Source organism: Nicotiana tomentosiformis, chromosome 12 (assembly GCF_000390325.3).
Source record: "Nicotiana tomentosiformis chromosome 12, ASM39032v3, whole genome shotgun sequence".
In the NCBI taxonomy this organism is placed as follows: Eukaryota; Viridiplantae; Streptophyta; class Magnoliopsida; order Solanales; family Solanaceae; genus Nicotiana; species Nicotiana tomentosiformis.
The window spans coordinates 107046327-107118415 of NC_090823.1; positions in this window are offsets into that span (position 1 = coordinate 107046327).

Consider the following 72089-nt stretch of genomic DNA (forward strand, 5'->3'; position numbering starts at 1 on the left):
GTGTTTTGATAATTCCGGTAGGTCCGTATCGTGATTTGGGACTTGGGCGTATGCCCGGAATCGAATTCCGAGGTCCCTAACCCGAGATATGGAATTTTGATGAAATATTAAAACTTTAAAAGCTTAATGATTTTTAAGAAGTTACTGATGTTGGATTTATTGACACTGGATCCGTATTTTGGTTTCGGAGCCAGATATAGGTCCATTATAATATTTATGACTTGTCTGCCGAATTTGGTGAGAATCAAAGTTGATTTGACGTGATTCGGACGTCCGGTTGTGAAAATATAAGTTTTAAAATTTTCTTGAAAACTTTATTCTATTTGGGGTTCAATTCGTAATTCTAGGTGTTATTTTGGCAATTTGATCGCGCGAACAAGTTCGTATGATATTTTAGGACTTGTGGGCATGTTTAGTTTGGAGCCCCGATGGCTCGGGTGAGTTTCGGATGCTCAACGGACCATTTCGGACTTAAGAAAGATGGCAGATTTCTAGTGTTTTATTGCAGAATTTTTATTCATCGCGATCGCGCGAAGTCATTCGCGATCGCGTAAGGCAAACTGAGAGGTCAGCCAAAGTTTCTCTTCGCGTTCTCGAATTTGAGGATGCGATCGCGTAGGGGTGTGAAGGGGTGCTTCGCGAACGCATGGACAAGATCGCGTTCGTGTAAAGTTAAAGAGGCTAAAGCTGAGCCACGCGGTTACTCATCGCGATCGCATGAGGTCGTTCGCGATCGCATAAGTCTGTGAGTCAAAGCATTGCGTTCGTGTAACGTTCTACGCGTTCGTGTAGAGTATATTTCTGGGGCAACAAAGTAGAGCTTCGCGATCGTGAGGCTATTCATGCGATCGCGATTAAGGAAAACTGGGCAGCCAAAAATGTGCTTCGTGATCGCGAAGCATTGTACGCGATCGCGTAGGGTAAAATTTGGGTAAACTGAACTTAAGTTCTGGAAAATGGGATTCGTCCAATCCCATTTTCAACCATTTTCCATTTTTGAGCTCGGGGAAGGCGATTTTTGGGCGATTTTCACGGGAAAATATTGGGGTAAGTGTTCATTATCCTATATTGATTATATTTCATGATTCCATACTCATTTACATCATGAATCCGTAAATATAAGGAAGAAAAAAAATCAGATTTTTATAAAATCTTCCAAAAAAGAAAATTTAAGATTTGAAGGTCCATTTAACATCGGAATTGGATAATTTTTGTATGGTTGAACTCGTAGCGGAATGAGTGTTCGGATTTCATAAGTTTTTTCGGGATTTGAGACGTGGGTCCCACTATCGAATATTAAAATAAATTTCAGATTTTAATCCGGAAAATTAGTAAATTCATATGGAATTAATTCCTATGATTTATATTGAATATATCGAATTGTTTGCGAATAGATTTGACGCTTTTGGAGATAAATTCAAAGGAAAAAGTTGTGGTCGAATAATTTATTGGAATTTGCAAAGCGAGGTAAGTGTCGTGGTTAACTTTGACTTGAGGGAATAGAACCCTTAAACTATTTGTTATGTGAAATGCATGTGAACGACGTATAGGCGAGGTGACGAGTGTCTATACGTCGTCAAATTAATTGTTTGCATAATTAATTGAAAAATCGTAAATCGTTTTAAATCATGAATTAATTATTATAATAATTTTTTCTCTCATATTCTTTGTCAAATATTAATTTTTGAATTCCTCCATTAATTATTACATGCTATTTGAATTATGTGTCTTAATTATTATTTGACATTTAACACATTAAATATTAAACTGCCTATTTTCTCCCTGATTTTTATAATAATTTGCTATTTGTCATTGTTTGTTTCATAATTAAATCATAATTATTATATGTTTGTTGTCTTATAATTTTATATTAATTGTTATATTTATTGGGGAAATTTCTTCAATAAGAATCGATTAAAATGGATATATTGGAGGATCGGGTTGCACGCCGTAACAGACTTATTAAAAGTTCATATTGGGGGATCGGGTTGTGCTGCAACAGACTTTTTAAAAAGTCCATATTGGAGGATCGGGTTGCACGCCGCAACAGACTTATTAAAAGCCAATAGTTGGGAGATCGGATTGCACGCCACAATAGACTTATTTAAAAGTCAATATATATACTTGATTAAAAATAATTATATGAGAGGATTGAAAATGAATATATTGTGAGAGCGGGTTGCACGCTGCAACAGAATTGAATATGAATATATTGTGAGAGCGGGTTGCACGCTGCAACAGAATTGAATGTGAATATATTGTGAGAGCGGATTGCACGCTGCAACAGAATTGATGGAAATGATAATTGGTTATGACTGCTGAATTAGCTTCAATTATTATAAATGAATTACCTAATTTATTTTTATTATTGTTGTTGTTACTAATATTGCGTACATGTAATGTAAGTGACCCGCATTAGCCTCGTCACTACTTCTTCGAGGTTAGGCTCAGCGCTTACCAGTACATGGGGTCGGTTGTACTGATACTACACTCTGCACTTCTTGTGCAGATTTCAGAGTTGGTCCCAGCGGCGTACCATAGACTTGCTCGGATTTCAGCTACTTAGAAGAGACTTGAGGTATAATTGCACGACGTCAGCAGTTCTAAAGTCCCCGTCTGCTTTACTTTAGTTGTGTGTTTATTTCCAGACAGCTTTATTTTATTCAGACCCTTATTTGTATTATTCTATAAGCTCGTGCACTTGTGACACCAAATTCTGGGATGGTATTTAGACATCGTTATTTTTTTGGATTATTCACTATATTTCAGACTTTACTTCCGCAATCATTCTTTGTTATTAATAAATTTTAAAAAAAAATTATTTTAAAAGTTTATTAATATTATTCTTACATTGGCTTGCCTAGCAAGTGAAATGTTAGGCACCATCAAAGTCCGAAGGTGGGAATTTCGGGTCGTGACAGTTGGCATCAGAGCACTAGGTTACATAAGTCTCACGAGTCACGAGCAAACTTAGTAGAGTCTGAAGGAACGGTACGGAGACTTCTGTACTTATCTCTCAGAGGCTATGAAGTTTAGGAACAATATCATTTCTTTCACTCCTTATCGCGTGGCATTGATTTTTCTTGAAACCTATATCTCGTATTCCTTTGTATCCACTCGTGTATGACATTGCGTACTTGGTATCAGTTGTGCGTCGACGGTTCGTGATGCCGCAGATGAACTACGTGGGAGCCAGAGATGCTCAAACATTGCCTCAATGTGTGATTCTGACTGAAGATGCAGACGTATTAAGAGATCACCCAGTGAATCAGGTGCGGGATGCAATAGACCTTGGCATCTAGTTGATTTATACAAGCTGTGAAAGTTAATATTATGGACCATCGGACGTGGTGAACTATGACTTTGCGCCTAGTGGGGCGGAGTCCACTATCAATGGATGGATTGCGGGGTCATGCGTTATATCAGTTTTGGCCTGAAATGTATATATGTGATTCTGAAAGGTTCCCTAAATATTTACACATGTTTAAGGCCTGAGATTTTGTAGAGGATAAGGTTGGGACTTGCGGTATGTCCGCCTACTTAATAATCTTATACTTCAGTACCAAAGGAGTTAGAGAAACAACTTTAAATTTACAGAAGATCTACTCAGCGTGGACGTCATGGTTGCGGATTTTGGGATGCTTCGGAGGAAGTACAGTGGTTGACGAGATTCTGGACTATGTGGTTTGTGCCAAGATTTGTCTGTATGGAGCTCTACTTTTGTGATCGTTGTGTATAAATAGGGGTAAGGGTTACCTCTGAGAAGAATCGAAGAGTATGTTAGGAAATGGGTCAGCTCAACAGTATTGAGTCAGCATAACAAAAGAAGAAATTGGCCTTGGGAGAGATAATTCTCCACAGGTGTCCGTGGCAAGCCTATGAAGAGGACATACCAGCCAATGCAATATCACCCACTTGGCTAAGTTCTCAGAAACATTTTTGAAAGAGTCTGTTCCCAGACTCTCCATAATGCATGGCGCATAGTATTTGAACAGTTGCGTTAGGTCACCAAGACAGTGTCATAATATGCCATCAGGTTCTGTCACGACCCAAAATCTAACTAGTCGTGATGGCACCTAATCCAACCCGCTAGGTAAGCCAACTTTCAATTATCAAATTTTAATAATAATTATTAAAAAAATTTAAGTGAATAAAGATCCTGATCTTATACAATCCCCAAGAACTGGTAGTACAAATCATGAGCTTCTAAGAATAGAGTACACAAAGCGGAAATGAAATAAATACATAGTCTGTTTGAATAATACATAAACATAGCTTTTATAAATTTAAGGCTACCCTGAATAAGAGGTAGCTACAATAGGAACGCAAGTACATCTTCAAATCCCGCAACCATTGAGCACAACAACAACAGCAGCCAACATGTGCACGCAATGTGTAGAAGTGTAGTATCAGTACAACCGGCCCCATGTACTGAGTAAGTAACAAACCTAGCCATAGGTTGAAAGTAGTGACGAGCTTCCACCAAGGTCGGGTCCAAAACCCATAGTCCACAACAATCCATAACAACATAAAGCAAATAATACCAGAAGTAACTCAGGGATAAAATACTCAGCCAAATAATGATTTCAAAAATAGTAGTTCTTTCTTTCAAATACATCAGTGAAAACCCAAATCGTTTGCCGAAGTTGCCAATAATATAAATAGTTTGAAAACAATAAATTTCTCCAAGAAATATTTTCAATAATAAATAATATGTTTCATTTTCCTTCCGAATAACTCGTGTAAAACAAATGCATCACTATGCCCATCTGTCAAAATGTGTGAGAAATAATGAATGATGTGATGTTGTACAGTATGAGGAAAAATACATCTCTATGCATGTATGTCATGTGTGCATGCCAATGCGATGCAACTCAGTGATAAAATCATAAACAGCCCCTCGGGCAAACCTCACAGCCACTCATTCCACTCGGGCATACCTCACAATCACTCTTTCCACTCGGGCATACCTCACAATCACTCTTGCCACTCGGGCATACCTCAGTATCACTCATGCCTCCCAGTCACTCAGCACTCGGCACTCGTACTCAGTAGGTACCTGCGCTCACTGCGGGTGGTGTGTACAGACTCCGGAGGGGCTCCTTGAGCCCAAGCGCTATAATCTGTACGGACAACTCACGTACTGCATGAAAAACTCACGTGCTGCACGGACAACTCACGTGCTATAATAATAAAGTATGTTGTAGGCGGGCAGCCCCGATCCACACTCATACTCACAATCAGGCCCTTAGCCGATATCAAACATGTTGCGGCGTGCAGCCCGATCCCATAAATATGCAACATGTTGCGGCGTGCAGCCCGATCCCATAAATATGCAACATGCTGCGGCGTGCAGCCCGATTCCATAAATATTCAACATGCTGCGGCGTGCAGCCTGATCCGATAAATATCCTCACAAATCAGGCCATCGACCTCACTCAGTCATCAATCTCTCCAGTCTCTCGGGCTCACAATATCATGAAAATAGCCCAAAATGATGATATGATGTATCAATAAATAACAACAGAGACTGAGATATGATATGCATTGAAATGAATATGATTGAGTATGAATTATCAATTTAACACAATAATTCACAGCAATATGACCTATGTGGGTTACAATAATACTGGCACATAGCCTCAACATAATTTTTAATATGCTTTTCAGCTCAATTTCTTTAACACATAAAACCGCATGGAAAATGCCAAGATTATTTAACTATAAAATTCCACAGAAATAATTATGTCATAATTTCTATAGTGCACGCCCGTCACCTCCCAACAATTCACCAAAATACATATATTCAGGGTTCATACCCTCAACTCTAAGATTAGAAGAGTTACTTACCTCGAACAAGCCAAATCTAATGTCGAGCAAGCTAAACAATGCTCCAGAAATCCCATTATGTGCGTAAAAACTTCCAAACAGCTCGAATCTAGTAATAATTAATTTGATTCAGCCCACAAAAATTATAGGAATTAATTCTATATCAAAATACTAATATTTTCCAAAAATCCGAAATTGCGCCCCAAAATTCACTCGTGGGACCCACATCTTGAAATCCGATGAAACTCACAAAATACGACAACCCATCCAATTACAAGTTCAACCATACTAATTTTACTCAAATCCGACTCCAAATCGGTATTCAAACTTGAAAAATTCGTTTTGTGACATTAGAGAAATTTCCTTCTATTTCTCTTCAAGATTCAATAATCTTACACCAAAAATGAAGATTAGTTCATGGAATATAATCACAAGGGAGTTAAGAACACTTACCCCAAGTTATGTGGAAAATTACCTCTCCAAAATTGCCCAACCCAAGCTCCAAAATCCGAAAATGAGAAATAAATCTCGAAAACCTCGTTTTAAACACTGCCCAGGCATTTCCGCACCTGCGGTGCCTGGGCTCGCATCTGCGCATTTGCTTTTGCGGACAAAAATGCGCGCTTGCAAAAAATAGCCGGCCCTCTAAAATCTCACATCTGCGGCGCTATTCTCGCATCTGCAGGCTTCGCAGATGCGCCTACTAGTTACTTCTGGTATTATTTGCTTTATGTTGTTATGGATTATTGTGGACTATGGGTTTTGGACCCCGCCTTGGTGGAAGCTCATCACTACTTTCAACCTACGGCTAGGTTTGTTACTTACTTAGTACATGGGGTCGGTTGTACTGATACTACACTTCTGCACATTGCGTGCATATATTGGCTGCTGTGCTCGATGGTTGCAGGATTTGAAGATGTACCTGCATTCCTGTTATAGCTGCCTCTTGTTCAGGGTATCCTTAGATTTATAAAAGCTCTGTTTATGTATTTTTCAAACAGACTATGTATTTGTTTCATTTCCGCTTTGTATACTCTATTCTTAGAAGTTCATAATTTGTACTACCAATTCTTGGGGATTGTATAAGATCAGGATCTTTATTCACTTAAATTGCTTTAATAATTATTATTGAAATTGGATAATTGAAAGTTGGCTTACCTAGCGGGTTGGGTTAGGTGCCATCACGACTAGTTGGATTTTGGGTCGTGACAAAGTGGTATCAGAGCTCTAGGTTCATAAGTTATACAAGTCATAAGCAAGTGTCTAGTAGTGTCTTGCGGATCGGTATGATGACGTCCATACTTAACTTCGAGAGGCTACAAGGCATTTAGGATATATATTTCCCATATTTCTTTCATTATCATATGATATTGATTCAGCTTGAGACATAAACTCTTTGAATTCTTTCCACGTATTCGTATGCGCACATGAACGCTCAGTATCAGCTGTGCATCGTCGGCTTATGATTCCATGAACGAAGTTCGAGATGAGTATTATATATTTTGGTGATGGGCAAGTCTGGGGGACTTGAGGCCAGGTTTAGATCGCAGCTTAAGCTTGGTAGCTTCAGTTGTAATTTGTATAATTAGACTCATATGTCCGGTGATGACCCTACAGTGAAAATTTATGGCTCGATGAGCGGTGAAATGGTTGTATGATAGGTATGATGTGACCGCGGGATGTGTTAAGACGATTTGAACATAACGAGAAGTGTTTCCTTCATATGTAAAAGGAAGGCCATTTGATGCTTGATTTTTGATTTGATGTGACGTACAGCCTCGAGTGTGAATGTTTTGAAAGATCTTTCACTTGTTTAAATTGTGGGACAAATTAAACTCTCAGGTTTGGCTAATGAGTATGGACTCAGAAAGATTTAGTGATTGCGTAAAAATTGTGGCTGCGAGAAGATATAACAAGATGCCAATTTGAGGCTAGGGAGGTGAGTTATCTCCTGGAGAGTAATCTACGTAGGTATATTCCTTGTAATATGAGTGGAGGGTTTCTTTTATGCCAGTGGGGCGTATGTGTGGAGATTTGAATTCGAATTTGGCTGAGAAAGTCGACCTGAGTATCAAGAGAATGATTGCGATCTTAGCGGATGATTTGGGGTATTTTTATGGTTGGCATTGCATGAGCTTGAGAAGAATTTTGTGACACTCACTACGGTATTATGACAGTAATAGGGTATGGGTATTGTGAATTATGGAGTGTTTTAATATATGGCTTTGAGCCAAGAGGGGGAGCCTGCTATAGACAAATCACTTCATGGGTATGTGTCAAATTTTGTTTGGGTCTAAAGTATACTTGGGAATTAGTGATGACTTGCAGAGGTGGAGTTCGAAAATGACTCGAATAAGGAAACTTCCTGGTTATGGATTATATTGTACAGATGAGTATATGAAAAATCGTGGGATGAGCGAGTTGTTATTTTCAAAATATGTAGTACGCACAGAGTATGAAATTGATTGGGGATATTAGAATAGAGTTACTTCTTTGAATGTTGTTGTGCTAATGGGGCACGTGTGTTTTGGCCCATTTGAGTGGTGCAAATTAGATTTGAGCAAAGTGGGTGACTCCCGAGAAAAATTCTAGTGGGTTTGAAATTTTATATAGCAATTGAGAATTTCTCCGGACTTGTGCATGGATAAAACCTGAGATTTACACTGGATGGTGCCTGGACTTGCGAGAATTCAGTATGACTATGGATTCTATGTTTTAGTATAAGGAGGGTGAGGAGAACAATTTCAAATTCACATAAGGTATTTTCAGAGTAAGTGTTACAATTGTAGTATTTTTAAAGGGGCTTAAGAAGAATACAGTTGCTTATGGGCCGTAGGGCGTTGTGGTTCTATGCTAAGGTTTGTAGGGTAAGTTGTGGTTAAAGATCTTGGTATTTTAGCAAGAAGAAGTATCAATCTGAAGACAAATTCGGAAGGGACTCGGAGAAAATAGGACAACTAGGTAGTAGGTTGGATCAGTATGGTAATGGATATGATCAGTTCTTTGGGTGCATATGATGTAGGGGTTTTCTACAGGTGCTTTGTGGCAAAAATTATAGGAATTAATTCCATATCAAAATACTAATATTTTCCAAAAATCAGAAATTGCGCCCCAAAATTCACTCGTGGGACCTACGTCTCGAAATCCGATGAAACTCACAAAATACGATAACCCATCTAATTACAAGTTCAACCATACTAATTTTACTCAAATCCGACTCCAAATCGGTATTCAAACTTGAAAAATTCGTTTTGTGACATTAGAGAAATTTCCTTCTATTTCTCTTGAAGATTCAATAATCTTACACCAAAAATGAAGATTAGGTCATTGACTATAATCACAAGGGAGTTAAGAACACTTACCCCAAGCTATGTGAAAAATTTCCTCTCCAAAATCGCCCAACACGAGCTCCAAAATACGAAAATGAGAAAAAAATCTCGGAACCCTCGTTTTAAACACTCCCCAGGCATTTCCGCACCTGCAGTGCCTGGGCTCGCACCTGCGCATTCGCTTATGCGGACAAAAATGCGCGCTTGCAGAAAATAGCCGGCCCTCTAAAATCTCGCATTTGCGGCGCTATTCTCGCATTTGCGGGATTCGCAGATGCGCATTCCCCTTCGCACCTGCGGTCGCCTCACGCCAGCCCCAGTCCGCATCTGCGCCAACACCTTCGCACCTGCGGCCTCGCAGATGCAGAAAATTCCTCGCACCTGCGAGCACTGCCCAGTCCCACTCTTGGCCGCTTCTGCGCCTTATTTCACGCACATGTGGCTTCGCACTTGCGATCAAAATCTTCGCAGGTGCGATCACACCAGTAGGCAGCAGTTCTAGCATTTCCTTAAGTCCAAATTTGATCCGTTAACCATCCGAATCTCACCCGAGCCCCCTCGGGACCCCGTCCGAACATACCAACAAGTCCCATAACATAACACGGACCTACTCGAGGCCTCAAATCACACCTACCAACATTGAAACGACGAATTACACCTCAATTCGAAATCATTGAACTTTGAAACTTCCATCTCTATAACTTGCGCCAAAACACATCAAATCACGTCCGATTGACCTCAAATTTTGCACACAAGTCACATTTCACATTAAGGACCTATTTCAATTTCCAGAATCAGATTCCGACCCCGATATCAAAAATTCAACCCCCGGTCAAACTTTCCAAAAATTCAACTTTCGACAATTCAAGCCAAATTCCACTACGGACCTCCAAATAATTTTTTCAGACATGCTCCTAAGTCCAAAATCACCATACGAAGCTATTGGAATTATCAAAATTCGAATCCGAGGTCGTTTACACATAAGTCCGTATCCGGTTACTATTTTAACTTAAGCTTTAAACCTTGGAACTAAGTGTTCCAATTCCTTCAAAAACCTCACTGGCCCAGAACCAATTACCCCGGCAATTCACACAACAACTGTGAAGTACAATTTGAGAAGTAAATGGGGAAACAGAGTTGTAATACTCAAAACGACCGGCTGGATCGTTACATTATCCCTCACGTAAACATACGTTCGTCCTCGAACGTGCCTAGAGTTGTTTCCAAGCCATGAAATCACTAATCCATCTTATCACACACGTACCCGGGGGTGGACCCACGCCATCCTATACCACATAAAGCTTGACTACACAATGCAACTGAAAATCACTAATTTAACCTTAGCCCATAAACCTTGGAGTTTAATTTCCAACCTTTAAAATTTCTTTCAAGACACAAATCTTACATTTACACACCGTATAAGTCCGAACAAGTTGCATCGAGCTATAACTATAACCACGGATTTAATCAACCAACATATTACACAACTCGCATGCTCGTAGCACCATTCCTGATCGCAGTGACTACTCCAAAACCAACCGCATACTAGTATTAAACCCATATCGAACCAAACCTCATCCCAAAACCTTCGTACACTATTGATAATAAAAGAAACACGCAAAATTTAATGACCACTTACCAGATCAACAAGTCACGGAGCCCTCTCGCCCCAACCAGAACCATAATCCCTTTCTGAGCCGACTTTCAATATTATACTCCCGAATATACCGAAATTAAACCTGATAGTACCAATTCCAGGTCCAATGACCTTATATTACTAAACATAATTGTTCCACAGCCATACCGCACCAATATAACTCGGAGCCACAACTCGTGCCATCAGTGCACCAATACGCAACAATTCAAATGTACTCAGTCATGGAAAATGACTCAGATGAGAGAACTGCCCCGCCAGATTAACAAGTACCACCACAATGAAATGCTGAAAATTCATCATACACCGTAGAACCATCACCCGATTCTAACATAAGGTTCATACCTTAACATAACTCCGCTGCAATGCATGACCCCATCCAAGTGTTGGTCCATAATATATACCTCGAGCCACCCCGCTCAAAATCAATAACCACAGAGAGGCAAATGACAAAAATGCTACACAAAACCTGAAAGAACATAACCATTACGCAATCGATCATCCAATACCCAAATACTCATCACGCTCAAATTTCGCTACAAGGCTCAAATAGAACCGCACCATCTGTGCACATAACCAATGGATCACAACTCTTCGTAGCATAAAGGAGTAACTCACAGATCATTTGAGAACACGAATAAGTTCAACATCAACCAAATGACACATCCCTCAATATTAGCAGTACGGAACCAACAATTCCGGCTCGATGTAGAATACACATCTTAATTGGGCCTACCTATGGACCCCCAAATCAACTCGGGTTACCCAAAAATAGATAACAATCCCTCCGAAAATCCATAATGGCTAAATCATAACACATTTCATCATCCGACTAGCTCCGGCCACAACTTCACAGTCCACAACCATGAAACAATCTACTCCTGGGAACTCCCAATCTCCAAATTCATAGAACACGTGAATCACCATATTTGATTCCATCTCCATTGCCCGAATGCCTAACACCTCTCTCATACACGATCATCCCACGAGAAATACTTTAAATGTTCTTACGTGCCACTTGTCAAAATTTGAATATCAACAGTCTATCAATCATGTGAGTACCGCAATACTAATTTATACATCCGTAAGTCAAAATACAATGCGCCTTCTGAAGTCCGCCCCTTTCTCATACAACACCAAGTAGTAATAGTATTCATCTAGTTATTTGAAACCGTCCATGTTGTCCAACATTCGTTACCTTTTCTTCAAGACTATACTGCCACCTTGTATGTGAAAATCTAGCCTTCGTACAACACATAACATCTATCTTGCCATCATGTGAAAAGCACAAGAATCTTATTATCAACTTTGAGTCACCAATAATTTACATACCATTTTAGTTAGAAACATTTCTCTTGCTTCTTTCTAGGAGGAAATCACAATACACAACACGTTCTCCACACCGGTAGAAACCATCAAGAATACTTTGGAATCCATTTGCACATAAAACACCTGTAGAAAACCCCCACATCATATGCACCCAAAGAACCGATCATATCCATTACCATACTGATCCAACCTACTACCCAGTTGTCCTATTTTCTCTGAGTCCCTTCCGAATTTGTCTTCAGATTGATACTTCTTCTTGCTAAAATACCACAATATTTAACCACAACTTACCCTACAAACCTTAGCATAGAACTACAACGCTCTACGGCCCATAAGCAACTGTATTCTTCTTAAGCCCCGTTAAAAATACCAAAATTGCAACACTCACTCTGAAAATACCTTATGTGAATTTGAAATTGTTCTCCTCACCCTCCTTATACTAAAACATAGAATCCATAGTCTAACTGGATTCCCGCAAGTCCAGGCACCATCCAGTGTAAATCTCAGGTTTTATCCATGCACAAGTCCGAAGAAATTCTCAATTACTATATTAAATTTCAAACCCACTAGAATATTTCTCGGGAGTCACCCACTTGCTCAAATCTAATTTGCACCACTCAAATGGGCCAAAACACACGTGCCCCATTAGCACAACAACATTCAAAGAAGTAACTCTATTCTAATACCCCCCAATCAAATTCATACTCTCTGCGTACTACATATTTTGAAAATAACAACTCGCTCATCCCACGATTTTTCATATACTCATCCGTACAATATAATCCGTAACCAGGAAGTTTCTTATTCGAGTCATTTTCAAACTCCACCTCTGCAAGTCATCACTAATTCCCAAGTATACTTTAGACCCAAACAAAATTTGACACATACCTATGAATTAATTTGTCTATAGTAGGCTCCCCCACTTGGCTCAAAGCCATAGATTAAAATACTCCATAATTCACAATACCCATACCCTATTACTGTCATAATACCGTAGTCAGTGCAACAAAATTCTTCTCAAGCTCATGCAATGCCAACCATAAAAATACCCCAAATCATCCGCTAAGATCGCAATCATTCTCTTGATACTCAGGTCGACTTTCTCAGCCAAATTCGAATTCAAATTTCCACACATACGCCCCACTGGCATAAAAGAAACCCTCCACTCATATTACAAGGAACACACATACGTAGATTACTCTCCAGGAGATAACCCACCTCCCTAGCCTCAAATTGGCATCTTGTTATATCTTCTCGCAGCCACAATTTCTACGCAATTACTAAATCTTTCTGAGTCCAAACTCATTAACCAGACCTGAGAGTTTAATTTGTCCCACAATTTAAACAAGTGAAAGATCTTTCAAAACATTCACACTCGAGGTTGTACGTCACATCAAATCAAAAATCAAGCATACAATGGCCTTCCCTTTACATATGAAGGAAACACTTCTCGTTATGTTCAAATCGTCTTAACACATCCCGCGGTCACATCATACCCATCATACAGCCATTTCACTGCTCATCGAGCCACAAATTTCACTGTAGGGTCATCACCGGACATATGAGTCTAATTATACAAATTACAACTGAAGCTACCAAGCTTAAGCTGCGATCTAAACCTGGCCTCAAGTCCCCCAGACTTGCCCATCACCAAAATATATAATACTTATCTCGAACTTCGTTCATGGAATCACAAGCCGACGATGCACAGCTGATACTGAGCGCTCATGTGCGCATACGAATACGTGGAAGGAATTCAAAGAGTTTATGTCTCAAGCTGAATCAATCTCGCATGATAAGGAAATAAAGATGGGAAGTATATATCCTAAATGCCCTGTAGCCTCTCGAAGATAAGTATGGACGGCATCATACTAATCCGCAAGACACTACTAGACACTTACTCATGACTTGTAGAACCTATGAACCTAGAGATCTGATACCACCTTGTCACGACCCAAAATCCAACTAGTCGTGATGGCACCTAACCCAACCCGCTAGGTAAGCCAACTTTCAATTATCCAATTTCAATAATAATTATTAAAGCAATTTAAGTGAATAAAGATCCTAATCCTATACAATCCCCAAGAATTGGTAGTACAAATCATGAGCTTCTAAGAATAGAGTATACAAAGCGGATATGAAATAAATACATAGTCTATTTGAAAAATACATAAACAAAGCTTTTATAAATCTAAGGCTACCCTGAACAAGAGGCAGCTACAATAGGAACGCAGGTACATCTTCAAATCCTGCAACCATCGAGCACAGCAACAACAACAGACAACATCAGCACGTAATGTGCAGAAGTGTAGTATCAGTACAACCGACCCCATGTACTAAGTAAGTAACAAACCTAGCCGTAGGTTGAAAGTAGTGACGAGCTTCCACCAAGGTCGGGTCCAAAACCCATAGTCCACAACAATCCATAACAACATAAAGCAAATAATACCATAAGTAACTTAGGGATAAAATACTCAGCCAAATAATGATTTCAAAAATAGTAGTTCTTTCTTTCAAATACATCAGTGAAAACCCAAATTATTTGCCGAAGTTGCCAATAATATGAATAGTTTAAAAATAATAAATTTCTACAAAAAAACTTTTCAATAATAAATAATATGTTTCATTTTCCTTCCGGATAACCCGGGTAAAACAAATGCATCACTATGCCCATCTGTCAAAATGTGTGAGAAATCATAAATGATGTGATATTGTACAGCATGAGGAAAAATACATCTCTATGCCTGCATGTTATGTGTGCTTGCCAATGTGATGCAACTTAGTGATAAAATCATAAACAGCCCCTCGGGCAGAACATCACTCATATACAGCCCCTCGGGCAAACCTCACAGTCACTCGTGCCACTCGGGCATACCTCACAATCACTCTTGCCACTCGGGCATACCTCACAATCACTCTTGCCACTCGGGCATACCTCACAATCACTCTTTCCACTCGGGAATACCACACAATCACTCATGCCTCCCAGTCACTCAGCACTCGGCACTCGGCACTCGCACTCAGTAGGTACCTGTGCTCACTAGGGTGTGTACAGACTCTGGAGGGGCTCCTTCAGCCCAAGCGCTATAATCTGCATGGACAACTCACGTGCTGCATGGAAAACTCACGTGCTATAATAATAAAGTATGTTGCAGGCGGGCAGCCCTGATCCACACTCATCCTCACAATCAGGCTCTCGGCCGATATCAAACATGTTGTGGCGTGCAACCCAATCCCATAAATTTGCAACATGCTGCGGCATGCAGCCCGATCCCATAAATATCCTCACAAATCAGGTCCTCAGCCTCACTCAGTCATCAATCTCTCCAATCTCTTGGGCTCACAATATCATGAAAATAGCCCAAAATGATGATATGATGTATCAATAAATAACAACAGAGACTGAGATATGATATGTAATGAAATGAATATGACTGAGTATGAATTTTCAATTTAACACAATAATTCGCAGCAATATGACCTCTGTGGGGTCCTAATAATACTGGCACATAGCCTCAACATGATTTTTAATATGCTTTTCAGCTCAATTTCCTTAACACATAAAACCGCATGGAAAATGCCAAGATTATTTAACTATTAAATTCCGCAGAAATAATTATGTCACAATTTCTTTAGTGCACGTCCACACGCCCGTCACCTCCCAACAATTCACCAAAATACATATATTCAGGGTTCATACCCTCAACTCTAAGATTAGAAGAGTTACTTACCTCGAACAAGCCAAATCCAATGTCGAGCAAGCTAAACAATACTCCAAAAATCCCATTATGCGCGTAACAACTTCCAAATGGCCCGAATCTAGTAACAATTAATTTGATTCAGCCCACAAAAATTATAGGAATTAATTCCATATCAAAATACTAATATTTTTCAAAAATCCAAAATTGCGCCCCAAAATGCACCTGTGGGACCCACATCTCAAAATCTGACGAAACTCACAAAATACGACAACCCATCTAATTATAAGTTCAACCATCTAAATTTCACTGAAATCCGACTCCAAATCAGTATTCAAACTTGAAAAATTCGTTTTGTGACATTAGAGAAATTTCCTTCTATTTCTCTTGAAGATTCAATAATCTTACACCAAAAATGAAGATTAATTCATGGAATATAATCACAAGGGAGTTAAGAACACTTATCCCAAGTTGTGTGGAAAATTTCCTCTCCAAAATCTCCCAACCCGAGCTCCAAAATCCGAAAATGAGAAAAAAAATCTCGAAACCCTCGTTTTAAACACTGCCCAGGCATGCCCGCACCTGCGGTGCCTGGGCTCGCACCTGCGCATCCAATTTTGCGGGCAAAAATGTGCGCCTGGGGAAAATAGTCGGCCCTCTAGAATCTCGCATTTGCGGCGCTATTCTTGCATCTGCGGGCTTCGTAGATACACATTCCCCTTCGCACCTGCAGTCGCCTCACGCCAGCCCCAGTCCGCATCTGCGCCAACACCTTTGCACCTGCGGCCTTGCAGATGCGGCAAATTCCTGGCACCTGCGAGCACTGCCCAGTCCCACTCTTGGCCGCTTCTGCGGCTTATTTCATGCACATACGGCTTTGCACCTGTGATCAAAATCTTCGCAGGTGCGATCACACTAGTAGGCAGCAGTTCTAGCATTTCCTTAAGTCCAAATTTGATCCGTTAACCATCCGAATCTCACCCGAGCCCCCTCGGGACCCCGTCCGAACATACCAACAAGTCTCATAACATAACACGGACCTACTCGAGGCCTCAAATCACACCTAACAATATCGAAACGATAAATTACACCTTAATTCGAAATTATTAAGCTTTGAAACTTCAAATTCTATAACTTGCGCCGAAACACATAAAATCACGTCCGATTGACCTCAAATTTTGCACACAAGTCACATTTCACATTACGGACCTATTCCAATTTCCAGAATCAAATTCTAACCCTGATATCAAAAAGTCAACCCCCGATCAAACTCCCCAAAAATTCAACTTTCGGCAATGCAAGCCAAATTCCACTGCGGACCTCCAAATAATTTTTCGAACACACTCTTAAGTCCAAAATCACCATACGGAGCTATTGGAATTATCAAAATTTGAATCCGAGGTCGTTTATATATAAGTACGCATCCGCTCACTATTTTAACTTAAGCTTTAAACCTTGGAACTAAGTGTTCCAATTCCTTCAAAAACCTCACTGGACCCGAACCAATTAGCCTGGCAATTCACACAACAACTGTGAAGTACAATTTGAGAAGTAAATGGGGAAACAGGGTTGTAATACTCAAAATAACCGTCCGGGTCATTACAGGTTCAATAAGTTAGCCCGTCATATTCCAACTTTGCTTCCTACAGCCAGAGAGCGAGTCCACGGACTCATTGAAGGACCCAATTATAATTGTAAAATTTGGTACGACTCGGGAGCTACAGGCTAATACTTTATTTTCACTAGTGGTAGAAATTGCCAAGATATTAGAACGTGTTCGGGAAGGAAACTAAGGAGACCAAGACGTCTAGAGGTTCTAGGAGATTCAGTAGATTCTACTCTGCAAGTATAAATTATTATGGTGGGGGCTCGGGCTGTCGGCCAGCCCAGTCCGCACATCGAATTACCCTGGGTGCTACAGTAAGTTATTTTAATGCATCACCGACATGAGTTCCTAAAAATCGTTATTCCAGTTATCTAGCACAGGCTCAATATGAGCAGCCAAACCCGCAAAGGGGTTGTTATGAATACGGTGATACAAGGCACATCATGAGAAAATTGTTCAAAACTTGGCAGAGATATATTTCATCAAAGCACTCAAGCTACGTGCCCCATTGCAGTTACCACACCACCCACACGATCAGTTAGGGGTAAAGGACAGACGGGTAGAAGGCGTCTTAGAGGCGGAGACCCAGCTGTTGTTATAATTATTTTGTGATATGGTTGAGGTCGATACATCAGATGGTGTCGTTACAGGCACGACCTCGATTTAATATAAAGGAATAATTTCCTTAACTTGATTTGGTTCTGAGTATCGAGACGAGTCCTCCTATTGTGCTCCACTTATGAGTGAGCTTCGTAATTCTATAATCTACTTATGTGTTTACTCCTGTTGGGAGATTCTATGGAGATAACTATGCCTATCATTCCATGTTGGTCTCTAATGAGAGCTGTGAGGCTAAAGGTGGCTTTCTGGTACTCATTTCGGTAAGTTTTGATGTAATTTGCGGATAATCAATTACAAATTGTGAATTATATGACCTACCAGTATGGGGTTCATTATGTGTTGTGATTTTGTTTAACGAAAGTTATTTAAAAGGAGAAAATGGAAAGTTTCGATTGGCAAGATGTGCATATTACTTGTGATTCAGATCTGATGCTGAGGTCCTCACATTTTAAAATAAATTGATATGTTTAAATCGGTCTATGAGCTGCGATGGAAGTTATATAAGGACGAGATCCTTGTGATAAAAAATTCTTGTGTTTAAATTCTCCCTTGTGAAATTAATTTTGTACTATAGTACTAATAGGGAGTCATGCCTTCTACGCTTATTTGAAAATTTTTGTATAAAATTCTATGTACATACTTACCAAATTTGTGTTGTAATATTGAGTTGTAACTTACAAAGTAGTGCCCGCCCAGGTGGCATTAAATGTGACTCGTTAATTCGGGTAAATAATTATGAGGTCTTCATGCCTCACATCTCGTTATTAGTATTGTGAAGGTTTGAAACGAGATTTTTGTTAATATGAAGTTAATTGACGATTCTATAATTGATTATGAACAACTATTAAGAACATATTGACCCAGAAGGGTGCCCCATTTAGATGGTCAAACGAGTGTGAGTTGAGCTTTCAGAAGCTCAAGACTGCTTTGACTACGACGCCAGTGTTGGTATTACCCACAGGTTCGGGATCTTATACGGTGTATTGCGATGCATCTCACATTGGGCTTGGGGCAGTATTAATGCAAGATGGAAGGGTGATTGCATATGCGTCGCGGCAGTTGAAAGTTCACGAGAAGAATTATTCTGTTCATGACTTAGAACTGGCAGCCATTATTCATGCGCTGAAGATTTGAAGGCATTACCTCTACGGTGTCTCGTGTGAGGTATTTACTGATCATCGTAGCCTTTAGTACCTGTTCAAATAAAAAGATCTTAATTTGAGGCAGCGAAGATGGTTGGAGTTGTTGAAAGACTATGATATCACCATTTTGTATCACCCCGGAATGGCCAATGTGGTGGCCGATGCTTTAAGTAGAAGGACTGTGAGTATGGGCAGTCTTGCATATATACCGGTTGGCGAAAGGCCATTAGCTGCAGATGTTTAGACTTTGGCTAACCAGTTCGTGAGGTTAGATGTTTCAGAACCCAGTCGAGTTCTAGCTTGCACAGTCACTCGGTCTTCTTTATATGAGCGCATCAGAGAGAGGCAGTATGATGATCCTCGTTTACTTGTCCATAAGGACACAGTGCGACACGGTGATGCCAAATATGTTGCTGTGGGGGAAGATGGAGTTCTGCGAATGCAGTGTCGTATTTGTGTGCCTAATATGGATGGGCTTCGTGAATTAATTCTTGAAGAGGCACACAGTTCCAGGTATTCTATTCATCTAGGTACCACCAAAGTGTATCAAGATTAGTGGCAACATTATTGGTGGAGAAGAATGAAAAAGGATATAGTTGCATATGTAGCTCGGTGTCTAAATTGTCAGCAAGTTAGGTACGAGCATCAGAGACCTGGTGGTTTGCTTCAAAAGTTAGAAATTCCTGAATGGAAATGGGAGTGTATCACTATGGATTTTGTTGTTAGACTCCCACGGACTCAGAGAAAATTTGATGCAGTTTGGGTCATTGTGGACAGGTTGACCAAATCAGCACATTTCAATCCAGTGGCAGTTACCTATTCTTCAGAAAGGTTAGCTGAAATTTACATTCGTGAGATTATCCGCCTTCACGGTGTGCCCGTGTCGATTATTTCAGATCGAGGTACGCAGTTTACCTCACACTTCTGGAGAGTTGTACACCGTGATTTAGGCACGCGGGTTGAGTTGAGTATAACATTTCATCCACAGACAGACGGTCAGTCAGAGCGCACCATTCAGATATTGGAAGATATGCTTCGTGTTTGTGTTATAGACTTTAGAGGTTCTTGGGATCAATTATTTCCACTTGCTAAGTTTGCTTATAATAATAGCTACCAGTCGAGCATTCAGATGGCTCCATATGAGGTATTATACGGAAGGCGATGTCGTTCGCCAGTTGGCTGGCTTGAACCGGGAGAGGCTCGGTTATTGGGTACCGATTTGGTACATGATGCCTTGGATAAGGTCAAGATTATTCAGGATCGACTTCGCACAGCTCAGTCTAGGCAAAAGCGTTATGCCAACCGTAAAGTTCGTGATATTGCATTCATTGTTGGAGAAAGAATATTGCTCCGGGTTTCACCTATGAAAGGTGTAATGAGGTTCGGAAAGACGGGCAAGTTTAGCCCTAGGTAAATCGGACCCTTTGAAATTCTTGAACGGGTGGGTGAAGTAGCCTATATGCTTGCATTACCACCTAGTTTATCATCGGTTCATCCGGCGTTCCATGTGTCTATGCTCCAGAAATATCATGGTGATCCGTCCCATGTGTTAAATTTCAGCTCAGTCCAATTGGACAAAGATTTGACTTACGAGGAAGAGCCGATGGCTATTCTAGCCCGGCAGGTCCGACAGTTGAGGTCTAAGATTTATCCTTCAGTTTGGGTGCAATGGAGAGGTCAGTAGGTAGAGGCATCTACCCAAGAGTCCGAGTCAGACATGCGGAGTAAATATCCACACTTATTCATCAACTCAGATACTTTTTCTAACTTCGTTCGAGGAAGAATGTTTGTTTTAGAGGTGGAGAATGTGGTGACCCAAAATAACATCTTTAAATTTAATAAGTAATTTTGTGTTCTAAGATCTCGAAAAGCACTAATTATTATTCCTCGACTTGCGTGCGCAGTCTGTACAATTTTTCAGAAAGTTTTCATGTGAAAAATGGATTAAAATATGAAATAGAGTTTTAAAACTCAACTGAGTTAACTTTGGTCAACATTTTGAGCAAACGGACTTGGATCATTGTTTTGATATTTTTGCTAGGTCCGTATCATAATTTGGGACTTGGGTGTATGCCCGGAATCGAATTCCGAGGTCCCTAGCCCGAGATATGGAATTTTGATAAAACATTAAAAGTTTGAAAGCTTAATGATTTTTAAGAAGTTACTAATATTGGATTTATTGACACCGGGTCCGAATTTTGGTTCCGGAGCCAAGTATAGGTCCACTATAATATTTATGACTTGTCTGCTAAATTTGGTGAGTATAGAAGTTGATTTGACATGATTCGGACGTCCGGTTGTGAAAATATAAGTTTTAAAATTTTCTTGAAAATTTAATTCGATTTGGGGTTCAAATCGTAGTTCTAGGTGTTATTTTGGCGATTTGATCGCGCGAATAAGTTCATATGATATTTTAGGACTTGTGGGCATGTTTGGTTTGGAGCGCCGAGGGCTCGGGTGAGTTTCGGATGCTCAACGGGCCATTTCAGACTTAAGAAAGATGGCAGATTTCTGGTGTTTTGTTGCAGAATTTTTACTCATCGCGATCGCGTAAGGCAAACTGAGAGGTGAGCCAAAGTTGCTCTTCGCGTTCATGAATTTGAGGATGCGATCGCATATGGGTGTAAAGGGGTGCTTCGCGAACGCGTGGACAAGGTCGTGTTCGCATAGAGTTAAAGAGGCTAAAGCTGAGCCACGCGCTTACTCATCGCGATCGCGTGAGGTCATTCGCGTAGAGTAAATTTCTGGGGCAGCAAAGTAGAGCTTCGCGATCGCGAGGCTATTCATGCGATCGCGATTAAGGAAAACTGGGCAGCCAAAAATGTGTTTCGCGATCGCGAAGCATTGTACGCGATCGCGTAGGGTAAAATTTGGGCAAACTGAACTTAAGTTCTTGAAAATGGGATTCGTCCAATACCATTTTCAACCCTTTTCCATTTTTGAGCTCGGGTAAGGCGAATTTTGAGCGATTTTCACGGGAAAACATTAGGGTAAGTATTCATTATCCTATATTGATTATATTTCATGATTCCATACTCATTTACATCATGAATCCATGAATTTATGGAAGAAAAAAAATCAGATTTTTATAAAATCTTCCAAAAATAAAAATTTAAGATTTGAAGGTTCATTTAACATCGGAATTGGATAATTTTTGTATGGTTGAACTCGTAGCGGAATGGGTGTTCGAATTTTGTGAGTTTTTCTTGATTTGAGATGTGGGTCCCACTATCGAATATTAAAATGAATTTCGAATTTTTATCTGAAAAATTAGTAAATTCATGTGGAATTAATTCCTATGATTCATATTGAATATTTTGAATTGCTTGCGAATAGATTTGACGCTTTTGGAGACAAATTCAAAGGGAAAAGCTGTGGTCAAATAATTTATTGGAATTTGCAAAGCCAGGTAAGTGTCGTGGTTAACCTTAACTTGAGGGAATAGAACCTTTAAACTATTTGTTATGTGAAATACATGTGAACGACGTATAGGCGAGGTGACGAGTATCTATACGTCGTCAAATTAATTGTTTGCATAAGTACTAGAAAAATCATAAATTATTTTTTATCATGTATTAATTATTATAATACTTATTTCTCTCATATTCTTTGTCAAATATTAATTCTTGAATTTCTGCATTAATTGTTACATGCTATTTGAATTATGTGTGTTAATTGTTATTTGACATTTAGCATATTAAATATTAAACTGTCTATTTTCTTCCCGATTTTCATAATAATTTTCTATTTGTCATTGTTTGTTTCATAATTAAATCATAATTATTGTATGCTTGTTGTCTTATAATTTTATATTAATTGTTGCATTTATTGGGGAAATTTCTTCTGTAAGAATTGATTGAAATGGATATATTGGAGAATTTGGTTGCACGCCGCAACAAACTTATTAAAAGTCCATATTGGGGGATCGGGTTGCACGCCGCAACAGACTTATTAAAAAGTCTATATTGGAAAATCGGGTTGCACGCCGCAACAAACTTATTAAAAGTCAATATTTGGGGGATCGGATTGCAGGCCGCAATAGACTTATTTAAAAGTCAATATATATACTTGATTAAAAATAATTATATGAGAGGATTGAAAATGAATATATTGTGAGAGCGGGTTGCACGCTGCAACAGAATTGCATGTGAATATATTGTGAGAGCGGGTTGCACGCTGCAACAGAATTGAATGTGAATATATTGTGAGAGCGGGTTGCACGTTGCAACAGAATTGATAAAAATGATAATTAGTTATGACTGCTGAATTGGCTTCAATTATTATAAACGAGTTACCTGATTTATTTCTATTATTGTTGTTGTTACTAATATTGCGTACAGGTAATGTAAGTGACCCGCCTTAGCCTCGTCACTACTTCTTCGAGGTTAGGCTCAGCGCTTACCAGTACATGGGGTCGGTTGTACTGATACCACACTCTGCACTTCTTGTGCAGATTTCGGAGTTGGTCCCAGCGGCGTACCATAGACTTGCTCGGATTTCAGCTACTCAGAGGAGACTTGAGGTATAACTGTACGACGTCCGCAGTTCTGAAGTCCCCGTCTACTTTACTTTAGCTGTGTGTTTATTTCCAGACAACTTTATTTTATTCAGGCCCTTATTTGTATTATTCTAGAAGCTCGTGCACTTGTGACACCAAATTCTGGGATGGTATTTAGACACCGTTATTTTTTTGGATTATTCACTATATTTCAGACTTTACTTCCGCAATCGTTCTTTGTTATTAATAAATTTTAAAAAAAATTGTTTAAAAAATTGGTTAATATTATTCTAACATTGTCTTGCCTAGCAAGTGAAATGTTAGGCGCCATCACGGTCCGAAAGTGGAAATTTCGGGTCGTGTCATATACACTCCTGATACTTAAAGTATATACACCCCCCACTAGATAATGAAATATTATATAATTTAATGTTTTTGTATGATTTGTTATTTTTTTTGGTTTAATGTCTGATGTTTATTATATAAGGGGTTAAATGTCCAATTCTGAAATATAGACAATTGCTGCCTAAAGCTGCTAGAGGACAATTGCTGCCTAAAGCTCCAATTAGGGGTGTACATAGGTCGGGTTGGTTCGGATTTTTCAATTATCAAACCAAATCAATGGCGTCGGATTTTTAAATCTATAAACCAAACCAAACCAACAAAGTCATGTTTTTCAATCTCGATTTTTCTCGGATTTGTTGATTTTTTTCGGGTTTTCAATTTTTTTCCGGTAAAGTCTTCGTAGAACAAAATATGTAACTTATGCTCCAAATATTTCTTTAGTCCTCATAAGATACAACTGTATAATATATTTTTCAAGAAAATAACACAATTATATGAGATAAGTCATAGCATTATACTAAAATATTCAATAACAAAGATAATAAAATTGCATACAACAAATATTACCAGTTAATAAGACTTAATAAAAATTAACATAATCTAAATATACCATATAGGTCATGCGAAAATAAGTATAGCTAATAAGTACAATTAATTACATAACTAAGCACTAAAGAAAAAGATAAACTTAAGTTATGCATTTTCATTATAAACCAATATAAAATTAAAAAATAGATATCTAACACTATCGTCATTCCTAGTGTTGAATTGAATTTCGTTTGTTCGCATTAGTATTAATTTGAATTTTGTTTGAGTTACTATGTTTATAGGCTATACAATTTATTATTACTATTCAAGAATGTTAAGTTCAAACTCAAAATAATACGTTAAAAGATAAAACTGTGAAATAATTTAAGAAATATTTATAAATTATATTACAATAAATATTTATATGTGTAAAATATTTTAAAAATTGTATAAATTTACTATCCGGTTGGTTTTGTTTCGGTTTGACTTTTTTAGTTAAAAATCAAACCAAACCAATTATGGTCGGGTGCTTTTTCCAATACTAAACCAAATCAAACTAAATCACAATCGGGTTTTTTTTTCGATTTGACTTGGATTATCGGTTGGTGCGGTTTATCGATTTTCTTTGTACACCCCTAGCTGCAATACGTAAGTTGCTATAAAATTTGTGTAGGCAAAAAGATAAGTTACGGGTACAATGGATTCACATCTACTATATTAAAGGGCAGCCTATATAGACTGTCATGCCAAAGCGGGCATCATGGCTGTTTGCAAAAAATTATTTTTGATACAAAAATAAATTTCAACCACAATATAAATATGAAGAAACATTATTTTATTGAAAAAATGATGCGAATACAATTCTGTTTATTTCCTTGATTCTTCTCTCTAGATCGTTCTCCGTGATTCGAGAGCTTAACTAACGTATTTCTCGAACGTAGGATGATGCGAACTTCCTTAGGATATGTTTGATCTCCATGAAAAGGAATAATATCAGTTGATCACTTCGGCGGCTTTGAGAAAGACAATATTTGATGTCTTTTATCTCTTTGTGAATATTTCATGAATTTTTATGGAATTTCGAGATGCTTTCAAAGGGAATATGCGACCCCTTTTATAGGTGTGCCTAGGGTTTTGGGTAGAGTAGCCTCCAAGTTAGGGTTTCAGATAGAGTAGCCTCCAAGAAACCTGTATGGACTCTACTTCTAGTAGCTTAAATTTAGGAGTTTGCCCAAATTTCATATGGATTTGATTCGATAAAGTTTTGATGTCTATAAATACCCCATACTTTAAGGGTTGTAGGGGAGTAGATTTACAAGATCGTCATAGACGAGGCTTGAAGTACTAACAATGAAGACACCACATTCTTTTCACCGTGAGAGAAGAGATGAAGGGCGAATTTGGTCCCACTGGGCGTGCCAATTTATTTGCAACAAATTATTTGTGATACAAAAATAAATTGCAACCACAATATAAATATGAAGAAATATAATTTTATTGATAAAATGATGCCTGTTTGTTCCCTTGATTCTTCTCTCTAGATCGTGCTCCAAGATTCGAGGGCTTAGCCAGCGTATTTCTCGAACAAAGGATGATGCGAACTTCTTTAGGATGTATTTGATCTCCATGATAAGGAAGAACATTCGTTGATCACTTCGGCGACTTTGAGAAAGACAATATTTGATATCTTTGATCTCTTTGTGAGTATTCCATGAATTTTTATGGAATTTCGAGATTGTTATTTGATCTCTTTGTGCATATTCCGAGAGTTTATGGAATTGCTGAGAACGTTTTTAAAGGACATATATAGCCTTATTTATAGGCATGAATTTGGATTTGGGTGGAGTAGCCACTAAGTAACCCTAATGGTCTCATCTTGTAGAGGTCGTAGTCCAAATTTCTTTATCCACTAATTTGAAAAAATTTCAATGTCTACAAATACCTCCTACTTGAAGGTTTGTCGACTGTAGGCTTGCCGAAACTTGAAGTACACCTTTGATCTTGTGTTGACAACGTGTGATGATCTTCGACGAACAGGGACAAGAGGTATTGCCCCCAACTAGTTATGGAATTTGCAGATATTGCTTTACGAGAGGAAGAGATAAAGTGCAGAATTGGTCCCACTGGGCGTACTAATTTAATTGCAATAAATTTGTGCAAAAAAAATAAAACTGCAATTACAAACAACTATAGAGAAAAAAAAAGATTTTATTGATAAATAATGCGGGTTACAACTCTATTTTGTCCCTTGATTCTTCCCTCCAATTTATTATTCGTAATTCGAGGCCTTAGCAGCGTATTTCTCGAACGTAGGATGGTATGCATTTTCTTGATGTATTTTATGATCAAGGAGCATGTAGCAGAACTCCATTTGGATCTTGAATATTTCTAGAACTTTGAGCAAGACATATATGACATGTCTTTGATCTCTTAATAAATATTTGATCTCTTTGTGCATATTTCGAGAGTTTATGAAATTGCTGAGATGATTTCTATTTTTGAGATATCTCATTAAGGGAATATGTAACCCTTTTTATAGGAGTGACCTAGGGTTAGGGTAGAGTAGCCTCTAAGTTAGAGATTTGGTAGAGTAGCCTCCAAGTAACCCTAATAGACTCCTAGGATTTCAAGAGTCTTGTAGTATCTTGAATTTAGGATTTAGCTTGATCTGTTATAATTTTGATCTCTACAGATGCCTCCTACTTCAAGGTTTGTCAAGGTGTAAGCTTGACGAAAATTGAAGAGGAGATTTTAAGTACACCTTCGATCTTGTGTTGACAACATTTGCTAAACTTCGACGAACAGTGAACAAGAGATATTGCCCCCAACTGGTTTTCGAATTTGTAGACCTTGCTTTACGTGAGGAAGAAATGAAGGGCATAATTGGTCCCACTGAGCGTGCCAGAATTTGTAGACAATAAATATGCGTCAAGAAAACAATCGAGACCAAAAAATATTGCAACAATTGTAGTATTTGATTTTAAATAGTTTGAGTATACAATCTCTATGCATCCTGTGATTCTTCTTTCCAATAATAAATAAATTCAAGGGCCTTTGAGCTTGATCTTGAATCTATATTTGTTGTCAGGAACAATGATCTTGAATTCAACTAGCACGAACTTTGATTTGGACGGATACTCCTTGAATCTTGATTTGTTCTTCGTTCTTGAGCTTGAACTTGATTTCTTGAACTTGAACTTGATTGCTTGAAGCTTGAACCTTGTAGAGAAATTTACGGTGTTTGATCCACGAGATCTCTCTTGATTCTTGTTAACTTCTGGTGTCTTTTTCTAGGTTATGAAGACCACTATTTATAGTTGTAGGAGGGAAGAGTTATGATAAGAACAAACTCTTTCCGACCAATCAAATTGAAGTGTGACAATATCGCATTTGATTGGCCAGAACATGTCACTTGCACAAGTGACACGGTTTCATTGGCCTTTTAATTTGACTTGGCGTGCCACGTCATTTGACACGTGGCACCTATATGGGCCTCTAGGAAGATGACATCTTGGGCCTAATGAAATGGATTCATCACTTGTAGCCCAATTAAATGGGCTATCCCAATGGATTCAGGCTTATTTATTTAATCCCTATATATTGGACTTATATAGCTAATCCAATTATATTATCCAAATAAATTTATTTGAACTAATATATCTTGAATTTAAAATATAGTCCAAATTATTTTACGAATTTAATTCCAATAAAATTTATATGCCTACAATGGCTTCTGTAGAAAATCTATAAGGCTAGAAAGTTTATTGAGGAAGGTAGTTATGATATCTCTCCGTTGCAGAACATGAACAATTTGTGTCAATCAAAGAAGTTTACTTAAATGTCCTCTATGGAGGAGGTTGATATGCAATAATTCTGATACCTTGTAATTCTTGGCAGATTATACACAAGGGACATACTTATGAGGTGGGATTTGATTGATAGCATCCAATGTCCTCTATGTGAAGTTTGTGATAAAGTGTTGATCATCAATTCTTCCAGTGTGTGTTTCCTCAGAGTAAGTTACTGGCATGACAAGGCTATCATAGGGCTTCCAAGGAATGGAATGAAGAGCTTGCTTGGATGGTGGCAAATTCCAAAGGAAAGAATGCAGTAGATCAAGTGTTTAGATCGGTCGTATCCTGTTGCATCTATATTATCTGAAAAAACAAAATTTGAGAGTTTTTCAAGCTTAACAGAGGTGTTCTGAAGTACTCGCACGTTTGATAATTCAAGAAGCAGCTTTTAGAGGCAGCTTGACAACAAAATTAGCTAGGAAGTTAAGAGTTTTAAATTTGTATCCTTAATGTCTCAGGTATATAGTTGGTAGTTTTGAATGTCTGCTGCTACTAGGGCTATGTCCAAGTTCACTTGACTGTACAACAACAAAATTCAGTGAAATCCCACAAATGAGGTCTGGGGAGGATAGTGTATATGCATAACTTACCCCTACCCTCAGAAGGTAGAAAGGATGTTTCTGATAGACCCTCAGCTCAAAAAAAAAAAGAAAAGGGAACGATATAAAAAAAACAATATCAACAACAAATGCCAGAAAGATAATGTAACGACTCGGCCGGTCGTTTTGAGAATTTGAGCCCCGATCCCCTAATAACTCTTTTCCCCACATTTGTTTCCGCTATTGATACTTGCCGGAGTGATTGGTTATGGAATTCAGAGAGTTTTGGGACACTTAGTCCCTAGTTGTGAGTTTAAGCCTTAGAGTTTGGACCATAGTCGGAACTATATAAAGACAGATCCGGAATAGAATTTTGTTGACTCCATTAGCTCCGTTGAGGGATTTTGGGGTCAGGAGCGCATCCGGAATGTGTTTTGGAGGTCTGTAGTAGATTTAGTCTTGAATTGGTGAAAGTTAGTTTTTCAGCGATTTCGGCTGATAGTATAAATTTTGATATCGAGCTCAAAATGGAATCCCGAAGGTGGATGTAGGTTCGTAGTGTCATTTTGACATGTGTGTAAAATTTGAGGTCATTCGGACTAGATTTGATGTGGTTCGGTGTCGTTTGTAGAATTTGGAAAATTTTAAATTCTTAGGCTTGAATCCGTGCTTAATTCATGATTTTGGTGTTGTTCGATGTGGTTTGAAGGCTCAACTAATTTCATATGGTGTTTTAAGATTGGTTGGTAGGTTTGGTTGAGGTCACGTGGGCCTCGGGTGTGCTTCGGATGCTTAACGGAATGAATTTGGACTTAGGAAAAATCCGGTGCTTTTGCTGGTTCTGCTATAATCGCACCTGCGCAAGGCTGCCCGCAGGTGCGAGAAAATTGGCGCAAAAGCGGAGTTGAGTGGATTGTTCAGGGGTCGCAGGTGCATTGGAAAAGGCCACATCTGTTATGCCCGCAAATGCGCAAGACTGTTCGCTAGTGCGCAAGTTAAGCAGAAGCGGAGAGGATTTCCGCAGGCGCGCATGCGCAGGTGCGGCCCTTTCGTCGCAGGTGCGAAGGAAGAGGGGGACAAGTGAATTGCGCAGATGCGCACTTTTTCCGCACAAGCGCACCCGCAGGTGCGAGCCCCGGTTCCGCAGGTGCGGAAATACCTGGGCAGTGGTTAAAACCGAAGGGCTTCGCATTTTTTGTCATTTTTTAATTTGCAAACTCGGTTTAGGGTGATGTTTTAGAGCATTTTCGAGGAATTTCTTAAGTTAAGTCCCTTGTGCTTATTTTTTATCAATAATCTTGCTTTGCCATGTATTTTCCCACCTAGTCAGTGTGTATTTAAGGTGGAAATTGGAATTTTGAGGCTAGGGATTTGGAAGTTTGATTTGTGGACTTGCAGGACCATTTGGTGTCGGATTTTAGTAAATTTGATGTGGTTAGCTTACCGTATGGCTCCTCCTGAGTTGAAGGAGTTGAAGGAGCTGTTGCAGGAGTTGCTTGATAAGGGTTTCATCAGGCCCAGTGTATCACCTTGGGGTGCTCTGGTCTAATTTGTGAAGAAGAAGGATGGTTCTATACGTATGTGTATTGATTATCGCCAGTTGAACAAGGTTACAGTGAAGAACAAGTATCCTTTTCCTCACATCGATGATTTATTTGATCAGTTACAGGGTGTTTTTCAAGATTGACTTGCGTTCTGGCTATCATCAGTTGAAGATTCGGGAGCCGAACATCCCGAAGACTGCTTTCAGGACCAGATATGGTCACTATGAGTTTCTTGTCATATCATTTGGGCTGACCAATGCCCCAGCAGCCTTTATGTATTTGATGCACAGTGTGTTCCGGCTTTATCTTGATTCCTTCTTTATTTTGTTTATTGACGACATCCTGGTATATTTTCGGTCTCGGTAAGATCATGAGCAGCACCTGAGGACCGTGCTTCAGACTTTGAGGGAGAAGAAATTGTATGCAAAATTTTCTAAGTCCGAATTCTGGCTTGATTCAGTGGCATTCTTGGGCCACAGAGTGTCTTGTGACGGGATCAAGGTAGATCCGAAGAAGGTGGAGGCACTGCAAAGTTGGCCCAGACCATCATCAGCTACGGAGATCTGCAGTTTCCTTGGTTTGGCGGGGTATTATCATCGCTTTGTGGGGGGGTTTTCATCCATTGCAGCGCCTATGACCAGGCTGACCTAGAAAGGTGCTCCGTTCAGGTGGACCGAAGAGTGTGAGGAGAGCTTTTAGAAGCTCAAGACAGCTTTGACCACAGCCTCAGTACTAGTATTGCCTACAGGTTCAGGGTCCTACACTGTCTATTGTAATGCCTCGAGGATTGGCCTTGGAGCGGTATTGATGCAGGATGGTAGGGTGATTGCCTACGCGTCTAGACAGTTAAAGGTGTATGAGAAGAATTATCTGGTCCATGATCTCGAGTTGGCAGCTATTGTTCACGCCCTGAAGATCTGGCGTCATTATTTGTACGGTGTTCCTTGTGAGATCTACACTGATCACCGGAGTTTGCAGCACTTGCTCAGGCAGAAGGACCTTAATTTGCGTCAGTGTAGGTGGTTGGAGCTACTTAAAGACTATGATATCACTATATTGTACCACCCGAGGAAGGCCAATGTAGTGGCCGACGCCTTGAGTCGGCGGGCAGAGAGTTTGGGGAGTTTGGCATATCTTCCGGCAGCTGAGAGGCCATTAGCCTTAGATGTTCAGGCCTTAGCCAGTCAGTTCGCGAGGTTGGATATTTCAGAGCCTAGCCGGTTTTTATCTTGTGTGGTTGCTCGGTCTTCTCCTTATGACTGTATCAGGGAGTGCCAGTATGATGATCCCCATATTCTAGTTCTTCAAGATAGGGTTCGGCGAGGTGATGCCAGAGATGTGACTATTGGTGATGACAGTGTGATGAGGATGCAGGGCCGGATCTGTGTGCCCAATGTAGATGGGCTTCGGGAGTTGATTCTCGAGGAGGCCCACAGCTCGCGGTACTCCATTCCTCCCGGTGCCGCAAAGATGTACCAGGATTTGAGACAACACTATTGGTGGAGGAGGATGAAGGAGGATATAGTTGGGTTTGTAGCCATGTGTCTCAACTTTCAACAGGTCAAATATGAGCACCAGAGTCCGGGTGGATTACTTCATAGGTTAGAGATCCCAGAGTGGAAGTGGGAGCGGATCACCATGGACTTTGTAGTTGGATTTCCACGGACTTTGAGAAGGTTCGATGTTATTTGGGTGATAGTGGATCGGCTGACCAAGTCAGCTCATTTTATTCCAGTGTTGACCATTTATTCTTCGGAGAGGTTGGCTAGGATTTATATCAGAGAGATTGTCCGCCTTCATGGTATTCCAGTATCCATCATTTTAGACAGAGGTACACAGTTCACATCACAGTTTTGGAGAGTCGTACAGCAGGAGTTGGGTACTAGGGTGGAGCTGAGCACAACCTTTCACCCTCAGACGGAGGGGCAGTCCGAGCGCATGATTCAGATTCGTGAGGATATGCTCTGTGCCGGTGTGATGGAGTTCGGAGGGTCATGGGACCAATACTTGCCACTTGTAGAGTTTGCTTACAACAATAGTTACCAGTCCAGCATTCAGATGGCATCGTTTGAGGCTTTGTATGGTAGGCAGTGCCGGTCCCCAGTGGGATGGTTTGAGCCGGGCGAGGCCCGATTATTGGGTACGGACTTGGTCCAGGATGCCCTGGATAAGGTGAAGGTGATTCAGGATAGACTTTGCATAGACCAGTCCAGGCAGAAGAGTTATGCAGACCGGAAGGTTCGTGATTTGTCATTTATGGTTGGTGAGCGGGTCTTGCTTCAGGTATCGCCTATGAAGGGCGTCATGAGGTTCGGAAATAAGGTCAAGCTGAGCCCTATGCGCAGCCAGTACCCTCATCTTTTCACAGTTTCAGGTATGTCTTTATACTCGTTTGAGGACGAACGATTGTTTTAAGAGGGGTGGATGTAACGACTAGGACAGTCGTTTTGAAAATATGAGCTCTGATCCCCTAATAACTATTTTTCCCACGTTTGTTTCTGCTATTGAGACTTGCCGGAGTTATTGGTTATGGAATTCAGAGAGTTTTCGGACACTTAGTCCCTAGTTGTGAGTTTAAACCTTAGAGTTTAGACCGTAGTCAGAAATGTGTGAAGACGGATTCGGAATGAAATTCTGTCGACTCCATTAGCTCCGTTGAGGGATTTTGGGGTTAGGAGCACGTCTCGAATGTGTTTTGGAGGTTTGTAGTAGATTTAGGCTTGAATTGGTGAAAGTTAGTTTTTCGGCGATTTCAGCCGATAGTGAAAATTTTGATATCAAGCTCGGAATGGAATCCCGAAGGTGGCTGTAGGTTCGTAGTGTCATTTGTGACCTGTTTATAAAATGTGAGGTCATTCGGACTAGATTTGATATGGTTCGGCATCGTTTGTAGAATTTGGAAATTTTTAAATTCTTTATGCTTGAATCCGTGCTTAATTCATGATTTTGGTGTTGTTCGATGTAGTTTGAAGGCTCGACTAAGTTCGTATGGTGTTATAAGATTGGTTGGTAGGTTTGGTTGAGTTCCCGGGGGCCTCGGATGTGTTTCTGATGCTTAACGGAATGAATTTGGATTTAGGAAATATCTGGTGCTTTTGCTGGTTCTGCTGTAATCGCACCTGTGCAAGGCTGCCCACAGGTGCGAGAAAATTGGCGCAGAAGAGGAGTTGGGTGGATTGGTCAGGGGTCGCAGGTGCGTGGGAAAAGGCCGCATCTGCGATGCCCGCAAATGCGCAAGACTATTCACAAGTGCGCAAGTTACGCAGAAGCGGAGAGAATTGCTGCAGGCGCGCACGCGCAGGTGCGAAGGCAGAGGGGGACAAGTGAATTACGCAGATGCGCACTTTTTCCGCACAAGCGCACCCGCAGGTGCGAGCCCAGGTTCCGCAGGTGCGGAAATACCTGGGCAGTAGTTAAAACCAAAGGGCTTAGCGATTTTTGTCATTTTTGACTTTGCAAACTCGGTTTAGGGTAATTCTTTAGAGCATTTTCGAGGCATTTCTTGAGGTAAGTCCCTTGTGCTTATTTTTTATCAATAATCTTGCTTTGCCTTGTATTTTCCCACCTAGTTAGTGTGTATTTAAGGTAAAAATTAGAAGTTGGAGGTTAGGGATTTGGAAGTTTGATTTGTGGACTTGGAGGACCATTTGGTGTCGGATTTTAGTAAATTTGATATGGTTAGACTCGTGTGTGAATGGGTGTTCAAAATTTATAATTTTTACCCGGTTCCGAGACGTGGGCCCAGGGAGACTTTTTGGGCGTTTTTCCTTATTTCATGCTTTAGCTTCGAATTAATTAGTTAAATTTGTTACTTGTAGTTATATTTACATTATGCAATTAATTTGAATAGATTCGGGCCATTTGGAGTCGGATACTCATGGCAAGAACGTGATATCGAGTTGATTTGAGCGGTTCGAGGTAAGTGGCTTGCCTAACCTTATGTTGGGGACTTTCCCCTTAGGATGTTTGATATTAATTGATGTGTGGGCGCCGTGTACGTGAGGTGAGAGTACGTACACAGGCTATTATTGCAAAAATCCCGTTTTTCCTTTCTAAATCATAAACTATTTTTCCTTATTAAATTGCAATAATACGTTTAATTGTTAAACTTAGACTAGAGAAGCATGCTTACGTGTTTTAACTACCTATTTGACATTTTTGCGCCATGCTTAGTTAAGTCCCTATTTTCCTTATATGTGTTCAGTATAAACCATATAACTCGATGCCATACCTGCCATTTCATCTTACGTTGCATATTTATATTGGGACTACAGACGTATTCCGGGAGATCCCCCTATCTTGCATATTTACTTTGGGACTACGGACGTATTCCGGGAGATCCCCCAGCACTGTATATTTACTTTGAGACTACGGACGTATTTCGGGAGATCCCCCAGCACTGCATATTTACTTTGGGACTACGGACATATTTCGGAAGATCCCCATATACTGCATATTCATTTGAAATTACGGGACGGTATTCCAGGAGATTTCCCACTGTGTTTACCTTGTTCTGAGCCGAGGGCTCCCTTAACAATTAAATTTTCAAGGATTTTCTTTAACCGTATTACCGTAAATTTTACTTATATCTTTTACTATTTTAATTTATTATATTTATTTCGGTAGGGCCTTGACCCGACATCGTCACTACTCGACCGAGGTTAGGCTTGACACTTACTGGGTACCATTGTGGTGTACTCATGCCCTTTCCTGCACATGTTTTCATGTGCAGATCCAGGTACGAGCTATCGGCCTTGGGGTTACTGCGTGCTGCTGATTCTAGGGGACTTCAAGATACTTCTGCTTGCGTCCACAGATCTTCGGAGTCCCCTTCTACTCCCTCGCCTAGAGACTTTCTTTATTATCTTCAGACTTTTGTATAGAGCTACATAGATTATAGCAGCTTGTGACTTAGTGATATTCCGGTTCTTGGAATTTTGTTTTTTTGTATATGCCGAGTGGTACTACTCTTGGCTATTCACAATATGATGTTTATCTTTAAAATATTGTATTTTCTTTATATTTTTCGTAATATTAGGCTTACCTAATCGTAAAAACTAGGTGCCATCACGACACCTTACGGAGGGTTAATTTGGGTCGTGAGAGATAATAGCAACAATCTAGAAGCCAAAAGAAACTATATGGAAGGAGCAGTGGTAGTAAGCAGTAACAACAACAAGATACAGGAAACCGAAGTAGAAGATAGAAGAAAAACAATACAAACATCTTTAATATGATAAATCTCTTAATTCAATGATACATAATAACAAAACTTAATTTCCTTTTCTCTAATCCTCAGCCAATATGCAGGAAAAATCCACAGGCACAGAAGAAAAAAAAAAGGGAAGCTACATATTTGATCACTTGACCAAAAATATTTACAGCCCTAACCAATATACCTATATTATACACGATTTATATTCTTGTTGATTATTATTATCTTGGTGTGCGGCTATTTTTAAGTTAATTTCTCGAAACAAGAGATGTTTACACTATTGGTCACTAATTAAGGATTATTTTAGTAAGTAACATTATTTTTGGTTTATTTAAAAATAGTAGATTTATTAACAATTATGGCATACTTCAAGATTGTTACGTGTAAAAAATAACAACAACAACAACAACAACAACAACAACAACAACAATAACGCCTCAGTCCTAAACAAGTATGGGTCGATGATATGAATTCTCATTCGTTTTATTTAGCTCAACTCATATCATCAGTATTACAAAATAAAATAAAAGTGCAAGTATAAAAAGATAAATAAATAATTATACACACACACACACACACACACACACACACACATATATATATATATATATATATATATATATATATATATATATATATATATATATATATATATATAAAGAATTTTTTTATGAAGTCTACAACTTATTTCAACTAGTAGGTATCACTTAAGTGAATTTTTCTCTTCAATTGTACCATATCTTTAGCTAAGTCTGCATTGATTCCAAGGATTCGTAAGTCTTTCGAGAAAACTTTCTTACGTGTGATTTTAGGTCTAACCTGAACCCTTTTACTACCTTCCTCCATCATAGTTTCATATCTATGGACCGGTGCATATGTAGGTCGACGCAAGACATGACCAAACAATCTCAAGCGACCTTCTCTCATTTTATCCTCAATGTGTGCTACTTGCACTTTTTGATAAATGTGGCTATTTTTAATCTTATCTAATTCTGTATGACCGGACATCCATCTTAGCATTCGCATCTCTGCAACTAGGTGTGTACATAGGTCGGGTTGGTTCGAATTTTTTAATTATCAAACCAAACCAATAGTGTCGGATTTTTTAATTTATAAATCAAATCAAACCAACAAAGTCGGATTTTTCAATCTCGATTTTTCTCGGGTTTTTCGAGTTTTTTTCGGATTTTCGGGGTTTTCCCTAGTAAAGTCTTCATAGCATAATATATGTAACTTATGCTCCAAATATCTCTTAAGTCCTAGTAAAATACAACTATATAATGTATTTTTCAAGAAACTAACACAATAATATGAGATAAGTCATAGCATTATACTAATATATTCAATAATAAAGATAAAATAATAAAATTACATAAGACAAATATTGCTAAATACTAAGCCATAATGAAAATTAACATAATCTAAAAATACTATATAGGTCATGCTAAAATAAGTACAGCTAATAAGTACTAATATTAATTACATAACTAAGCACTAAAGAACAAGATAAATTAAGTTATCAAATCTGGCAGTTTAATGTCAAATCAATTTTTATACAGTTCCTGTTCATGTAATCCATATATCAACAATCTTTCAGAGATTTCACAACAATGACAGATAGCAACTAAGTGCAACAATAAATGAAAATCAAGTACAACCTCTTAGGACAACAATCATTCACTAGGCTCCCATCCCCCATCACTCCCTGGGCTCCCAGCCCTCATCACTCACTCTCAATGGGTACACGCGCTCACTGGGGGTGTACAGACTCCGGAGGGGCTCCTACAGCCCAAGCGCTATAATCCGCACGGACAACTCACGTGCCATAATATAAATATCTGGATCTGCACGGCCAACTCATGTGATGCACATCCAACTCACGTGCTATAGTATAATATAAGGATCTGCACGGCCAACTCACGTGTTGCACGGACAACTCATGTGCTATGATATCAATATCTCACAATCAGCCCCTCGGCCTCTCTCAGTCATAAATCTCTCCAGTCTCTCGGGCTCTCATAAATCATGAAATCAATCCAAACAACAATGATATGATGTATCAATAATAATAACAGAGACTGAGATAAAATGTGCAAGTAAAAATTAAGACTGAGTACATATAGCATTTAGCAGGTAATTCAACAAGTACGTGACCTCTGTGAGTCCCAACAGTACTATCACATAGCCTAAGCATGATTTCTAACATGACTTATAGTTAAATTTTTATCAACACATAGAGAGCATATAGCTAACAACAAATTATTTAACTTTACAGTTTCCCGGGACAGACGAAGTCACAATCCTCTCGGTGCACGCCCACACGCCCGTGACCTAGCATGTGCGTCACCTCCAAAATAATCACATGATACCAAAATCCGGGGTTTAATACCCTCAAGACCAGATTTAAAACTGTTACTTACCTCAGAGCGTGAAATTCTTTACTCTGCTATGCCTTTGCCTCACAAATCGGCCTCTGAATGCCTCGAATCTAGTCACAAATAATTCGTTTCAGTCAAAAATATTTATTGGAATTAATTTCATAAGAAAATACTAATTTTGTTTTTCATAAAAATCTGAAATTTAGCTCAAAAATCGCACGTCTCAGAACCCGACAAAAGTTATAAATATTGAAATCCCATTCAACCACGAGTCTACCCATACCAATTTTACCAAAATCCGACCTCAACTCGACCCTCAAATCTACAAATCTTATTTCCAAGTTTCTAAGTTCCAATCTCTGATTTACACCTCAAAATCATGTAATCTAGTCGGATTATTCGATGATAATTCAATATTGTCACGACCCAATTTTACCTATAGGTCGTGATGGCGTCCAACACTACAGCTAGGCAAGTCAACTTAATAACTTAAGCATATATGGAGAAAATTTAAAACCAAGAAAAATAATAAAACCCAAATTCTACCAATGTATGTGCCAAGACCTGGGGTCACAAGTGTATTAGCATCTAGTAGATTATATAAAACCTCAAATACTGTCTAAAATAAAAATAGACAGAATGAAAAATACTAAGAGAGACACTAGTAGCTGCAGAACGGATCAGAGAAACAGCTCACCACTATGCCCCTGGATAACGTGGGTGTAAGACGATAGGTCCCCCACTAGTACTTGCCTCAGTTCCTGCACAAAAAGTTCAGCAAATTTAGTACGAGTACGTAAACAACGTGTACCCAGTAAGTATCAAGCCTAATCTTGAAGTGGTAGAGACGAGATAGCCGACTTTGACATTCACTATGGGTCAATAATAATAATAATTGAAATACAACTAGGATATTTAAACCAGCATGATTTACAGAATTTAAAATAGTTTATTTAATCAGCGGAAAATATCAAACTCCTTCAAATGCAACAATTCTCAATATGTAAATTAAATTCTATCAATTCAAATAATTTTCAATTTATCAATTAAATATCATTTACAGGAATAACACTTAATTCTTGAACAAGTAAGAATAATAATTCATTAAATTCCAAGGATTTTTCAATTTATCAATTAGCTTCGCAAACTGAAATAAATTATTAAAGTATCGTGTAATTATTATTATTAAGCACGATTTCTGCTGAGGACGTACGATCCGATCCAGAGTGTCGTGTACATTGTCGAGGGACGTGCGACGCGATCCATAGATGCATCTATCCTGCTGAGGCGTTCGGCCCGCTCCACAAGAAAGGAGGACATTTTTATATGTACCTCCGAAAGGAGAGTATATTTATTATAAGATAAATTTGGGAGGAAGAATAATTTATTTTAACAATTAATTTAATTTAAACAGCAAAATCAAGCATATGAGATTTTCATCCTTTAATATCTTTATCTAACAGTTCGCAATATATTCATATATATTAATTTAATATTAATTAATCATGGAATTCAATATACACATGTAATTCATGCTTTGAGTCCTAAACTACCCGGACTTTAGCATTAATAGTAGCTACGTACGGACTCTCGTCACCTCGTGCGTACGTAGCCCCTGCAATTAGCAATAATTATTTAATTTAATCCATATGGAGTAATTTCCCCCTCACAAGATTAGACAAGAGACTTACCTCGTCTCAAAGTCCACTTTCTGATTATCTCGATTCAATGCCGAAAAATTCGAAACTATCCAAAAGTTATATAAAATGATAAATATATGTTCAATAATTCAAAATTTATCTATTAAATAAATTACCCTATCCAAAATGGTAAAATTCCTAAAATTCACCCCGGGCCCATGTGCACAAATTTCGGAAGTTTTCGGATGAAAACGTTACCCATAATCTCAAGAACTCAAATATATAATTTATATCCAACTCCATAACAATTTTCGTGGTTAAAATCTCATTTTTATAATAATCTAGGTTTTTCACCTAAACCCTTGATTTCTAAGATTTACTAGTTATAATCTACTCATAATCTATGTATTTAACTCAAGGGTGTAGAATTAACTTACCTCAAAGTTGTTAGTTGAAAACTCCTCACAAAGAGCTCTGAAATCGCGCAAACATGGGGGGAAAATGAACAAAAATGGACTGAGCTTCGTCCATTTTAAGGTTCTGCCCAGACAGAGTTATCGCACCTGCGGAAGGTGTTCGCACCTGCGGCTTTCGCACCTGCGGAAAAGCCTCGCAGGTGCGAGATTTTTCCTCTTGGACTGGCTCCGCACCTGCGCCCAAAGTACCGCATCTGCGCGTCCGCTTCTGCGCCCAATTCTTCGTATCTGCGATGGCCGGGCAGATCCTCCCCTTCGCACCTGCGGCTGGTGGCTCGCACCTGCGAGCTCGCACCTGCGGCTGATCATGCGCAGGTGCTATCATACCAGAAGCTGGAAGCTTCAGCTCTTCTTCAAAATTTCAAAATTGATCCGAGCCTCGTCCTGTTAACACTCGGGGCCCCCGGAGCCCCGCCCGAACATACCAACAGGTTTGAAATCATAAAACGGACTCGCTCGAACTCACGGAACATGTAAAACAACATCAAATATAAGAATCATACCCCAAACTAAATTGAATCAAACTTAAGAACTTCAATTTACTTCCAATACGCCGAAATATACTTAAACTACTCGGAATGACTCGAAATTTTTGCGTGCAACTCTTAAATCACTATACGGAACTATTCCCAAACTCGGAATTCCAAACGGACTTCAATTACTTAAAAACCTACTCCAAACCAAATTTAAAGAACTTTAAACCTTCAAATAGTTGATTTTTACTATTTAAGCGTCAAAATGCTCCCGGGTTACCCAAAACCCGATTCGTACATACGCCAAAGTCCAAAATCATCATACGAACCTATTGGAACCGTCAAATCCCGATTTCGGGGTCATTTTCTCAAAATATTGACCGAAGTCAAACTTGTCCATTTAAAGCTAACTTAAGGAACCAAGTGTTCCGATTTCAACCTAAACGCTTTCAAATCCAGAACCAACCATCCCCGCAAGTCATAAATTAATAAAAGCATATTCGGGGAGTTTTATTTTAGGGAACGGGTTTCTAAAAGTTAAAATAATCGGTTGGGTCATTACATTCTCCACCTCTTACACAAACGTTCGTCCTCGAACGGGTTTAGAATAATACCTGGAGTGCTAAATAAGTGTGGATATTTGCTTCGCATGTCCTCCTCGGCCTCCCAAGTCGCTTCCTCAAATGGTTGGCCCCTCCACTGGATCTTTACTGTAGAAATCCTCTTGGACCTCAACTGGCGAACTTGTTTATCAACCATGGCAAATGGCACTTCTTCATAACCCAAACTCTGATCTAGCTGAACTGTGCTGAAGTCCAACACATGTGATAGGTCAGCATGATACTTCCGGAGCATAGATACATAGAAAATCGGATGAACTCCCGATAGACTGGGAGGCAATGTAAGCTCATAAGCAACCTCCCCAACTCTTTTCAACACCTCAAATGGGCCTATATACCTTGGGCTCAACTTGCCATTCTTCCCGAATCTCATAATTCCCTTCATCGGCAAAACTTTCAAGAGAACTTTTTCACCTACCATAAATGATAAATAACGCGCTTTCTGATCAGCGTAATTCTTCTGTCTGGACTGTGCTGTACGAAGTCGCTCTTGAATCAACTTTACCCTTTCCAAGGCATCCCTTACCAAATCAGTACCATATAACTTAGCCTCACTTGGCTCAAACCATCTGATAGGTGAACGGCATCGACGGGCATATAAAGCCTCAAATGGAGCCATCTCGATGCTGGATTGGTAACTGTTATTATAAGCAAACTTGGCCAAAGGCAGGAAACGATCCCACTGACCTCTAAAGTCAATCACACATGCCCTGAGCATATCCTCCAAAATCTGAATTGTCCGCTCTGACTGCCCATCGGTCTGCGGATGAAAGGTTGTGTTGAGCTCTACACGGGTCCCTAGTTCACTATGTACTGCTCTCCAGAAATGTAAAGTAAACTGAGGGCATCTATCTGATATGATGGAAATTGGCACACCGTGCAACCGAACTATCTCCTAAATATAAATCTGGGCCAACTTCTCTGAAGTATACGTAGTCACAACAGGAATAAAATGTGCCGACTTGGTCAACCTGTCAACAATTATCCAAACTGCATCAAACTTCCTCAAGGTCTGCGGCTACCTAACTACAAAGTCCATAGTGATGTGTTCCCATTTCCATTCTGGTATAGTCATCTGCTGAAGTAGGCCACCTGGCCTCTGGTGCTCATATTTAACTTGCTGGCAATTTAGACACCTACTCAACTATGTCCTTTTTCATTCGTCTCCACCAATAATGTTGCCTCAAGTCACTATACATCTTCATAGCACCTGAATGAATAGAGTACCGAGAACTGTGTGCCTCCTCCAGGATCTTTTTCCTCAATTCATCCACATTAGGAACACACAGACGATCCTGGAGTCGCAAAACACCATCCGCACCAATAGTAACTTCCTTGGCACCACCTCGTAGTACCGTTTCTCGAAGAACCATTAAGTGTGGGGTCATCATACTGGCGAGCCTTGATCTGCTCACATAGTGAAGACTGAGCTACGACATATGCAAGAACTCGACTGGGCTCTGAAATATCTAGCCGCACAAGTTTGTTGGCCAAGGACTGGATATCCAAAGTTAATGGCCTCTCTTCTACTGAAATGAAAGCCAAACTACCCATACTTTCTGCCTTTCTACTCAAGGCATCTGCAACTACATTTGCTTTACCTGGATGATATAGGATAGTAATATCATAATCTTTTAGTAATTCCAGCCATCTGCGCTGCCTCAAATTTAGGTCCATCTGCTTGAACAAATGCTGCAAACTGTGATGATCAGTATAAACTTCACAGGACACCCCATAAAGATAATGCCTCCAAATCTTAAGGGCATGAACAATCGCAGCTAACTCCAAATCATGTACCGGATAATTCTGCTCATGGGGCTTCAACTGACGTGAAGCATATGCAATAACTCGCCCTTCCTGCATTAATACACAACCCAAATCAATGCGTGAAGCATCGCAATACACTGTATACATCCCCAAACTGGAAGGTAACACGAACACTGGTGTTGTAGTCAATGCTATCTTGAGCTTCTGAAAGCTTGACTCACAATCATCGGACCATCGGAACTGAACTCCCTTCTGGGTTAATTTGGTCAAAGATGCTGCAATAGATGAAAACCTTCCATAAACCGACGATAATAACATGCTAAACCCAAAAAACTCATGATCTCAGTCGCTGAAGTGGGACGATGCCAATTCTGAACTGCCTCAATCCTTTTGGGATCAATTTTAATACCTTCGCCCAATATAATATGTCCCAAAAATGCTACAGACTCTAGCCAAAACTCACATTTAGAGAACTTAGCATATAACTTTTGTTCACACAATGTCTGAAGTACTACTCTCATATGCTGCTCATATTCCTCCTTATTGCGCGAGTAGATCAAAATGTCATCAATAAAGACAATGACAAACGAATCAATATATGGCCTGAATACCCTATTCATCAGATCCATAAACGCTGCCGGTGCATTAGTCAAACCGAAAGACATTACCAGAAACTCATAATGACCATATCTAGTACGGAAAGTAGTTTTCGGAACATCCAAATCTCGAATCTTCAACTTATGATAACCCGACCTCAAGTCGATCTTAGAAAACACCCTAGCACCCTGCAACTGGTCAAATAGATCATCAATACGCGGCAACGGGTACTTGTTCTTAATAGTGACTTTGTTCAATTGGCGATAATCAATACACATCCGCATTGTTCTATCCTTCTTTTTACAAATAATACCGGTGCACCCCAAGGCGATACACTCGGTCTGACGAACCCTTTGGCTAATAACTCTTCAAGCTACTCTTTCAATTCTTTCAATTCTTTCGGAGCCATGCGATACGATTGGATAAATATAGGCTGAGTATCTGGAGCCAAGTCAATACAGAAATCAATATCACGATCAAGTGGCATACCAGGAAGATATGAAGGAAATACATCGGAGAACTCCCGAACTACTGGCACTGAATCAATAGCCGAAGTCTCTGTAGTAGTATCCCGAACATAGGCTAGATAAGCCAAACAACCCTTCTCAACCATCTGTTGAGCCTTTATAAAAGAAATAACCCGATTAAATGAACTAACCGACGAACCCTTCCACTCCAGCCTAGGAAAAGATAGAATAGCCAAGGTAACAGTTTTGGCATGACAATCTAGAATAGCATGATATGGAGATAACCAGTCCATACCCAAAATAATTTCAAAATCGATCATCTCGAGCAATAAGAGATCTGCTCTAGTTTCATAACCACAGAATGTAATAATACAAGACCGGTAGATCCGGTTCACAATAACAGAATCGCCTACAGGAGTGGACACATAAACAGGAGTACTCAAGGACTCACGAGAAACACCCAGGAATGGAGCAAATAGAGATGACGCATATGAATATGTGGATCCTGGATAAAATAATACTGAGGCATCTTTGCCATAAACAGAAATAATACCTGTAATCACAGCATCTGAGGCCTCTGCATCTGGTCTAGCCGGAAAAGCATAGAACCGAGTCGGAGCACCAACTGGCTGGCCTCCGCCTGGCTGACCTCCACCTCTAGGAAGGCCCCTACCCACCTGTCCTCCACCTCTTGGTGGTCGAACTACTGGTGGAGCAACTGGTCCGGTAAGCATAGGCTGTTGAACCTGCCATACTGGTCTACCCCGAAGCCTGGGGCAAAATCTCCGCATGTGACTAGGATCCCCGCACTCATAAAACTCTTTGGTGCGATGGGGACCTGAATACCCACTGGGAGGCCCCTGAATAGCTGGTGGGCGGTAAGAACTCTCTGGTATAGCACTAAGATAAGGTCGCACTAGAGTACCTCGAGGAGGTGGTGGTGGTGCTAGAAATGAGGGTCTGCTGGACTACCCCATCACGAACTGACCTCTACCCCCAGACGGAGCACCTCTGAACTCTCCAGAGTACCTGAACCGCTTATCTCTCATAATATTCTCTCGGCTCCGCTGACGCACACCCTCAATCCTCCGGGCTATCTCCACAACTCGCTCATAAGAAGTACCCATCTCAACCTCTCGCGCCATAGTGGCCTGAATACAGTATGTAAACTGGCTACAAACCTCCGCACTCTCTCCGCCTCAGTAGGGAGTATCATAAGTGCATGGCGAGATAATTCAGAAAACCTCTCCTTATAATCAGTCACTGATATCTGACCCTGTTGGAGCTGCTCAAACTGAAACCGCAACTCTTCCCTCTGGGAGGGTGGAATATACCTGTCTAGGAAGATACGGGTGAACCTGTCCCAAGTCATGGGAGGAGAATCTGTTGGTCTACTAAGAACATAAGACTGCCACCATCTACGGGCTATGCCCTCTAGCTGAAAAGTAGCAAAGTCAACCCCATGAGATTCTAATATCCTCATGTTGTGCAGTCTGTCCCTGCAACAGTCAATGAAGTCCTGTGGATCCTCATGTCGCTCACCCCCGAAGACAGGAGGATGTAGTCTAGTCCATCGGTCCAATAATTTCTGAGGATCGGCGGCTACAGCTGGCCTGGGCTCAGGTGTAGCTGCTGCCACTGGCTGGGCTCCACCCACGGGTAGTGCACCCTGAGTCTGATATACAGCTGTTGCTTGTCCATGAGCCTGCGCGGTAGGGGTCTGTGCTCCCCCGCCCACCTGAGATGTGGTTGGGTCTGCCAGAAATAAACCGGCCTGAGTCATATTATCCATGAATCGCAGCATACGACCCAAGACATCCTGAAATCCCGGTGCAGATCTGAAATCCACCGGAGCTGGCTCTGCCACAGGCACCTCACCCTACTCCTCAATAATGGGATTCTCTACTGGACCCACTGGCGGCATAACTGGAACAGTCCTGGGACGTCCTCGCCCTCTACCACGGGCTGGAGCCCTCCCTCGGCCTCTAGCAACTGGGGGAGTAGCTCTTCCCTGACCTAGAACCTCATTCGAGCGCGTTCTCACAATCTGAGAGAGAATAAGAGAAGGATATTTAGAACTATATCAATTGCACGATGGAATATAAAGAAAGGTAATTTCCTAACACCCTATAGCCTCTCAAAGATAAGTACAGACGTCTCCGTACCGATCCGCAAGACTCTATTAGGCCTGCTCATAACTTGTGAGACCTACGTGAACCTAGTGCTCTGATACCATATTGTCACGACCCAATTTCACCTATAGGTCGTGATGACGCCCAACGCTATAGCTAGGCAAGCCAACTTAATAACTTAAGCATATATTGAGAAAATTTAAAACCAAGAAAAATAATAAAATGCAAATTCTACCAATGTGTGTGCTAAGACCTGGTTTCACAAGTGTATGAGCATCTAGTTGATTATACAAAATCTCAAATACTGTCTAAAATAAAAATAGACAGAATAAAAAATACAAAGAGAGACACTAGTAGCTGCAGAACGGATCAGAGAAACAGCTCACCACTATGCCCCTGGATAACGTGGGTGTAAGACGATAGGTCCCCCACTAGTACTTGCCTCAGTTCCTGCACAAAAAGTGCAGCAAGTGGTATGAGTACGTAAACAACGTGTACCCAGTAAGTATCAAGCCTAATCTCGAAGTGGTAGAGACGAGATGGCCGACTTTGACACTCACTATGGGTCAATAATAATAATTGAAATACAACTAGAATATTTAAACCAGCATGATTTACATAATTTAAAATAGTTTATTTAATCACGGAAATAATCAAACTCCTTCAAATGCAACAATTCTCAATATGTAAATTAAATTCTGTCAATTGAAATAATTTCCAATTTATCAATTAAATATCATTTACAGGAATAACACTTAATTCTTTAACAAGCAAGAATAATAATTCATTAAATTCCAAGTATTTTCAATTTATCAATTAGCTTCGCAAGCTGAAATAAATTATTTAAGTTTCGTGTAATTATTATTATTAAGCATGATTTCTGTCTAGGACGTATGGCCTAATCCAGAGTGTCGTGTACACTGCCGAGGGACGTGCGGCGCGATCCATAGATGCATCTATCCTGCCGAAGCGTTCGTCCCGCTCCACAAGAAAGGAGGACATTTTTATATGTACCTCCGGAAGGAGAGTATATTTATTATAAGATAAATTTAAGAGGAAGAATAATTTCTTTTAACAATTAATTTAATTTAAACAGAAAATCAAGCATATGAGATTTTCATCCTTTAATATCTTTATCTAATAGTTCGCAATATATTCACATATATCAATTTAATATTAATTAATCAGGGAATTCAATGTACACATGTAATTCATGCTTTGAGTCCTAAACTACCCGGACTTTAGCATTAATAGTAGCTACGTACGGACTCTCGTCACCTCGTGCGTACGTAGCCCCCGCAATTAGCAACAATTATTCAATTTAATCCCTATGGGGTAATTTTCCCCTCACAAGATTAGACAAGAGACTTACCTTGCCTCAAAGTCCACTTTCTGATTATCGCGTCGCGTAAAATTCTCGATTCAATGCCGAAAAATCCGAAAGTATCCAAAAGTTATATAAAATGATTAATATATGTTCAATAATTCGAAATTCATCTATTAAATAAATTACCCTATCCAAAATGGTAAAATTCCTAAAATTTACTCCGGGCCAACGTGCCCGGATTCCGAAAATTTTCGGATGAAAATGTTACCCATAATCTCTAGAACTCAAATATATATAATCTCTATCCAATTCCATAACCATTTTCGTGGTTAAAATCTCATTTTTATAAAAATCTAGGTTTTTTACCTAAACCCTTGATTTCTAAGATTTACTAGTTATAATCTACCCATAATCTATGTATTTAACTCAAGGGTGTAGAATTAACTTACCTCAAAGTTGTTAGTTGAAAACTCCTCACAAAGAGCTCTGAAATCGCGCAAACATGGAGGAAAAATGAACAAAAATGGACTGAGCTTCGTCCATTTTAAGGTTCTGCCCAGATAGATTTTTCGCACTTGCGACTTTCGCACCTGCGGAAAAGCCTCCCAGGTGCGAGATTTTTCCTCTTGGACTGGCTCCGCACCTGCGCCCAAAGGACCGCACCTGCGCATCTGCTTCTGCGCCTAATTCTTCGCATCTGCGATGGCCGGGAAGATCCTCCCCTTCGCACCTGCGGCTGACCATGCGCAGGTGCGATCATACTAGAAGCTGGAAGCTTCAGCTCTTCTTCAAAATTCCAAAATTGATCCGAGCCTCGTCCAGTTAACACTCGGGGCCCCCGGAGCCCCGCCCGAACATACCAACAGGTTTGAAATTATAAAACGGACTCGCTCGAACTCACGGAACGTGTAAAACAACATCAAATCTAAGAGTCATACCCCAAACCAAATTGAATCAAACTTAAGAACTTCAAGTTCTTCAATTTACTTCCAATGCGCCGAAATTTACTTAAACTACTCGGAATGACACGAAATTTTTGCGTGCAAGTCTTAAATCACTATACGGAACTATTCCCAAACTCAAAATTCCAAACGGACTTCAATTACTTAAAAACCTACTCCAAACCAAATTTAAAGAACTTTAAAACTTCAAATAGTTGATTTTTACTATTTAAGCGTCAAAACGCTTCCGGGTTATCCAAAACCCGATTCGGACATACGCCCAAGTCCAAAATCATCATACGAACCTATTGGAACCGTCAAATCCCGATTTCGGGGTCGTTTTCTCAAAATGTTGACCGAAGTCAAACTTGTCCATTTAAAGCTAACTTATGGAACCAAGTGTTCCAATTTCAACCCAAACGCTTCCAAATCCCGAACGAACCATCCCCGCAAGTCATAAATTAATAAAAGTATATTCGGGGAGTTTTATTTTAGGGAACGAGTTTGTAAAAGTTAAAATGGCCGGTTGGGTCATTACAAATATTATAGAGTAGAAATGATCACAAGGGACTTACCTCAAGTTTTCCTTGAAAATATATCAAAAAATTGCCTCTCCTCAAGCTCTAATTTGTCAAAAATGGCAAATGGGACGAAGTCCCTATTTTTATAATTCTGCCCAGACTGCCTCGATCTTGACCTTCGATCGAGGTCCTCGATCCTGGGCCTCGATTCTGACCCTCGATCCTGGCCCTCGATCATGGATCTCGACCCTGGTCTTCGACCCTGCCTTCGAACGTGGCCCTCGATCCTGAGCTCGATCGTGGCTTCGAGCCTGATCCTCGACCCTGCCTTCAATCGTGGCCCTCTACCCTGAGCTCGATCGTGGCTTTGAGCCTGACCCTCGACCCTACCTTCGATCGTGGCTCTCGACCCTGGGCTCGATCATCCTTGATTCTGGGCTCAATTCTGGACTCGATTTATTTGGGCTCGATTCAAGGCTCGACTTTCTGGGCTCGATTTATTTGGGCTCAATTCTGGGCTCGATTTTCTGGCAGAAGAAATTTCCAACAGAAGGAAATTGCAGCAGCTGTTGTAGTTCAATTTTTGATCGGTTAACCATCCGAAACTCACCTGAGGCCCTCGGGACCTTAACCAAATATACCAACAAGTCCTAAAATATCATACGAACTTAGTCGAATCCTCAAATGACCTCAAAACAACGCTAAAACCATGAATTACGCACCAATTCAAGCCTATTGAACTTTAAAACTTTTCATTTCTACAAACAACGCCGAAACCTATCAAATCACGTCCGATTGACCTCAAATTTTGCACACCAGTCATAAATGATATAACAGACCTATTAAAATTTTTAGAATCGGATTTTGACCCCGATATCCAAAAGTCCACCCCCCAGTCAAGCCTAATTCCTCTACGGACCTCCAAAATAATTTTCAGACACGCTCCTAAGTCCAAAAGCACCATACGGAACTATTGGATTCATCAAAATTCAAATCCGAGGTCATTTACACATAGGTCCATATCCGGTCCACTTTTTTAACTTAAAATTTTCAATTATGAGACTAAGTGTCTCATTTCACTCCGAATTCCTTCCGGACCCGAATCAGCTAACCCGATAAATCATAAATCAATAGCAAGACATAAATTAAGCAGTAAATGGAGAAATAGGGTTATAATATTCAAAACGACCGGCCAGATCGTTATAAATTGATACAAGATATATATGTAGTGCACCACAATGAGACTACATAAAGCACAACACTAAAACTTGAACTTTTCAAAAACAAAAAAATCAAACAAAAGAATAAACAGAAAGAAATGTATCCATATGGGATTTTTTCCGTGCGTTTAGGCACATGATCCAGACTAAAGCAATATATATTGTAGGTTAAACTTTTTATAAATCACCAAAAAGTTGAGAAGCATACCTCGATGAGTCCTTGTTGTATGCATCTTGAAGAGAGGTTCTTTTATAAATTAACAACGATGGTTATTTTTATGAAAAGAGAATGGATGGACTTATACTTTAGGACTTTGTAAAAGAGAACTATTCAATTAAGGAAAGAATTTGTATTTATATAAGTAAATATTAAATTCCTAAATATTAGAGATTTTTATCTAGTTCAAATAAGAAATTATTTAATAGTCAAAATTTTAGTAATTAACTTTGAAAGTCCTAAGTATTAACAAAATTATTAAATGACACTTTGTCTAGTGTTAAATTATTTTTTAAAAGACAAAAATGCGAATGACATTTCGTTTAGGGCCTTCATGCTTTTAAAATAGTATATAGATATAGTAATTGATATAATACGCGCGTTGCGCGTGTACCATTAACTAAATGAGTAAAAAAGATTATATAAATATTTTATTTAAAATTATGTTTGAGTTATAAAATAAATGTGTGAATCCTGAAAATGAAGAATATTAATTCTATATAGCTAACTCAACAAGGGAAAAAACTGCCACATAGAAGTCCTCAATCATGGTTAATATATTGAAAAATAAAGAATCATAAGTAAATATAAAAAAATTAAACTATATTAATTTACCACGGTTAAACGATAAATTAAAGTGAGAATATGCATTGGTTAGTTATGATTTAATAATAATATTAAATATAAAGACATGTGTCATAAATATCATGTGTCGTAATGTGTCATAAATATAATGTGTCGTAATATTACAAATCATATTATTTTTATGTTTATTACCAAATGTTTATAGATAGCTAAAAATATGAAGTTCCTGTGTATATACACGAAACTGGTTGCCTATTATATTTATGTTATATATTTTATTTGTATTACATGGAGTTATTTGTCTTGTGCCGAGGATGATTTAGTTATATTACATTAATGATAAAATCATGATTACGACTATACTATTTCCTAAAAGAAAAAAAAGTTAGTACTCTTGGGTATAGATCTTTTAGAGTTCACAGAATAATATGAAATAGTACTCTTTTAAAATAAAGGGGATCCTTTCCTTATTTGAGGTAAAATCTCAATTGAATTTAAACTCCTAACTATTAGGACCTAATTCAATGAGGAAAGATTTAATAACCAAAATTTAGTTAATTTTTAAGTCCTAAATAATAGAAAAATAACTTAAATTATTATTTTATCTATTGTGAAATCTATTTTTAAAGGGTAAAAGAGGCGAACGATATTTTGCTAATGACCTTCGTGCTTTTAATATAGTATAGATATAGATAACCATGCTTATAATATTCAGATTTATTGACATAAATAATCCAGCTATATACTCAAAAATAAGCATGTAATTATATATTTAGTATTATATACCAGCAAGTTTTTCTAAATAAAAGGGATATATAAACACAAATGCATATATATATATATATATATATATATATATATATATATATATATATATATATATATATATTATACTATTATTATATTATTTATATAACTAAATATTATTAATGAAATATACCCTAATTATTCAGTAAATGTCCTAGGAATATTTTCTAAATAAAATACACAAATAAACACATACTCATATACATTATACCATTCATATAATTAAACATTACTAATTAAATTATAAAAATACCACAATTTTTCTCTAAATATTTAATGAAATCATTCCATAAGTATATACTATTTCCATTATTAAACCATTTTGTATACATTAATATTATTGAGTAAGAAAATAGAATGGATTTGGGTGGGAAGTGATTAAGGAGCGTGATCATACGTCGGGGATTTCGTTTGTTAATCCTATCTTTGATACTGAAACAAATATTTTGCTGCTATCCAATGTAAATCCCAATATTATGCTAGGATTTTGTATTATTTTTTGAAAAATCGTAGTATGTTTTATTTAAAAAAAAAAAAAAAATCTTGGGCTAGGCGTGTTGGCAAGTTAGTGCGAGGGAAAATGACTGTCCAGCCCATGATAAAGTTTAAACGGCCCAACAACGTAGAAGTCCAAGCAACAACTACATACTTTTGATTTTGAGGTCCATGCTACAAACACAGTTACAGACTAAGGTAGCATTTGAACTTGATTTTGTTTTGTTTTCATTTTTGGATACCTGACAATTAAAAAGGACTTTGTTTAATTATTTGAGTTGGTTAAGTTATACTTAGTGAAAATCAATTGGAAAAGTAAATAAAATAAGTGATAAATCGAAATTAATCAATTCTTTCGGACCATACACAATAGAATCAGGGCCGGCCCAAGGGTCAAGCCACTAAAGCAAAGGCTTTAGGCCCCCGAATTTTGAGGGCCCCAAATTTTTCTTTTATTTTTCTACTCGTATTTGTATTGTGACCCCGACTAATATAAATTCCCGCGTAAGACCTAGTAAAAGAGAGAACACGTTTTAACAGGATTTTTTTTAACCACAGGACTCGAATCCAATATATTTAATTAAGGTAAGTTGGATCAAATACATCTCACAATAATCTTTAGAGGCAGAGTCTAAATATATTGGGTATGTTAAAATAAAAAATAAAATATTTTATAAAAATTCAAGATAACTTTTAATTTAGTAGTGATGTAACCGTTTGATCAAAAAATGCAGAAAGAGAATCACTCCCCCTAAACCCTTGTCGCGCATATACAACTTTTCATTATTTAAATTTTACGAGTGACATCATTAGTGAAGTATCTATATGAATTTGGTTCTATTATCTAAGATCAACAATATCTTAGAAAAGACTAAATTATTTATAAAAAAAACTATTAACAACTGATGTTAGGCCAAATTTTTATACTTTTTGCACATTACTCGCCCTTTATTTTATAGGTTTAAGTGAGTTATTGTGCGACAATTGCGCTAAATTGTGTTGTTCTATGTGTAGGAACATCAGAATGAATCATCAATATTATGATAATCTTTTTTTCCCTTCTAAAAGGCCCCAAATTAAAAATTGGCTTTAGGCCACCAATCTTCTTGGGCTGCCTCTGAATAGAATAGCAGTTTATTTGATAATTTTACAACACAAGAACAAAAATACTAGGTGATTTCTTCCCTGTATCCAAGCTTTAATGTACATAGTTATCTGGTACTGTATTGGTAGAAGAAAGAAAATACATTGCAGATTAGTTAAAGTGCGTGCAAATTAATTTAGACACCACTGTTAATAAAAAAACTCTATAAACATATATAGGATAATGTTATTATGCATTCATAGAGAAATTGAAGCAATTAAGTTGGACAATTTAATTCCCCATTACTTGTGATGGCTAAATTATCGTTCGTAAAATATTTATCGGAAAAGTGAATAAATGAATAAATAGGTAATATCTTGAATTTTTTCAACCATACATCCGTCATCTTTTTATCCTCCAAAGCGTACTGCTTGCAATATATTTCTACTATATGTGTATTTACCCGAAAAACGGATAGAGTTGAATTTGTACGTAGTTCTGAGGATACGTGGTATAACTTGACACAAATCGGAATATCAATAATATGAGAGTGTGTCAATGCCTTAATGTTCCGTCCTTTACAGAAATAGTAGATATCCCTCTTATAGTGGAGAAATCCTACTTTAGATATAATTAAAAATACATAGTGGGGATCCCATGATAGATTAGCTTTTCCCTTATTCCCGCCGAGATTCTCTCCCTTAGTGTAGCTGTAACGGCTCTTGTCTCTTGGCTCGATTTTTGTCGGATTTGGTATTGGTCGATTTCCAGATTTAGAGCTCGATATTAACTCGAGCTCGATATTGACTCGAGATTGATATTGACTTGGGGCTCGATATCAAATCGGGCTTGATATTGGTCGGTTTCTTGCTCTTAAGCTCAATGACACTGTTTCACTTTATAGTTCGATTTGGACTCGAGTTCGGTAATGACTTCGAGCTCGGTATTTGATCGGTCCCAGAAATTTGAGCTTGGTAACCTGGATTCAGATCTCATCTTGATATTATGAAGATGACCTTCGGTCCATTATGTTCCAATCTTGACTAATCATATGAAGGTCGAAATCAGTTTTGATCGTATACAGATAGTCCCCTCGTTTCTTGGGAAGACTGTGGCGAGAAACGACATAATTTTTCAACGGTATGACTAGATATATACTGACATTTGCATCGAGCCCGACCATAACGTACGTGATAGATGTCCCGTTGATTCAGTTACCAAGGCATTAAATACTTGTCAGACGATAGTCGGCCATTGCTGATATTGAACCGTCATTGCCAACCCTATAAATAGCTCCTCTTTTTACCATTTTTTACTTTTACATCTCCAGTTTCCAAATCTTCTAAGTTCTTTTTTACATATTCTGAGTTCTTCATCTGTAAATCTGTGATTTTCACTGCAAAATCCCTCGTCAGAACACCAAATCTTGTCATTTCCCTCTATCTTCAATCTTCAAATCCAAATGGCAAAAACGTCAAAAACCGTTCCTTAAAAAGAAAAAGCTTCATCTTCGCGGCCCGCCGGCGATAAAACATCGGTGGAGCCACGATATGAGGAGTGTGTTCCCGGGGGGTGTGTTCTTACCTCTGATTTTAAGATCGACAAAGCCTCACCGATTCCAGGTCGATGCGACCCAATATCGAGTTATATGTGCTCGATAACTGAGGGATATCTTAAACAGTTGAGGAAAGATTGCAACTGAGAGAACAAAGAAGTGATAATCCCGAATCCCGAGGAATATATTACTACTCATATGAAAGGGTTTTTAAGTGTTTATACTTACCCTTTCACGTTGGGCCCACTCCACCCAGTTGTCATTGATTTTTGCCGCCAATACCAAATAACCCTAGGCCAAATCCATCCTTCTTTTTGGCGGATTATTATTCTGATCCGCTTCTTTGTGAACAAAGTCGAGGGGATGCCTTTCACCCTCGACTACCTCATTAGATTGTACAGCCCCTGCCTCTATCGACATGGGTTAATAAAACTCCAGCGTCGGGCTAACAAAGTGTTATTCTCGAGCATAGACAAGGACCGAGGCTGGATGGGCAGGTTCGTTCGAGTGAAGGCTTCCGACCTAATCTCGGCCGAGAATATGCCATTTCTCGAGGAATGGAACATGAAGCGTAAGTATAATTCTACTGTTAGCTCCTATTATTTTGCTCCTTCGTTTCTTTCTCACCGATATCCTTTTCCGTGATGTAGCAGTTGCTTGGATGCCCGGTGTTATTCCTAACCTTGAGAGCTGGGTACGGGACCTAGCTTCGACCTTCACATATGACGAGCGCTCGTTGTGCGACTTATCAAAGGGCCGATGGGAGATTAAAAATCATGGTAAGCCTCTTTCCCATGTCTTCGATGATTCGAACAAAATATTTTTTTTATACTTAACCAATTTTCTTGTGTGTAGGCTTGGGCAAAAGATGCAATTATGAGGCCCCCGTCTGGTGAGAAAGAGACTTCGGCCCCGGTTCCGAAACCGACGAAAGACAACAAGAGAAAAAGGGCTTCTACTTTCGAGGATCCAAAATTTAAGACAAGGACGGCTCGTAAGCCGAGGAATAATACCATCCTTTTGACCGAAGAATCAGTTCGGCATCTAAGGGATAAAGACGAAGAAGAAGAAGAAAACGATGGGTCCATACTAGTGGCCCGAGTGAAGAAAACCATCGATGCCCCAAAGGCAGCTGGGTCGATGGTGGTTGATGAGGATCCGTCTAGAACTGAGGGGATATCAGAGAAGGACTCGGGCAAAGTCCCCGAGTCGTTGGAGATCGAGGATGCCTCCCACCGAAGTTAACAAACGGTGGGTATATCTGAAGGGACCGACCCTGAAGCTATTCGAACTGAGGAGAACGCCCCAAGCGACTCGCTTGGGGAAATAGTAATCGGAGACTCGCCTACTATCCCTGCTTTTTTCGAAGGGGCAATTCGGGAAGCCCGAGCTTTGGGTACCCTCGAGGTAGATGCTACGTGCTTTAACTGCTTACTTTAACTATGTGCAACATGCCTAGTTGATTCCCTGTTTTTCCTTGTTCTTTATTAGTTTTAACTGTAAAATTCTCGTTGTTAACTGTTGTATTTATCGGTTTGAGATGTGTGTTTACTTTTGAGACTACGAGGCGGTTCCTCGGGAGTTCTCCCTGCATATTTACTTTTCAGACTACGAGGCGGTACCTCGAAAGTTCTCCCTGCATATTTACTTTTGAGACTACGAAGCGGTACCTCGGGAGTTCTCCCTACATATTTACTCTTGAGAGTACGAGGCGGTACCTCGGGAGTTCTCCCTGCACATTTACTTTTAAGACTACGAGGCGGTACCTCGGGAGATCTCTTTGCTTATTTACTTTGGGACTACGAGACGGTATCTCATGAGATCCTCTGTTGTTTACCCCATATGTGTACTGCTATTTTTGCTGTGTTTTCCTTTTGTTATATTCCAGTCTCTTAATATACTGTTATATTCCCCTGCTTTATTTATTATATACCAGTAGACCTGACCTGACCCCGTCACTACTTGACCGAGGTTACGTTTGGCACTTACTAGGTATTATTGTTTTGTACTCATGCTACTCTTCTGCACATGTTTTTATATATAGATCTAGATACTTCTTATCAGCCTCGCTATTAGCTGAGAGTGCTTGCTGTTGTATGGAGACCTCAAGGTACATTTGCCGCGTCCGCAGACCTCGGAGTCCCCTTCTATTCTCCCCTGTATCATTTACTTTCCGTACTTCTTTTGTTAGACTCTGGTGTATAGAGATACTAGTTTTATTCTGTAGCTTGTGACTTATGATGTTCCGGGTTTTGGGAAGACTGTATATTTATAGAGTATTGGTTATTGTATATGATGAGCGGCATTGTTACTAGTTACTTAGTTATCCACTGCTATTAGTTGCCATGTTTTACTTTCATTTTGTTATTTTTCGCAATTTGTTAGGTTTACCTAGTTGTAGAGACTAGGTGCCGTCACGACGTTATACATAGGGAGTTTGGATCGTGACAGATTAGGCAGACGTAATCAGGTTACTCAACTAGAGTGAGCTACATTAGACTTGACAAGTGCCTAAGTATCTAATCTACTCAGTTTATACCACATTTATTGTATTGTGCCAGCTTTTGTTGAGATAAAAAAAAAGGAATAATTTCTTAAGAGTGTGTATCTTTTTTGTTTCTAATGAGATAACATGTATGTGTGGTTCTATGGAATTTATAGTGTTTCTGCATTACACTTCGTTTAATTTTTCCCTACGATTAGATTATTAGAGGAAGTTTCGCCCATTTGGCAGTCTAGAGTTATAATATTCAAGTGATTGGTTTTTATTATTCTGGTTTGGATTACCTCTTTTTGGCAATTACACCTTCGAGAATGAATTTCCAAAGAAAATACTTTTTTTCTTTTCTGCATTCCTGAAAATATTTCAAAGACGAGTATATACAGAAATTGTACTTCAAAATAATTAATGTAGTGCCATAGTAGGAGGCTAATGAACTAGAGTAATGATAAGAATATTATGAAAGTATGTCATGTATAGCTAAGACGTCGAAAATAAGACTTCCAGGACCATTCATTTATGTATATTTTGGAATGGTTGACTCAAGAGGAATATAAGGTGTTTTGAGGAGAATTTTGCTGCTGAATAATAGATGCATCCATAGTTTAAAATTTTGGTGTAACTCTGATGTTTCTAACGATCTTAATGTAATGCTGGATTTTCTGGATTCCTTACGGCTTTAGAGAAACCCAATCAAGCTTTGTTTTACTTCGTCTCAGTACCAGCTTGGTGTTGAGTCCGTTTTAATAATAATACATTTACTTATAAAAAAATGTATGGCCTGCCAATAGAGCTGTCTTTTGTGGACCAGTTCCTATCTCTTTGAAAAATTCTTTCTCAGATGATATTGTCTATATTTGGAGGAATCTTATTAGGGGAAGTAGATTTCATACGCCTCCAGAATTAGCGAGAGATCCTTCTTTATTTGTATACTCTCCTGTCAAAATTACATTTTATGCTAAAATGTTACCTTAGAAGAAGTCTAATGAACTAGCATTTGCTGATCTGAGAAAGTTGGATCATGGATTAATCAGTCCAGATATGCTAAGACGCCTATCTAAAAGTGGTGTAAAATTCTTATGTCCTTGTTGTCGACATAAAATATGATTTTCTTCAATATTGATTCTTGTATATTGTTTACTTGGAGAGTTCTCCTTCGTGTTATAGATGCCTCTAAATGAACATGTATGTTAAGTGGAAGTAGATGAATAACGTTGTGCAAGTGCTTCGAGGCCTGGTTATGGTCAAAGCTATATTTTGGTTGTCCTGATGATTATTTGGTTTTTGAAAATGTTGGTCTAGACTCATTAGCCAATTCATACTCTTTCTTGTTGCATTTTGGAGTAAATATCGTCAACTATAAAAATCTTGATTTATCATTATTTCTCTATTGTGACTACAACAATGTGTTCAATTTTTCTTTTCGAAAGTTGCTACAAACTGTGGACAGAACAAATAAATAGACGTTTTTACTTTGTAGAATATTGATGTCTTTCCTCCAGAAACCCCGTGTCTCCAAGATAAATGTATGTCTCTTTGATTCGGCTTTCATTCGTTGCTATTGTAAGTAACAAGAGAATGACAAAAATTTTCTATTTTTATATCGTTTGACAGTGACAGATAGTGCTGAATATTGGGGATATTGTGGTATGCCAAACTAGCAGTTTTGTCAAGGCTTTCCTTATGAGGAGAGTTCGTTGACTACATTGGCTCTTTTCTCTTTTTTCTGTCCAATTCTTAGTCAACTGATGATATGATTTAATCATTTGCAATATCAAAGCTTAAAATGCAAAAAATAGTGCTTGCATTCAATTCTATTTTCTGCAATTTCAGTATTGGCATACTTTATATCCTAATGACGTTCCAAATCGCTGAAAAACCAATCATTTTAAAATGTAAATGTTGGGCCGTGCTAGCACGGGCTATAACCATCTAGTAATAAAAACAAACTTTCTCACTTAAGTAGCAAAGAATTGATCTTTCTAAGCTTTCTTCTGTGTAATATCTTCCAGCTTCCACTGCATAGAATCACTTATTACGAACCCAAACAAAATGGAACTCACTTTTTTCATATTAAAGAACAGAGGAACGAAAAATTGACAGATGAGCTCTCTTCCATGTTGTCATAGTATTGATACTTAATTTACACAGTTACCTATAGAAGAATTTCACCCATTCATACTGCAATAATCCAAACTACCTATATAACTGAGGATATCTGCTTCCTATTCCTGCTCTCTTGCTTAATTAATTACCAACGTCCAACAGACTTAATTAATGACTTGATTCAAGGAGCCTGCCCACTGAGTGGGCATCCAAGCTAAGTCTGCTGCAATAACATCATCGTCAGAAGCCAATAATTCCTCCATTGTGAAGCACTCATCGCTGTTTATTACTAAGGCTGTTGTTGATGTCTTAGCATAATAATCTGAGGATGATAACATACCAGTAAAAGTAATAGGTGCCCTATCTTCAATGTTGTGCACTTGCTCTATTGACCACTGATCAGACACAAATCCAGCATTAATGTTTTCTTCATTAACCATAGCAGTACTACTTCCTTGAGCCATTGATTCATCAGGCAACTGGGGTTCTGCAGTATTTGATTTTTCTGCTAGTAAACTACCGATGTACTCGTACACTTTCCTATCCACATGATCAATATTTTTCATTATCTCAGCCAATGTTGATGGAACAGTAGCCCTATCATCACATTCAATATTATGATCTTGTTGCAACTCAAAGTCATTATTATCAGGTGAGTATGTGAATTGATTTGAAGCAACTGTCCCTTCCTCTGATGAAGAACTTCCAACATAGTCAACATGACTTTGAGCTGAAGGTGCCATCTCTTCAATATTCTGCGCTTGTACATTCACCAATTGTTCAATGTTTTGGTCTTGTTGCAACTGATCAAACACATTATTATGTTCAGATGATAAGAATTGATTGGAAGGACAAAAATCATGAAAATATGTCCCTTGATCCTCTGAAGAACTTGTAACATAATCAAGATCATGTTCTGGAGCTGTCGAAAGCATGTCATTCATAACATCAACAACGTTGTTTCCACTGGCCGCTATTTCCATAGGCATCATATTTCCTAATTCCTTATGGTCATTACCATGTACAGATTTACACTTAATGCAACACAAAACAAAGTCCTCATATTGAATTGAATTTCGTTGTCTTAATACCTTTAGGATGTCGACATTAAGACTATACTCTTTCATATTCCAAACAATATTTTTAATTCCTCGATCGCCACCTAATTCCTCCGTGCAGCTATCTTCTTCTTGATATCGAAAACTTTTCTTGAACCCAACCAACTTTGACCCTTTAAAAACTGGTTTGCGTTTGTCAAGCCCTTTCCAACTGCCTCCTCCGATCAGCCCTCGACTGAACCTTAAACCACCCGCTTTTGTTCTCTTCAACTTAGTAAAGCAATAGTTTACCTTTGTATCCTCTCCCAGAAAATTGTTTTCGAATATATCCCATGGCTTCTTATTCCCGTAAAGATCCTCAACTCGAATATGATCACACGAGAAATTCTTGCACGATACGAATTTAAGTAGAAAGAGTATAAGCTCTTCATCAGTGGGTCGAAATCTGATTCCAATTACTGGATATGGAGAATTATTATGGCTTGTTTTACTGCTCATCATGTTTTTTGTTTTCAGTGGAAGAAATTAATCTTAAAACAGAAGGGAAGTACTTTTTCTGAACCCTAAGAACTCTCCTCAAGAATGGTAAGGTGAAGTGAAGAACAACAAAGGAGCTGCTGAGGGTTTAATGTAGAAAAAATATTGCCTATTTGATGCTACTTATATACATAGGGTTGGGCTATAAGCGGGAAGCAACTGAAAGCCGAATTTACCAAGAATTAGGAAACTTTCAATTCCACAGTTCTAGACATTTGTAATAAACACCCCTTATTTGTAAAAACAAAAATGTAACCTTCCTTATATTTCAAAATCAAATACTAAAACCAAATAGTATATAATATTATATATATGTAGAGAGTTACCCTATATTTTTAAAATTAAATACGTAAACTCCCTATATAATGGAAATTCTACACTAGATATCTTGTGTGAACTGTTATATAAGGATTTAAATATTTGTCTTTCAAGATACGGAAAGTTTATATGTAATTAAAAAGTACATCTAATATAACTTCAAGTAAGACAATCAAAAAAATAAAAATTGAAATGGAAATGAGAAATTCGTGTGCATTAATCTTAGTATAAATTTTGTAAGAAGAAAATAAAAACAGCATGCGTGTACAACATGCAAAAATATTATCATTTAGTAATTATTACTATATCTTATCAAATAATCTGTACTTATGATAAAAACAACTTTACTCATTTCCTATATAAGAATTTTAACAGGTGCAAATTTTTAAAAAGTTTATTCTACTTTTAATTCAAAGTTCAATAAGAAAAGTTTAAATGGGTGAATTAAAAAGTTTTTATATTTATTCTCTTTTAGAAGTTTTATAAAGTTTAGTTAGAATTGCAATTTCTAATTTATTTTCATTATGGATATTTCACTTCCATTTATTTTAATTTACTTAGTCACATATACTGTGATGACCCAAAATGTCATCTTTCAATAATTCTGTATTCTAAGACCTCAAAAAGCACTAATTATTATTTCTCGACTTGCGTGCGCAGTCCGTATAATTTTTCGAAAAGTTTTCATCTAAAAAATGGATTAAAATGTAAAATAGAGTTTTAAAACTCATCTGAGTTGACTTTGGTCAATATTTTGAGCAAACGGACTCGGATCAGTATTTTAACAATTTCGATAGGTCCGTATCGTGATTTGGGACTTGGGCGTATGCCCGAAATCGAATTCGGAGGTCTCTAACCTGAGATATTGAATTTTGATGAAAAATTAAAAGTTTAAAAGCTTAATAATTTTTAAGAAGTTATGATGTTGGATTTATTGACACTGGGTCCGTATTTTGGTTCCGGAGCCAGGTATAGGTCCACTATAATATTTATAACTTGTCTGCCGAATTTGGTGAGAATCGAAGTTGATTTGACGTGATTCGGACGTCCGGTTTGTGAAAATATAAGTTTTAAAATTTTCTTGAAAATTTCATTCTATTTGGGGTTCAATTCGTAGTTCTAAGTGTTATTTTGGCGATTTGATCGCGCGAACAAGTTCGTATGATATTTTAGGACTTATGGGCATGTTTGGTTTGGAGCCCCGAGGGCTCGGGTGAGTTTCGGATGCTCAACGGGCCATTTTGGACTTATGAAAGATGGCAGATTTCTGATGTTTTGTTGCAGAATTTTCGCGATCGCGTGAAGTCGTTCGCGATCGCGTAAGGCAAACTGAGAGGTCAGCCAAAGTTTCTCTTCGCGTTCGCGAATTTGAGGATGTGATCGCGTAGGGGTGTGAAGTGGTGCTTCGCGAACGCGTGGACAAGGTCGCGTTCGTGTAGAGTTAAAGAGGCTAAAGCTAAGCCACGCGCTTACTCATCGCGATCGCATAAGTCTGTGAGTCAAAGCATCGCGTTCGCGTAATGTTCTATGCGTTCGTGTAGAGTATATTTATGGGGCAGCAAAGTAGAGCTTCACGATCGCGAGGCTATTCATGCGATCACGATTAAGGAAAATCGGGCAGCCAAAAATGTGCTTCGCGATCGCGAAGCATTGTACGCGATCGCGTAGGGTAAAATTTGGGCAAACTGAACTTAAGTTCTGGAAAATGGGATTCATCCAATCCCATTTTCAACCCTTTTCTATTTTTGAGCTCGGGTAAGGCGATTTTTGGGTGATTTTCACGGGAAAACATTGGGGTAAGTGTTCATTATCCTATATTGATTATATTTCATGATTGCATACTCATTTACATCATGAATCCGTGAATATATTGAAAAAAAAAATCAGATTTTTATAAAATCTTCCAAAAATAAAAATTTAAGATTTGAAGGTCCATTTAACATCGGAATTGGATATTTTTTGTATGGTTGAACTCATAGCGGAATGGGTGTTCAGATTTCGTGAGTTTTTTTGGGATTTGAGATGTGAGTCCCATTGTCGAATATTAAAATAAATTTCAGATTTTTATTCGAAAAATTAGTAAATTCATATGGAATTAATTCCTATGATTCATATTGAATATATCGAATTGTTTGCGAATAGATTTGACGCTTTTGGAGACAAATTCAACGGGAAAAGCTGTGGTCGAATAATTTATTGGAATTTGCAAAGCGAGGTAAGTATCGTGGTTAACCTTGACTTGAGGGAATAGAACCCTTAAACTATTTGTTATGTGAAATGCATGTGAACGACGTATAGGCGAGGTAGCGAGTGTCTATACGTCGTCAAATTAATTGTTTGCATAATTACTTGAAAAATTATAAATCATTTTAAATTATGAATTAATTATTATAATAATTGTTTCTCTCCTATTCTTTGTCAAATATTAATTCTTGAATTCTTGCACTAATTGTTACATGTTATTTGAATTATGTGTCTTAATTGTTATTTGACATTTAGCATATTAGATATTAAACTGCCTATTTTCTCCCTGATTTTCATAATAATTTGCTATTTGTCATTGTTTGTTTCATAATTAAATCATAATTATTGTATGCTTCTTGTCTTATAATTTTATATTAATTGTTGTATTTATTGGGAAAATTTCTTCTATAAGAATCGATTAAAATGGATATATTGGAGGATCGGGTTGCACGCCACAATAGACTTATTAAAAGTCCATATTGGGGGATCGGGTTGCGCTGCAACAAACTTATTAAAAAGTCCATATTGGAGGATCGGGTTGCAAGCCGCAACAGACTTATTAAAAGTCAATATTTGGGGGATCGGATTGCATGCCATAATAGACTTATTTAAAAGTCAATATATATACTTGATTAAAAATAATTATATGAGAGGATTGAAAATGAATATATTGTGAGAGCGGGTTGCACGCTGCAACAAAATTGAATGTGAATATATTGTGAGAGCGGGTTATACGTTGCAACAGAATTGGATGTGAATATATTGTGAGCGCGGGTTGCACGCTGCAACAAAATTGATGGAAATGATAATTGGTTATGACTGCTGAATTGGCTTCAATTATTATAAATGAATTACTTGATTTATTTCTATTATTGTTGTTGTTACTAATATTGCGTACAGGTAATGTAAGTGACCCGCCTTAGCCTCGTCACTACTTCGTCGAGGTTAGGCTCAGCACTTACCAGTACATGGGATCGGTTGTACTGATACTATACTCTGCACTTCTTATGCAGATTTCGAAGTTGGTCCTAGCGGCGTATCATAGACTTGCTCGGATTTCAGCTACTCAGAGGAGACTTGAGGTATAATTGCACGACGTCCGCAGTTCTGAAGTCTCCGTCTACTTTACTTTAGCTGTGTGTTTATTTCCAGACAGCTTTATTTTATTCAAGCCCTTATTTATATTATTCTAGAAGCTCGTGCACTTGTGACACCAAATTCTGGGATGGTATTTAGACACCGTTAATTTTTTGGATTATTCACTATATTTCAGACTTTACTTCCGCAATCGTTCTTTGTTATTAATAAATTTTAAAAAACAAATTGTTTAAAAAATTTGTTAATATTATTCTAACGTTGTCTTGCCTAGCAAGTGAAATGTTAGGCGCCATCACGGTCCGAAGGTGGGAATTTCGGGTCGTGACAGTTGGTATCAGAGCACTAAGTTACATAGGTCTCATGAGTCACGAGCAAACTTAGTAGAGTCTGAAGGATCGGTACGGAAACTTCTGTACTTATCTCTCAGAGGCTATGAAGTTTAGGAACAATATCACTTCTTTTATTCCTTATCGTGTGGCATTGATTTTGCTTGAAACCAATATCTCGTATTCCTTTGTATCCACTCGTGTATGACATTGCGCACTTGGTATCAGTTGGGCGTCGATGGTTCGTGATGCCGCAGATGAACTACGAGGGAGCCAGAGATGCTCAAACATTGCCTCAATGTGTGATTCCAACTGAAGATGCGGACGTATTAAGAGATCACCTAGTGAATCAGGTGTGGGATACAACAGACCTTGGCATCTGGTTGATTTATACAAGTTGTGAAGGTTAATATTGTGGACCATCGGACGTGGTGAACTATGACTTCGCGCCGAGTGGGGGGGAGTCCACCATCAATGGATGGATTGCGGGCTCATGTGTTATATCAATTTTGGCTTAAAATGTATATATGTGGTACTGAAGGGTTCCCCAAATATTTACACATGTTTAAGGCCTGAGATTTTGTAGAGGATAAGGTTGGGACTTGCGGTATGTTCGCCTACTTAATAATCCTATACTTCAGTACCAAAGGAGTTAGAGAAACAACTTTAAATTTACAGAAGATCTACTCAGCGTGGACGTCATGGTTGCGGATTTTGGGATTCTTCGAAAGAAGTACAGTGGTTGAAGAGATTCTGGACTATGTGGTTTGTGCCAAGATTTGTCTGTATGGAGCTCTACTTTTGTGATCGTTATGTATAAATAGGGGTAAGGGTTACCTCTGAGAAGAATCGAAGAGTATGTTAAGAAATGGGTCAGCTCAATAGTATTGAGTCAGCATAACAAAAGAAGAAATTAGCCTTGGGAGAGATAATTCTCCACAGGTGTCCGTGGCAAGCCTATGAAGAGGGCAGACTAGCCAATGCAACACCGCCCACTTGGCTCAGTTCTCAGAAACGCTTTTGAAATAGTTTGTTCCCGGACTATCCGTAATACGTGGTGCATAGTGTTTGAACGGTTGCGTCGGGTCACCAAAACGGTGTCATAATATGCTATCAGGTTCTGTCACGACCCAAAATGCAACTAGTCGTGATGGCACCTAACCCAACCCGCTAGGTAAGCTAACTTTCAATTATCCAATTTCAATAATAATTATTAAAGCAATTTAAGTGAATAAAGATCCTGATCTTATACAATCCCCAGGAACTGGTAGTACAAATCATGAGCTTCTAAGAATAGATTATACAAAGCAGAAATAAAATAAATACATAGTTTATTTGAATAATACATAAACATAGCTTTTATAAATCTAGGGCTACCCTGAACAAGAGGCAGCTACAACAGGAACGCGGGTACATCTTCAAATCCCGCAATCATCAAGCACAGCAACAACATCAACCAACATCTGCACGCAATATGCAGAAGTGTAGTATCAGTACAACCGACCCCATGTACTGAGTAAGTAACAAACCTAGCCATAGGTTGAAAGTAGTGACGAGCTTCCACCAAGGTCGGGTCCAAAACCCATAGTCCACAACAATCCATAACAACATAAAGCAAATAATACCAGAAGTAACTCAGGGATAAAATACTCAGCCAAATAATGATTTCAAAAATAGTAATTCTTTCTTTCAAATACATCAGTGAAAACCCAAATCATTTGCTGAAGTTGCCAATAATATGAATAGTTTGAAAATAATAAATTTCTCCAAAAATTCTTTTCAATAATAAATAATATGTTTCATTTTCCTTTTAGATAACCCGTGTAAAACAAATGCATCACTATGCCCATCTGTCAAAATGTGTGAGAAATCATGAATGATGTGATGTTGTACAACATGAGGAAAAATACATCTCTATGCATGTATGTAATGTGTGCATGCCAATGCAATGCAACTCAGTGATAAAATCATAAATAGCCCCTCGGGCAGAACATCACTCATATACAGCTCCTCGGGCAAACCTCACAGTCACTCGTGCCACTCGGGCATACCTCACAATCACTCTTGCCACTCGGGCATACCTCACAATCACTCTTGTCACTCGGGCATACCTCATAATCACTCATGCCTCCCAGTCACTCAGCACTCGCACTCAATAGGTACCTGCGCTCACTGGGGGTGTGTACAGACTTCGGAGGGGCTCCTTCAGCCCAAGCACTATAATCTGCACGGACAACTCACGTGCTATAATAATAAATTATGCTGCAGGCGGGCAGCCCCGATCCACATGCATCCTCACAATCAGGCCCTCGGCCGATATCAAACATGTTGCGGCGTGTAGCCCGATCCCATAAATATGCAACATGCTGCGGCGTGCAGCCCGATCCCATAAATATCCTCACAAATCAGGCCCTCGGCCTCACTCAGTCATCAATCTCTCCAGTATCTCGGGCTCACAATGTCACGAAAATAGCCCAAAATGATGATATGATGTATCAATAAATAACAACAGAGACTGAGATATGATATGCAATGAAATGAATATGATTGAATATGAATTTTCAATTTAACACAATAATTCACAACAGTATGTCCTCTGTGGTTCCCAATAATACTGGCACATAGCCTCAACATGATTTTTAATATATTTTTCAGCTCAATTTCTTTAACGCATAAAACCGCATGGAAAATGCCAAGATTATTTAACTATAAAATTCCATAGAAATAATTATGTCACAATTTCTATAGTGCACGCTCACACGCCCATCACCTAGCATGTATGTCACCTCCCAACAATTAATCAAAATACAGATATTCAGGGTTCATACTCTCAACTCCAAGATTAGAAGAGTTACTTACCTCGAACACGCCAAATCTAATGTCGAGCAAGCTAAACAATGCTCCAGAAATCCCATTATGCGCGTAACAACTTCCAAACGGCTCAAATCTAGTAACAATTAATTTGATTCAGCCTACAAAAATTATAGAAATTAATTTCATATCAAAATATTAATATTTTTCAAAAATCCAAAATTGCGGCCCAAAAATTACCCGTGGGACCCATGTCTCGAAATTCGATGAAACTCACAAAATACGACAACCTATCCAATTACAAGTTCAACCATACTAATTTCACTCAAATCCGACTCCAAATCGGTATTCAAACATGAGAAATTCGTTTTGTGACATTAGAGAAATTTCCTTTTATTTCTCTTGAAGATTCAATAATCTTACACCAAAAATGAAGATTAATTCATGGAATATAATCACAAGGGAGTTAAGAACACTTACCCCAAGTTGTGTAAAAAATTTCCTCTCCAAAATTGCCCAACCCGAGCTCCAAAATCCGAAAATGAGAAAAAATCTCGGAACCCTCATTTTAAACACTGCCCAGGCATTTCCGCACCTGCGATGCCTGGGCTCGCACCTGCGCATCCGCTTTTGCGGACAAAAATGCGCGCCTGCAGAAAATAGCTGGCCCTCTAAAATCTCGCATCTGCAGCGCTATTCTCGCATCTGCGGGCTTCACAGATGTGCATTCCCCTTCGAAACTGCGGTTGCCTCACGCCAGCCCCAATCCGCATCTGCGCCAACACCTTCGCACCTGCAGCCTCGCAGATGCGGCAAATTCCTCGCACCTGTTAGCACTGCCTAGTCCCACTCTTGGCCGCTTCTATGGCTTATTTCATGCACATGCGGCTTCGCACCTACGATCAAAATCTTCGCAGGTGCGATCACACCAATAGGCAGCAGTTTCAGCATTTCCTTAAGTCCAAATTTGATCCGTTGACCATCCGAATCTCACCCGAGCCCCCTCGGAACCCCGTCCGAACATACCAACAAGTCCCATAACATAACACGGACCTACTCGAGGCCTCAAATCACACCTAACAATATCGAAACGATGAATTACACCTCAATTCGAAATCATTGAACTTTAAAACTTCAAATTCTATAACTTGCGCCGAAACACATCAAATCACGTCCGATTGACCTCAAATTTTGCACACAAGTCACATTTCACATTACGGACCTATTTCAATTTTCAGAATCGGATTCTGACCCTGATATCAAATAGTCAACTCCCAGTCAAACTTCCCAAAAATTTAACTTTTGGCAATTCAAGCCAAATTCCACTACGGACCTCCAAATAATTTTCCGGACACGCTCCTAAGTCCAAAATCACCATACGGAGCTATTGAAATTATCAAAATTTGAATCCGAGGTTGTTTACACATAAGTCCTTATCCGGTCACTATTTTAATTTAAGCTTTAAATCTGGGAACTAAGTATTCCAATTCCTTCAAAAACCTCACTGGACCCGAACCAATTATTCCGGCAATTCATACAATAACTGTGAAGTACAATTTGAGAAGTAAATGGGTAAACAGGGTTGTAATACTCAAAACGATCGGCCGGGTCGTTATATTCTCCCCCACTTAAACATACGATAGATATCCAACACTATCGTCATTCCTAGTGTCGAATTGAATTTCGTTTGTTCGCATTAGTATTAATTTAAATTTTGTTTATGTTACTACGTTTATAGGTTATACAATTTATTATTACCATTCAAGAATGTTAAGTCCAAACTCGAAATAATACGTTAAAATATAAAACTGTGAAACAGTTTAAGAAATATTTATAAATTATATTACAATAAATATTTATATGTGTAAATATTGTATAAATGTACTATCCGGTTGGTTTTGTTTCGGTTTGACTTTTTAGTTAAAAACCAAACCAAACCAATTATGGTCGGGTTATTTTTCCAATACTAAACCAAATCAAATCAAATCACAATCTATTTTTTTTCTTTGATTTGACTCGGATTATCGGTTGGTGCGGTTTATCGGTTTTCTTTGTACACCCCTAGCTGCAATACGTAAGTTGCTATAAAATTTGTATAGGAAAAAAGATAAGTTGCGGGTACAATGGATATACTTCTACTATATCAAAGGGCATCCTATATAGACTGTCATGCCAACGAGGGCATCATGGCTGTTTGCAATAAATTATTTATGATACAAAAATAAATTTTAACCACAATATAAATATGAAGAAATATAATTTTATTGATAAAATGATGCGGGTACAATTCTATTTATTCTCTTGATTCTTCTTTCTAGATCGTTCTCCGTGATTCGAGGGCTTAACCAGCATATTTCTCGAATGTAGGATGATGCGAACTTCCTTAGGATATGTTTGATCTCCACGAAAAGGAAGAATATCTGTTGATCACTTCGGCGACTTTGAAGATAATATTTGATGTCTTTTATCTCTTTGTGAATATTTCATGAATTTTTATGGCATTTCGAGATGCTTTCAAAGATAGGTGTACCTAGGGTTTTGGGTAGAGTAGCCTCCAAGTTAGGGTTTCAGATAGAGTAACCTCCAAGAAACCTTTATGGACTCTACTTCTAGTAGCTTAAATTTAGGAGTTTACCCAAATTTCATATGGATTTGATTCGATAAAGTTTTGATGTCTATAAATACCCCCTACTTCAAGGCTTGTCGGGGCGTAAATTTACAAGATCGTCGTAGACTAGGCTTGAAGTACCAACAAAGAAGATACCACATTCTTTTCACCGTGAGAGAAGAGATGAAGGGTGAATTTGGTCCCACTGGGCGTGCCAATTTATTTGCAACAAATTATTTGTGATACAAAAATAAATTTCAATCACAATATAAATGGAATAAATATAATTTTATTGATAAAATGATGCGGATACAATTCTGTTTGTTCCCTTGATTCTTCTCTCTAGATCGTGCTCTGTGATTCGAGAGCTTAACCAGCGTATTTCTCGAACAAAGGATGATGCAAACTTACTTAGGATGTATTTGATCTCCATGACAAGGAAGAACATCCGTTGATCACTTCGGCGACTTTGAGAAAGACAATATTTGATGTCTTTGATCTCTTTGTGAGTATTCCATGAATTTTTATGAAATTTCAAGATCGTTATTTGATCTCTTTGTGCATATTCCGAGAGTTTATGGAATTGCTGAGAACATTTTTGAACGACATATGTAGCCTTATTTATAGGCATGAATTTGGGTTTGGGTGGAGTAGCCGCTAAGTAACTCTAATGGGCTTATCTTGTAGAGGTCGTAGTCCAAATTTCTTTATCCACTAATTTGACAAATTTTCAATGTCTACAAATGCCCTCTACTTCAAGGTTTGTCGACTGTAGGCTTTCCGAAACTTGAAGTACACCTTCGATATTGTGTTGACAACGTGTGATGATCTTCGACGAACAGGGACCAAGAGATAGTGCCCCCAACTGGTTATGGAATTTGCAGATATTGCTTTACGAGAGGAAGAGACAAAGTGCAGATTTGGTCCCACTGGGCGTACTAATTTGATTGCAATAAATTTGTGCAAAAAAAATAAAGTTGCAATCACAAACAACTATAAAGAAAAAAAAGATTTTATTGATAAATAATGCGGGTTACAACTCTGTTTATCCCTTAATTCTTTCCTTCAATTTATTATTCATAATTCGACGGCCTTAGCAGCGTATTTCTCGAACATAGGATGGTATGCATTTCCTTGATGTATTTTATTATCAAGGAGCATGTAGCAGAATTTCATTTGGATCTTGAATGTTGCTAGAACTTTGAGCAAGACATATATGCCATGCCTTTGATCTCTTAATGAATATTCCAAGAGTTATGAAATTTCGGAGATCGTATATTTGATTTCTTTGTGCATATTCCGAGCGTTTATGAAATTGCTGAGATAATTTTTTTTTTCGAGGCATCTTATTAAGGGAATATGTAACCCTTTTTATAGGAGTGACCTAGGGTTAGGGTAGAGTAGTCTCTAAGTTAGAGATTTGGTAGAGTAGCTTTCAAGTAACCCTAAT